The sequence below is a fragment of the Cherax quadricarinatus genome, chromosome 1 (genome assembly GCF_038502225.1).
Source record: "Cherax quadricarinatus isolate ZL_2023a chromosome 1, ASM3850222v1, whole genome shotgun sequence".
NCBI lineage: Eukaryota > Metazoa > Arthropoda > Malacostraca > Decapoda > Parastacidae > Cherax > Cherax quadricarinatus.
Window position 1 is genome coordinate 35,297,725 of NC_091292.1, and position 72,089 is coordinate 35,369,813.

General features: G+C 41.0%; 2 non-coding genes across 2 annotated transcripts; both read left to right on the forward strand.

Moving 5' to 3' along the window:
* The first annotated feature begins 38,548 nt into the window (after positions 1-38,548).
* TRNAL-AAG (transfer RNA leucine (anticodon AAG)) lies at positions 38,549-38,630 on the forward strand. Its single transcript has one exon. It is a non-coding gene; the product is annotated as a tRNA-Leu (tRNA).
* A 9,161-nt stretch (positions 38,631-47,791) lies between these two features.
* TRNAL-AAG (transfer RNA leucine (anticodon AAG)) lies at positions 47,792-47,873 on the forward strand. The gene has a single exon. It is a non-coding gene; the product is annotated as a tRNA-Leu (tRNA).
* Positions 47,874-72,089: the final 24,216 nt, after the last annotated feature.

Consider the following 72,089-nt stretch of genomic DNA (forward strand, 5'->3'; position numbering starts at 1 on the left):
ATTATTTACTAAATGATCATAGAGACGAGTATTCTGTGTAATTATATACTTTATGGCCGTATAACCTCAGCACACACCATGCATAACATGGTAGTACACACCATGCATAACATGGTAGTACACACCATGCATAACATGGTAGTACACACCATGCATAACATGGTAGTACACACCATGCATAACATGGTAGTACACACCATGCATAACATGGTAGTACACACCATGCATAACATGGTAGTACACACCATGCATAACATGGTAGTACACACCATGCATAACATGGTAGTACACACCATGCATACCATGGTAGTACACACCATGCATACCATGGTAGTACACACCATGCATACCATGGTAGTACACACCATGCATACCATGGTAGTACACACCATGCATACCATGGTAGTACACACCATGCATACCATGGTAGTACACACCATGCATACCATGGTAGTACACACCATGCATACCATGGTAGTACACACCATGCATACCATGGTAGTACACACCATGCATACCATGGTAGTACACACCATGCATACCATGGTACTACACACCATGCATACAATGGTAGTACACACCATGCATACCATGGTAGTACACACCATGCATACCATGGTAGTACACACCATGCATACCATGGTAGTACACACCATGCATACCATGGTAGTACACACCATGCATACCATGGTAGTACACACCATGCATACCATGGTAGTACACACCATGCATACCATGGTAGTACACACCATGCATACCATGGTAGTACACACCATGCATACCATGGTAGTACACACCATGCATACCATGGTAGTACACACCATGCATACCATGGTAGTACACACCATGCATACCATGGTAGTACACACCATGCATACCATGGTAGTACACACCATGCATACCATGGTAGTACACACCATGCATACCATGGTAGTACACACCATGCATACCATGGTAGTACACACCATGCATACCATGGTAGTACACACCATGCATACCATGGTAGTACACACCATGCATACCATGGTAGTACACACCATGCATACCATGGTAGTACACACCATGCATACCATGGTAGTACACACCATGCATACCATGGTAGTACACACCATGCATACCATGGTAGTACACACCATGCATACCATGGTAGTACACACCATGCATACCATGGTAGTACACACCATGCATACCATGGTAGTATACACCATCCCACGGTAGTACACACCATAACACGGTAGTACACACCATGTATAACACGGTAGTACACACCATGTATAACACGGTAGTACACACCATGTATAACACGGTAGTACACACCATGTATAACACGGTAGTACACACCATGTATAACACGGTAGTACACACCATGTATAACACGGTAGTACACACCATGTATAACACGGTAGTACACACCATGTATAACACGGTAGTACACACCATGTATAACACGGTAGTACACACCATGTATAATATGGTAGTACACACCATGTATAACACTGTAGTACACACCATGTATAACACGGTAGTACACACCATGTATAACACGGTAGTACACACCATGCATAACATGGTAGTACACACCATGTATAACATGGTAGTACACACCATGTATAACATGGTAGTACACACCATGTATAACATGGCAGTACACACCATGTATAACATGGCAGTACACACCATGTATAACATGGCAGTACACACCATGTATAACACTGTAGTACACACCATGCATAACACGGTAGTACACACCATGCATAACACGGTAGTGCACACCATGCATTACATGGTAGTGCACACCATGCATAACATGGTAGTGCACACCATGCATAACATGGTAGTGCACACCATGCATAACATGGTAGTGCACACCATGCATAACATGGTAGTGCACACCATGCATAACATGGTAGTGCACACCATGCATAACATGGTAGTGCACACCATGCATAACATGGTAGTGAACACCATGCATAACATGGTAGTGCACACCATGCATGACATGGTAGTGCACACCATGCATAACATGGTAGTGCACACCATGCATAACATTGTAGTGCACACCATGCATAACATGGTAGTGCACACCATGCATAACATGGTAGTGCACACCATGCATAACATGGTAGTGCACACAATGCATAACATGGTAGTGCACACCATGCATAACATGGTAGTGCACACCATGCATAACATGGTAGTGCACACCATGCATAACATGGTAGTACACACCATGCATAACATGGTAGTGCACAGCATGCATAACATGGTAGTACACACCATGCATAACATGGTAGTACACACCATGCATAACATGGTAGTACACACCATGCATAACATGGTAGTACACACCATGCATAACATGGTAGTACACACCATGCATAACATGGTAGTACACACCATGCATAACATGGTAGTACACACCATGCATAACATGGTAGTACACACCATGCATAACATGGTAGTACACACCATGTATAACATGGTAGTACACACCATGTATAACATGGTAGTACACACCATGTATAACATGGTAGTACACACCATGTATAACATGGTAGTACGCAACATGTACAAGGTAGTGAACACCATGTATAACATGGTAGTACACACCATGTATAACATGGTAGTACACACCATGTATAACATGGTAGTACACACCATGTATAACAAAACAGAACACACCGTGTATAACAGAACACACCATGCATAACAAAACAGAACACCATGTATAACAAAACAGAACACCATATATAACAGAACACACCATGTATAACAGAACACACCGTGTATAACAAAACAGAACGCACCGTGTATAAAACACCGTGTATAACAGAACACACCATGTATAACAAAACAGAACACCATGTATAGCAAAACAGAACACACCATGTATAACAGAACACACCATGTATAACAGAACACACCATAACAGAACACACCATAACAGAACACACCATGTATAACAGAACGCACCGTGTATAACAAAACAGAACACACCATGTATAACAGAACACACCATGTATAACAGAACACACCGTTTATAACAGAACACACCGTGTATAACAGAACACACCATGAATAACAGAACACACCATGAATAACAGAACACACCATGTATAACAGAACACACCATGTATAACAGAACGCACCGCGTATAACAAAACAGAACACACCGTTTATAACAGAACACACCATGTATAACAGAACACACCATGTATAACAGAACGCACCGTGTATAACAAAACAGAACACACCATGCATAACAGAACACACCATGTATAACAGAACACACCGTGTATAACAGAACACACCATGTATAACAGAACACACCGTGTATAACAGAACACACCATGTATAACAGAACACACCGTGTATAACAGAACACACCGTGTATAACAGAACACACCGTGTATAACAGAACACACCATGTATAACAGAACACACCATGTATAACAGAACGCACCGTGTATAACAAAACAGAACACACCATGCATAACAGAACACACCATGTATAACAGAACACACCGTGTATAACAGAACACACGGTGTATAACAGAACACACCATGTATAACAGAACACACCATGTATAACAGAACACACCATGTATAACAGAACGCACCGTGTATAACAAAACAGAACACACCGTTTATAACAGAACACACCATGTATAACAGAACACACCATGTATAACAGAACGCACCGTGTATAACAAAACAGAACACACCATGCATAACAGAACACACCATGTATAACACACCGTGTATAACAGAACACACGGTGTATAACAGAACACACCATGTATAACAGAACGCACCGTGTATAACAAAACAGAACACACCGTTTATAACAGAACACACCATGTATAACAGAACACACCATGCATAACAGAACACACCATGTATAACAGAACACACCATGTATAACAGAACACACCATGTATAACAGAACACACCGTGTATAACAGAACACACCATGTATAACAGAACACACCGTGTATAACAGAACACACCGTGTATAACAGAACACACCGTGTATAACAGAACACACCGTGTATAACAGAACACACCGTGTATAACAGAACACACCATGTATAACAGAACACACCGTGTATAACAGAACACACCATGTATAACAGAACACACCGTGTATAACAGAACACACCGTGTATAACAGAACACACCGTGTATAACAGAACACACCATGTATAACAGAACACACCATGTATAACAGAACGCACCGTGTATAACAAAACAGAACACACCATGCATAACAGAACACACCATGTATAACAGAACACACCGTGTATAACAGAACACACGGTGTATAACAGAACACACCATGTATAACAGAACACACCATGTATAACAGAACACACCATGTATAACAGAACGCACCGTGTATAACAAAACAGAACACACCGTTTATAACAGAACACACCATGTATAACAGAACACACCATGTATAACAGAACGCACCGTGTATAACAAAACAGAACACACCATGCATAACAGAACACACCATGTATAACACACCGTGTATAACAGAACACACGGTGTATAACAGAACACACCATGTATAACAGAACGCACCGTGTATAACAAAACAGAACACACCGTTTATAACAGAACACACCATGTATAACAGAACACACCATGCATAACAGAACACACCATGTATAACAGAACACACCGTGTATAACAGAACACACCATGTATAACAGAACACACCATGTATAACAGAACACACCATGTATAACAGAACACACCGTGTATAACAGAACACACCATGTATAACAGAACACACCGTGTATAACAGAACACACCGTGTATAACAGAACACACCGTGTATAACAGAACACACCGTGTATAACAGAACACACCATGTATAACAGAACACACCGTGTATAACAGAACACACCGTGTATAACAGAACACACCGTGTATAACAGAACACACCGTGTATAACAGAACACACCGTGTATAACAGAACACACCGTGTATAACAGAACACACCGTGTATAACAGAACACACCGTGTATAACAGAACACACCGTGTATAACAGAACACACCATGTATAACAGAACACACCGTGTATAACAGAACACACCATGTATAACAGAACACACCGTGTATAACAGAACACACCGTGTATAACAGAACACACCGTGTATAACAGAACACACCGTGTATAACAGAACACACAATGTACTGTATCAGACGACTAACAAAATTCAAATTGAGTGAAACAAGAAATGAACTTTACCTGTCCCAGTAGGAAGAGTGTTAGGGGCCCCAGTGATTGCCTGGTGTTAGGGGCCCCAGTGATTGCCTGGTGTTAGGGGCCCCACTGATTGCTTGGTGTTAGGGGCCCCACTGATTGCCTGGTGTTAGGGGCCCCACTGATTGCCTGGTGTTAGGGGCCCCACTGATTGCCTGGTGTTAGGGGCCCCACTGATTGCCTGGTGTTAGGGGCCCCACTGATTTCTCGGTATTAGGGGCCCCAGTGATTTCTCGATGTTAGGGGCCTCAGTGATTGCCTGGTGTTAGGGGCCCCAGTGATTTCTCGGTGTTAGGGGCCCCACTGATTGCCTGGTGTTAGGGGCCCCACTGATTGCCTGGTGTTAGGGGTCCCAGTGATTTCTCGGTTAGGGGCCCCAGTGACTGCTCGGTATTAGGGGCCCCAGCGATTGCTCGGTGTTAGGGGCCCCAGTGATTGCTCGGTGTTAGGGGCCCCAGTGATTGTTCGGTGTTAGGGGTCCCAGTGATTGCCCGATGTTAGGGGCTCCAGTGATTGCTCGGTGTTAGGGGCCCCAGTGATTGCTCGGTGCTAGGGGCCCCAGTGATTGCTCGGTGCTAGGGGCCCCAGTGATTGCCCGGTGTTATGGGTCCCAGTGATTGCCCGGTGTTAGGGGTCCCAGTGATTGTTCGGTGTTAGAGGTCCCAGTGATTGCCCGGTGTTAGGGGTCCCAGTGATTGCCCGGTGTTATGGGCCCCAGTGATTGCCCGGTGTTAGGGGCCCCAGTGATTGCTCGGTGTTAGGGGCCCCAGTGATTGCTCGGTGTTAGGGGCCCAAGTGATTGCTCGGTGTTAGGGGCCCCAGTGATTGCTCGGTGTTAGGGACCCCAGTGATTGCTCGGTGTTAGGGACCCCAGTGATTGCTCGGTGTTAGGGGTCCCAGTGATTGCTCGGTGTTAGGGGTCCCAGTGATTGCTCGGTGTTAGGGGCCCCAGTGATTGCTCGGTGTTAGGGGCCCCAGTGATTGCCCGGTGTTAGGGGTCCCAGTGATTGCTCGGTGTTATGGGCCCCAGTGATTACGCAGTGTTAGGGGCCCCAGTGGTTGCCCGTGTTAGGGGCCCCAGTGATTGGTCGGTGTTAGGGGGCTCCAGTGAGTGCTCGGTGTTAGGGACCCCTGTGACTGCCCGATGTTAGGGTCCCCAGTGATTGCTCGGTGTTAGGGGACCCAGTGACTGTCCGGTGTTAGGGATCCCAGTGATTGACCCCAGTGAATGTTTGGTGATAGGGGGCCCCAATGACTGCTTTAGTGATAGGGACCCCAGTGACTGCCTAGTGTTAGGTACCCCCAGTGACTGCCCGGTGTTAAGGACCTCCCAGTGATTGCTTCGTCTTAGGAACCCCCAGTGACTGCTTCGCCTAAGGGGCCCCCCAGTGACAGCCTGGTGTCAGTTACGTACTATGCCGTACGTGTCAGTTATGTGTCACAAGGTAAGTGTAAGTTACGTGTCATAAGATACGTATCGGTTACATGCCCCGCGACACGTGTCAGTAACCTCACAGGGTACATATTGGTTACATGCCATACGGTACGTGTCAGTTACGTGTCAGGCGGTACGTGTCAGTTATGTGTCACACGGTACGTGTCGCAGGGTGCATGTTAGTTACGTGTCACGAGGTACGTGTCAGTCACGTGTACAAGGTACGTGACAGTTATGTATCAAGTGGTACATGACAGTTACGTGCCACGAATTATGTATTACGAGTCAAGAGGTACTCCGCAGCTATGTATAACGAATTACATGCCAGCTAGTTTTAACGGGGCATGTAACAGCTGCGTATAATGTACGTGTCAGTAACGTATAACAAGGTACGTGGAAGCTACCTGTAACGAGTAGGTATCGGCTACGTATAATGAGGTACGTGCCAACAATGTGTAAAAAGGTACGTGCCAGGTACGTGTAATTACGTATTACGTGTAACGACGCACGTGCTAGGTACGTGGTAGCTACGTACGAGGTAAGTGTAATGAGGCAGTCCACTATTAAACTTAATGACTTACTTGTTTTTAAGCTTTCTTGATTCAATAAAAAAGTCAACGATGCTTAATTTCAGTGTTTCAAAGGTTGACTTCCTCCGGCTGTTGGAAGCCTTGGCGAACACACGCTATAATTATGGTCAGGCTTCTCTCCGCTGTGAAGCCTATAATTATGGTCAGGCTCCTCGCTGATGTAATTAACACTTGGCCACTAATACCACGGAATAAAGCTGGAAACTTATTCTAAGTCCATGAAAGTATTAACACACCCGCCGGCTCACAAATTGAATTATAAGGGAACTTTGTTTACCATCCCCCTCACTTCCTGCACCTCCCTCACCAGTGTGTTTGTATGTGCTGGCGAGCATGTGAGTGAATCAGTGAGCGAACGAAAAAAAATGATTTATGGAAGTGAACTGATGATTTTTTAAAATTTTGCCGCCGAAGTGGTTAGTTTATTGTGTGCATTCCATATCCATCTTGTGGAGGGTAGCGCAAGAGCATGTGGATACACAAAAAGGCCTAGGAACTAGGCCTCAAAACTGTTTACAGGAATACATCTGGATTTCCATGTACAGTTCACGTACCTGTTACAAGCAAAGTTACGAAATTTGCTTAATACGTCTATCTTATTTTCATTAATAATATATCTAGACATCACACAGGTTATTATGCTGTCTATCTTTACATTAGTCAATAAGTGGACAATTCAGCTCCTAGTGTTCAAAATAGTGACCAATGAGTTGGCCACATTCTTTGCATTTGGTTTGATCACCTGAGTGTCTGCCAAACTACCAAACTACTACAACATCAGTCAGGCTGTTCACATTGCAAGTTGCTCCATAAACGTACCTATCTACCAGTGAGTGAGCGCCCTAGCAAGGAAATGGATAAGGGAACGACTCAGTAGTTGAGTGAGATACATATGCAACAGATGTGTATCTGTATTGTTGATACTGTTGAACATACGTCTTACCTATTTCTCCGTGTACTTAGCTAATCAGTGAATGAGTGAGGCAGCCAGAGCAAGTTAATGAACCAGTGAGTGAACAAGGGAATGATTGAATATAAGCGTGAACGAGACACGCTTCCCTTCTTCACTGTAAGTATTAATATGTATTGTTATGAATACAAAATTGTATTCATTTGTTTGATACTAGTATCATTCAAGATTCATGCTTGTACTGCAACATTGCTAACACTCAGACGAGAACTGCATTAAATCAAACTTCTAACCCAACTCACATTATGCGTGGATATGAATAAAACACTAGCTCACTCAAGGCTTGGTAGGTTACGTTAGGTGAGATTCGTCAGGAGACTGGACCAAGTGTTGCCTGACGCGGGTCTTAGTCGTACGATGACCAGCCACCGGAGCTTTTGCTCATCTGACCGAGCCCTTTCACTGGTTTTCCGGTCCACCACTTTAAAATAAAGGTTATAATTATAACCATTTTTGATAGATTTATATGACCTGGAAATGTTATATACACCGAGACATGTGTATCTATTAGTTATACACCGAGAGGCGTAACTTTATGAGAGTTTGTATAATGAAAATTTATTTTTGATCTCAAAGCCTTAATGACCCTAATGTAGCCGATAGGATTTAAACCTCATTAACCAATAATTTTTCAGTGTGTGTATACTGAGAATTCACTTTACTATTTATGTTTTTTATATTTGATTTAAAACATGCAATACATTATATAAATAAAAGTGTACTGTATCGGATCATACACAGCCAATATAAATTCTTCATTATCTAAACACACTGTACGTTTTACTTTGCCCTTACACAAAATTTCCCTCATCACTTGCACAGTTCATCCCTGAACACTTATGCTAAATACAAGTTTATACAATATTAGGCATGACAGCAATCAAAAACATTGCAATATTTCAGTAATATGTCAAATATATACACTTCACTCAATTTATAGATGTATTATGCCTTTAAACATAATTACATTAAAACAATATGAGACTGTAATTAATACAAAGTAAAAACATTCCTCTTACCCCTTCCCATCTGCTAATTACAATATACACACTGAAAAACTGCATTCAGTAAAAATTCAAACAGTAAACCTACCCCCCCCCTCCCTTTAACCCCATTTCACCATATTGTACAACAACTCACCATTGTTCATTTAATTAACTACTCGACAATAGTTATAAAAGCCTATTGCTATCCTAACGTCACAATTGATATTAATACAAGAACACAGTATCGGATCTTCCACATACAATATAAAAGCAACAGTGTCACAAATAAAAAACTCACTGCACATTAAACTCTGCGCGAACACAAACAAAAAATTCCTCATCACCTGTACAGATTGTCCCGTTACATCGATGCCAAATAAAAATGTGTACAATTTTAAACAATACATCTATCAAATAATATACATTGCAATATGCTTTAATAGGCAATTAAATACACGTCACTCCACAGATAGATGTATAATACCATTATACAGAAATCCCCAAACCCCTTTTCATCTGCTTATTACAAAATACACTCATACAAGTACTTAAGTAAAAGTCCGTACTTTATAACCATCATCCCAGTTCCTTAATTACAAAGGGAACATGCACCAATTCTCAAAAAAAAAAAGCTCAAACATATTCAAAAAAGTATGTACTTGATATATGGTTCTTTAAAAGGTATCAGGAATGTACGGTTGTTTGACAAATAGGGACGTAGCAATAATGTTTCGAGGCCCTGAAGAGCAGGTTAGAGTTAGCCTTCATATGGCTTCTGTAATCTGAGATATATGTATATAAACCTACTATCACAATATTTAATTATTACGTGTAAATGGTAGATCGGTGTGTACGTTTTGCGTGTTGGGTTATAGCGGATTTCCCTTTAGCCGCAAGTACGTGGTGGGTACATGAGTTGGGTATGTATGTGTTAAATGTGTTCATCATATATTTCTTGAGGTTGTAATAGCACCGGATATTATGGCGTGATTATGGCATAACACAAAGAATGTTTTGCATTTTATTTCTACATTAATGTTCCTCAATGCCAGATTTAGGCTTGTTATATAATTTCTCATGTCAAAGCATGGTGCAATTTAATTTTCGCAATGATGTATTTTTGTGCTTCAAACAGGGAAATAAGGTTTTAATGTACTGTACCTAGATCGTTTTGATACCTTACGATAGGATTTTGTTATCTGTATGGACTGTACTTGTATACATAATGTTCAATCTTTTACTTGCGGCTGTGTCCTGCTTAGTGTTTAGGTGGGGGTTTCATTGTGATATGCCCTAATGTAATGTTTATCATAGGTTTTGTTTTGACTAACGTTTAGGTCAATGTTCTATATCCTTTTAAAATTTGTAGGTTGTGTGACATTTACTTGTGCAACTTGTGCAAGGGGTCTTATTCAACAGAGCAGCGGGGTTGGTGTGAGCGCTGACATAAATCGTACGCTTTGTTTGTGTTACTGGTTTTGTTCCGTGCTAGAGCTCTCGCTATTTTATTCTATTAAGCGGTTCCAGCAATTTGCGGGACGTATTATGGTGGTATGTCTTAGCAATTTTATTGCAGGCTTAGGTTTGCCTTTTGTTTCATTATTGTAATGTATAATGTTTTATTCCCATGTTTATCATATCTTCTGTGTGCTTTGTGCAAGGGGGTTTTATTGTACAGTGTAGCAGGAGTGTATTGTAGGTTTAGACTCTGTATTTTCTGAGCAGGTGTTATCATGCTCTTTTCATTGTTAGGTGATGGTTTACCCTTTAATACGATATGATCGTAACACTTAGGGTCTGATGGGGGTTGACGGTAGATCATTGTAATCGCAAATGGCTAATTATTGTATTATTTTATTTATTTATATCTTGTATTGTCTTTTTAAATAAAAATAAAAAAAAATTCTCAAAAATGATCCGAAAAAAAACTAAAAACCCTCTATGCACAGCCTACCATATATCGCTGGTGATAACAAGACGTGCACCGCTACTGCAAATCATTAACAACTCCCGTTCCAACAAAATATGTTGCAAATTATATATTTACATAAAATAATACCTTTTTATAATGCTATACGAATTACACTTAAATTACAATTGAAACATAAAGTAACGAAAAGGGAACATACAACAAGCATGTATTTAATATATAAAAAAACTTCACATACACCAGATTATACTAACTTTGTATAGCACCTTTGAAGACAAAAGGAGAATCCAGACAGACTTAAGTCATGCCTTGTGTCACCTCATACCATCAAACACACAAATACTGTATGAAGTACCCTCACACACCTTATACACACAATAATGTAGTGCAACAACACTACTGACATATTTTATTCAAAACCGTCTAAAAACAATGTGAAAAACATATTTTACACAACCACCCAGACCACACACACCACAGAAGAAGCATATTTGTTATATTACAAAACATACCTCACACGCTAACACCTAAACACACTTCCACACTCAAGAAACTAGCCCGCCGCTACCCCTTATTTTATACTTAAATCTCTTTAATCCTTCAACCTGAATCTACGATAACCTTCAGTAAATGCTGTCTCCCATCTCCCCCCATAAAGATCCCTATTGCGACACTTAGTTCTATATATTGTAGCCCCTAACACTTTTATCCTTTCCTCCACACCCACTTCCCTCATGGCTCAAGATGTATAAATAAAATCAATAACCACATACGCAACCGCATTCACCACCATCTGACTCCACCCACCTATATCTAAACTTAACACCATCAACACCTGTAACCTTTCCCCATCCACTAACCTAACTACCCTACTTAACCATACCCTCACATCTTCTAAACAAGTACAAAAGTACACCGCATGAAATATAGTTTCCGGACATCCACAGGCTTTGCACTCCCCACCCTCCCTTAATCTCCTATTAAATAACACAACCCCAGACGGCAAGATCCCATGTAAAAACCTAAACATAACCTCCCTAACACCTGGTTTTACACGTAGTTGCTGAAGACATTTCCATATAGAACCCCACGCATACATAGGGTATGCCCCCTCAACTGCCGCCACCACAGACCCACCCCCCGCCCTCTCAAGAACCTTCAAATTAAGCCGATCCGGATCCCTCACCGTCAGTAAAACTCGCAACATAGCCTCTCCAAACATTAAATCCCTACCCCTCCACCACCGTTGCATATCCTTGCGCAATCTTTCAAGGCCCCCCCTCGCCCCCTCCCTCAAAAACCCCCTTTTTAAAAACACACTCAACATACGCTTTTTAAGAGGTATAAGCCCCAGCCCCCCCTGGCTAACGGGAAGCGACACCACCCCTCTACTTAGCCAGTCACAACCCGATCCCCATATAAATCTGAATACCCGCAGTTGCAACCGTTGCACATCACACCGTCTCAACGGCTATATTGCCACCACGTGCTATATCTTGTTATACAACAGGACATTCGTGACTATAACCCTCTGATGCAACGTTAGCTGCGCTACCCTCAAACCGCCCAATCTTTTCAAAACCCCATCCACTGTGCGCCTCGAATTTGCCTCTTGTGCATCCCTATCATTCCGCATGTACACTATCCCACATATCAACAGCTGATCCACCACACTCCACCCGCCCTCTACAGTCCCACCATTATGTACGCTATCCCCTAGATCCAAATACTTGGACTTTACAACATTAATTTTCATCCCCGTAGCCTCACCGAAAACGTCTATCACCCTTCCTACCTTATGTAAATCCCTCACATCCCTCACCAAGACAGTCGTATCATCCACATAACCCACTATACCCGCCCCCCCCCCTTCTCGTGAAATACCAACCCTCCCTCTCGCTATACTCCACCTAATTGCACTATAAAAGGGTTCCTGAAGACATGCAAACAATATTTGCGACAGAGGGCATCCCTGTCGCAAACCCCTTCCCATCTGTATGCTAACGCCTAATCTTCCATTAACCTGTACTCTCATAACTGCACCCAGATACAAAGTTTTTGCCCAAGAAACAATTTCCCTCCCGAAACCCAACCAACGCATGAAACTCTATAATGCATCCCTCTCTACGCTATCGTAAGCAGCTCTCCAATCCGAAGCCAAAACACCCCCGCCCCCCTCCCCCCTCTGCTCTATAAAACTCCTAATAACTCCATGCCCTTCATACATTGACCTACCCGGTATTCCATATTGTCCTCTATCAATTACTTTACCTAACACCTGTTTGATTCTGTTCCCTAATACCCTTGCAAATAACTTATAATCACCGCACATAAGCGATATTGCACGGTAATCTTCTACCGTGGTCTGTCCACCCTTCGGCACTAATACAACAACAGCAGTCCTTTGCTGCTCACCCATTTCCCCATCTTCCTTCATTACATTGAACAATCTGACTAAAAATCTTCTCAACACTTCCCAGTTCTTAACATAGAAATCATTAGGCAACCCGTCACCACCCGGCGCCTTACCTAAACTTGCACCAGCTATAGCTTGCCAAATTTCCCCTTCCGTAATCTGTCCTTCCAAAATCTCCCTATCTGTACCATCAAGCTCACATTGCACATAACCTCCCATTTCCCTTCAAGCAGCATCTCGTATACTCACATGTTGTGCATATGACCTAAACCATGCATCGAGATATCCACTCATACCCTCAGTCGACATTAATACCCGCCCCTCCCTATACCCTCCAATCCCCACATGAACAGTTAATCCCATCATCTCCGTAGCCGCTCTTCTCTTACGCTGTCCTCTCAACACACACGCCGAAGGCCTATCACCCCATAACACCTCCTCCAGCCCCGCCAAAACTCGTGCATCATCAAATCTTTCATTTTGCAAATCCCTAATACTCTCATTTAATTCCTCAATATCTCCAACCGGATAACTAACACTCCCACGTTCGTAGCAAGCTCTTAACTGCCCCTCAAGATGTGATTGAAACCCATACTTTAGCCTATTATATTCCCTCCCACTACTTACATAAAAATCCATAATACTTGATTTCGCCACCGAGTCCCACCAACTAACCAGATCACCATTCCCAGGCGCCTCTGCCTCCAACCCCTCCCAAAATTGTTTAAATGACTGTCTAAAATCTTCTTCCTGCAACAACTTTACATTTAACTTCCAATATCCCCTACACCTTCGTGGCAACCCCTCCCAACCTAAATCCACCAAAACACCCCTATAATCAGAAAATACCACATCCAACACCCTCACACTATGTATGACTACCGTTCTGGGGACGTACAAACGATCGAGCAATATTATTTATTTTAAGGGGTTAAAGGGTTGACTAGTGATGCGCAGGTGATATACTCCTTTAATAGCCTATGTGTAGTCGACAAGCACTAAACATACACCAACCATAAAAGACTTGTCAACATTGTAATTATTTTGAAGAGTATATTCTCCTCGATATACAGTACATGAACTGAGACCAACAATTGTTACTCACCGAATAGTAAATATCTTAATGTATACACACAGAGTATACTTTCATTCCAACTATAGGGATTATAGTGTTGTTGACTGGTATTGTGTTGGTGAAATGCGGCCTTAACAATCTGAAAATTACCCAGGTGGTATAAGCAGTTGAAGTCGTAATGAACGATAGTCAGTGAAGAAGTAGAAGACTGAACTTGGACACGAACTGTGGACCTTGCATACAGAAGGTTCAGTGCTGTAATCACTCAGCCACAGAGCTTACAATAAGATGATTTTACAACTAGCACTTTAGTGACTTAGTCGTATCAGCGGCACAAACTATGACCCTACAGTTTCATCCTCCAACTTCAGGAGCTTTCTTGGTACGTTAATCCTTCTATCCTTCAAAGCCATGATAAGTGATAAGTGATAAGTCGTAATGAAGAAGTGTCAGTTGATAAACCGAAGAATAAAATTATAATTGAACCGTAGAGAGCACATGAAAGAGACTCATCGCTATGTTTACAAAGCTACAGAGCTTTTATTTAATGGGATGATTGTTACATCCAGCACTTGTGTGACCTGTTTGTATCGGGGAACCGAACTGGCCTTACTATCATTATAATGCCACAGACTCTAAAGTTTCCAGCGTACATCTTTTTGCAATATCCCTCAAAATAATATTGTCTGAAAAATCAAAGATAAGTTGTAATTCACGGCTCTCAATGAATAAACAGAAAAAGGAACAGCGACTTGAACTGTGGTCCTTAAAATGCAGCTTCAACGCTGTAGACACCCAGCAACAGTTTTCAGTAGGATAATTTTAGATCCAGCACTTCCCTGACATGACTGTATCAGCGGCACAAACTGACCCTGTTTTCTTAAATCTCTGTAAAGGATTGGTTACGGTTTTGTCTGCTATGCATATGGATCACGATTCAAGTCCTCGTCCATTTTTCTGTGTATTCATCTCTCAGTATATAAAGATTGGGAAATTACTTTAATCCCTCCTTCATGGATTACGTATTCTTAATGCATGCTGTGAAGGTAAAATGCGACCTCAATTACCCTCGCTCAGTCCACAGGCTTTAAAGTATCCAATGAAAATTATACCTCACACCTCATTGTTGTGTGTTTACTCACCGATTTGTTTTGGAGACAATCGAGATTTTATCTTCTGTTAGTCTTAAACATCGTCGACAAATATTACTATTCTTAAAACTGTGTTTGAAATTTGCCCAAGATGTTGAAAGATGCAGTCCCTCCCACTTACCTATTATCCAAAAACTGAAAAAAATACCTCTTTATACTCTCTTGACACACCTGTATTTTTTTGTATCATTATATGTTTCCTTATTCATTGTAGTCATACTATAGTATGTACGCTTCACCTTATATTGTCTTGAGAATTTCATATATTGTAATTATGTCATCCTTAGTCCTTCTCTCTTCTAGAGCCATCAGGATCAGTTCCTGGATTAAAAGGCACATAGGTGCAGTTGATGCCTTCATTAAAGACGAAGTTGTCGTCCACCTGTTATTTTAATATCCTGATTGGTCTCTCAAGTGGTACCATGTCAGTTGTTTTCTTGCTGGAAAAAGACACAGATGAAGTGTAATGGGATCCTTAGTTGACCACTTTATACCCACACAGAGTGCCTTATCAATAAACAGTTCAGACACTGTTTTTTTTTTTGTTCAGGAAGAAGCAATTTATACTTAAAAATACTTAAGCAAGTTTACAAAATAGAATTTCTCATCCTTAAAAATGCAGTGCTTTCATATATAAATCTTATCCTCTCTAGATATTCCTGTTACAGAGACGATGATGACTGGCTGGTTAAGTATTATTTAACCAAAGGATATACAAGATTATCTCACGATCAACTGAGATACTTGATAATGATTGGCCGGTTAAGGAAGTTTTATTTAGCCAATGTGAGTGCCATATTTTTCTTTAGCAGCTGCTGGAATAAAAAATAGTCACTAATTACCTGTTTTCTACGAGAATAATAGGCAGTTTTAAGAGATCCTTAATTACTCAATCCCTGAGCTATTTTAGAGGAAGATAGTAAAATAGTTCTTCATTTGTTGCCACTGTTAGATGGTTGGTTTTGGGTGGGGCCGAAAACAGCTGTTTAAGAAGACTAGTTAATTGCTACGAAGTACCCAGAGCAGACAGTAGCAGACAGCGAGTTTCAAGGAGCAACAAGGAATGATCATGTGAATAAGTAACCAGTGGTACAGTGTCGTGAGGGACTGACATATGGTAATAAGGTTCAAGTGAGAGGCACTCTAAACTATTAATGCAATGATGAGAGGCACTCTGAACTAGTACTCAGTGATGAGAGGCACTCTGGATTAGTAATACAATGATGAGAGGCACTCTGAACTAGTGATATAATGATGGGAGGCACTCTTAATTAGTCATACAATGATGAGAGGCTCTAGAAACTAGTGATACAGCGTTAAGGATGATGTGACTTATTGCCACAACACTACGAACCAAGGAAAAAGTAAATGAAAATATTAATTTTTCATGAAATACAATATATAAAGTTGTTAAAGAATAGGTGACATATTATAGTGAGTGATTTAGGGTAATTTAGGGTGTGTGTGTTTACACACACTAGAGACAGAGGCAGATGAGCTATTTGTTTCTTAAAACAAAATGTATTGAGGTTCGATGGCCCTATCTGGATTCTTAAAATTCCATTAGCGATATATTCTCCCATTTATTACCTCACCTACAACGCTTCTGCACTGGCTGTCTTTGCTGTACTGCTTCTTTAAATACTTCCTTGAACCTTTGGCAACTGGGATCTGAGGGTTCGTCTGGCTGGGTGGACTTGGGTGGTTGTCCTCTTGCTTAGGATGTCGAAGACAAACCTACCTGTGGTTGTTTACACACACACACACACACACACACACACACACACACACACACACACACACATATATATATATATATATATATATATATATATATATATATATATATATATATATATATATATATGGAATAAGATCACAGTAAACAGGTGATATCAGAAAATGCGACGACACGCGACTCATAAGAAAGAGAACACAGCAGCAGGCCCGCTGGCCCAACTAGACAGGTCCCTCACACAACTCACAAACAAACTATTCTACGCAAGAATTAAGATTTATTATTTGTCTAATGTATTATTAAATTCTTCCCAAATTCTACTAATTATAAATAGATCTAATTTATATAAACCAAAGGAAATATTCATATCATTGTCAAAACTGCTTTTTATGAAACAAGGTGGGAGGGGCTGGGTTTGGTGGGAGGGGCTGGGTTCGATTGGTGTCATGGGGTAAGGGAGTTATTTCTTGGGTAGCTTTAGGCAGAGGTCGTTTTGATAAGGACTTGCCTCGTATGGGCCAATAGGCATTCTGCAATGTTCCTACATTCTTATGTTCTTATGTTCCTTTACATTCCTGTCGACCATGGACTTGCTTGATAAAACTTTCTCAACTTTTTGAAAATCAATTGGATGGTTAAAATCTCTCACACGAATAAATAGAGCATTGGAATCTTGTCCAGTTCTAATGCTATATTTATGTTGCTTTAATCTTAGTTCGAAACTTTTACCAGTTTGACCGTAATAAACTTTATCGCAAATTTTACAAGGAATCTTATAGACACATCCGTCAGCATTTTGGGGGGAATTCAAGACTTTTAAATACAACTTTGATATTAAAAGTCTTAAGAAGAGAAGGCATATCAACCAAGTTTTCATGGTAAGGGAGAACCAACATATTTTTAGCTGAATAAGGCTGGTCGTCCCTATTTGGGTTGTAAAAAGTATTTCTAGCAATTTTAAAAGAATTATCAATTACGTTTGTTGGGTATTTCAGATAATTAGCTATTTCATAAATTTTGGATATTTCTTCATCTATGAATTCTGGACTACAAATACGCAAAGCTCTCAAAAAAATTGATAAGAAAACCGACAGTTTAAGAACATAAAAACCTAAGAAAGAACACTGCAACAGGCCTACTGACCCATGCGGTGCAGGTCCATGTCCACTTCCCCATTCCGGATTAGCCCAATGACCCATCAAGTCTGGTCACTTCCACTTAAGGAAAGAGCAAGGCATCAGACCCAGCAGCACAAGCTAGTCAGGTCCAACTCACACCCACCCACACCCACTCATGTATTTATCTAACCTATGTTTAAACCTACACAATGTTTTAGCCTCTATAACTGTACTCAGGAGTTTGTTCCACTCATCCACAACTCTATTACCAAACCAGTGCTTTCCTATATCCTTCCTGAATCTGAATTCCTCCAACTTGAAACAATTGCTCTGAAGAATAATGGGAACATAGGAACAGTTATTTGTAGGTTTTCTGTAAATTTTAAATTTGAATTCATTATTATCATAAATAATAAAAACATCAAGAAAAGATAATGAGTTATTTTCCTTAAACTCAACAGTAAAGTTTATAGAATGGTTGTTTTGCATATTCTGAAATCACCTGTTTACTATATATATATATATATATATATATATATATATATATATATATATATATATATATAGATATATATATATATATACTATATATATGCAAAACAACCACTCTGAAAGAATAGAGAAATTCCAAGCGCTTTCGTGACTACTCACATTATCAAGGAACTATGAAAGTAAAGCATCCAAGGAAGGTATGTAAGGGGTCTGGCCAACACCTCACTATCAGATCCCACAACGGTTAAGCACCTGACACGAGCCGGCCCAACTGGACAGGTCCTTTGCACAACCCACCAACAAACTATTCTACCCAAGAAAATTTTAAAAATTATTATTTGTCCAGTGTATTATTAAATTCTTCCCAAATTCTATTAATTATAAATGGATCTAATTTATATAAACCAAAGGAAATATTCATATTATTGTCAAAACTGCTTTTTATGAAACAAGATTCAATTATATTCCTGTCGACCATGGACTTGTCCAGTTCTAATGTTATATTTATGTTGTTTTAATCTTAGTTCGAGATTTTTACCAGTTTGACCGTAATAAACTTTATCGCAAATTTTACAAGGAATCTTATAGACACATCCATCAGCATTTTGGGGGGAATTCTTTATCAAAAGTTTTTTTACTGTATCAAGATTTTTGAATACAACTTTAATATTAAAAGTCTTAAGAAGAGAAGACATATCAACCAAGTTTTCATGGTAAGGGAGAACCAACATATTTTTAGTTGAATAAGGCTGGTTGTCCCTTTTTGGATTGTAAAAAGTATTTCTAGCAACTTTAAAAGATTTATCAATTACATTTCTTGGGTATTTTAAATCATTACCTGCTTCATAAATTTTGGATATTTCCTCATCTATGAACTCAGGACTACAAATTCGTAAAGCTCTCAAAAACATATATGAGAAAACAGACAGCTTGACTCTATCTTGATGCGAAGAATAATAGTGGACATAGGAACAGTTATTTGTAGGTTTTCTGTAAATTTTAAATTTGAATTCATTATTACCCTTAATAATTAAAACATCTAGAAAAGGCAATGAGTTATTTTCTTCAAACTCAATAGTAAAGTTTATAGAATGGGCTAAGCTATTTAATTTTCCAAGGAAATGGTGTATATCTACATTTTTGGGCATAAGACACAAAATATCATCAACATATCTGAACCATTTAGCTCTATTAGGGAGGATTGTGCTAAGCAACCTTGTTTCAAAAAATTCCATGTATAGGTTACTAAGAACAGGTGAAAGAGGATTTCCCATTGCCATACCAAACTTCTGAGTGTAAAACTTATCATTAAATACAAATTTTGCATCAACAATGCAAAGTTTAATAAGTTTAATAATAGTAGGAACTGGCAATGGTAAATCATAGTTAACGAGTTCTTCAGATAAGAAACTTAATAAATCATCAACTTTCGTAAACAAGAAGTAACATCAAAACTAACCATGCTAAAATCATTTAAGTCAGTCAAGGAGCTTAATTTATCAACTAAGTCCATGTTGTTTTTTAACATTAAAGTTAGAAATTTTACCAACAATAGGGCTCAAAATATCAACAAGCCATTTGGATAATTTATATGAAACTGACTCTATGGAGCTAATAATTGGTCTGACTGGATTCCCTGGTTTGTGTGTTTTTATTAGTCCATACATATAAGGTAAAGATGGATTAGTGGAAGTAAATTGTTTGACCAATTCATCTTTGCCTTTCAGTAGAAGTTTTATTGTTTTATTGAAATTGCTGTTAACGGTTTCTAGGGGATTTTTCCTAAGTTTAGAATAGGTTTCAGTATCATCTAAGAGATTATTAATTTTTTCTTGGTAATCATTTTCTTTCATAATTACTATTGCATTTATTTTGTCTGCTTTAGTAAGGCGCAAATTTTTATTGTTATTAAGTGTATCATAAGACTTAAAGAATCTTTGAGGGCAATTGGGAATGTTTGGTTTTAACATAGAGCTATATACCATTCCTTTACTAATATTAATTTCATCAGAGGATAAATCAGAAAATTTTTCAAAGTTACAAAAGACACTTATACAGCATATGGGAATCTTTATTCAGGAAACGTTTCGCCACACAGTGGCTTCATCAGTCCAATACAAAGAGGAAGGCGTAAGGAGAGGAGGAGTATGAGGTAATCAGTCCCTCAGCCTGGAATCGATGTGTTCAGTCCATCAATCTTGTAGAATGTACAGCATAGGGCCGTAGACGTGGCTTATATACTGTAGTGAGGTGAGGTGAAGCAGGCGGAGGCGGGGTCATAGTGGTACCATCCACTAGTCGAAGTAGGTCTTCCTCCAAAGGTTGAACAAGTGTTCAACAAGTGTTTTTCAAACCATTCATCACAAAGTTACAAAAGGCTTTTGCAATTTCAACATTATTAAGTTTTTTTGAAGTTGCAAAACTTAGGCCAAAACCTAGAGCAGCAGTTGTATTTTTGTCTAAAATTTCATCTGATAAGTTAATTACAAAATTGTTATTAGCATGCTTTGTCCAATCACTATTTTCAATTAAAATGTCTAATTTTCTTTGTAGTTTGTTTTTGAGTTCATTACAAATTCTTCTTTACCTTACATGTATGGACTAATAAATACACACAAACCAGGGAATCCAGTCAGACCAATTATTAGCTCCATAGGGTCAGTTTCATATAAATTATCCAAATGGCTTGTTGATATTTTGAGCCCTATTGTTGGCAAAATTTCTAACTTTAATGTTAAAAACAACATAGACTTAGTTGATAAATTAAGCTCCTAGACTGTCTTAAATGATTGTAACATGGTTAGTTTTGATGTTACTTCCTTGTTTACGAAAGTTCCGGTTGATGATTTATTAAGTTTCTTATCTGAAGAACTCGTTAACTATGATTTACCATTGCCAGTTCCTACTATCATTAAACTTATTAAATAAACTTTGCATTGTTGATGCAAAATTTGTATTTAATGATAAGTTTTACACTCAGAAGTTTGGTATGGCAATGGGAAATCCTCTTTCACCTGTTCTTAGTAACCTATGCATGGATTTTTTTTGAAACAAGGTTGCTTAACACAATCCTCCCTAATAGAGCTAAATGGTTCAGATATGTTGATGATATTTTGTGTCTTATGCCCAAAAATGTAGATATACACCATTTCCTTGGAAAATTAAATAGCTTAGCCCATTTTATAAACTTTACTATTGAGTTTGAAGAAAATAACTCATTGCCTTTTCTAGATATTTTAATTATTAAGGGTAATAATGAATTCAAATTTAAAATTTACAGAAAACCTGCAAATAACTGTTCCTATGTCCACTATTATTCTTCGCATCAAGATAGAGACAAACTGTCTCTTTTCTCATCAATGTTTTTGAGAGCTTTACGAATTTGTTGTCCTGAGTTCATAGATGAGGAAATATCCAAAATTTATGAAGCAGGTAATGATTTAAAATACCCAAGAAATGTAATTGATAAATCTTTTAAAGTTGCTAGAAATACTTTTTACAATCCAAAAAGGGACAACCAGCCTTATTCAACTAAAAATATGTAATAAAGTTGGTAGAATTACCGACAATATGTAAAGTAAAAGGACACAAGTGCAACTAATGTGACATTTATTGACGAGGAATGTACATACATTCACCAAACATTCACTGAGTTACATTTTCATTTTTTCATCAAAGACTGCAAGAAAAGAGCTCTTCAGATCATTAATTCTCCACGCATCATCACCACTCCCAACAAAGTTATAATTCTTCCCAACAGCCAGGTTGCACTGAACGTCTCAAAAGTACTTTCACAAGCTAACACCAGAGTCGCCATCGCTTCTAGCACTTCAATAAAGGATCTAACCAGGACAAAATCCAAGCACCACGAACCAGTCAATGCAGGAGTTTACACTATACCCTGTGGAGGCTGTGACAAAATTTACGTAGGTGAAACAGCAAGAAACCTCGACACCCGCCTCAATGAACACATTTACGCATGTAGGAACGATAACTTGAACAACGCCTGTGTACAACACCGAAATTCCACCAATCATCTCATGAAATTCAGAGACGCTCAATTAGTGATCAAAGAAACTAATTTCCGCAGACGCAAGTGCCTCGAATCAGCACTGATCGCTGTTTCAAATACAATTAAACAAAACAACAGCAGCTTCACCATCTCCGAAGTCTTAGCAAGAATCCTCCTGAAAACAGTAAACCCTGCCGTCGCCTAGTCTCTCCTGTTATACTACACAAAGCACATTACAGAGAGTGAACACTGAAACAAGCTGCCTCTTTCCAGTCTATATTTGTCCAACCTATTTTTATGTTAGCCAAGTAATAGCTTTTATATCCTTTTACTCATGTACGAATTAATTGCTCTACCATATTGTATTACTTTTGTCACTACTACTACTACTACTACTACTACTACTACTACTACTACTACTACTACTACTACTACCACTAGTGAACATCGAAATGGTACCTCACTAGTATTGCACCTCACTCTTAGCCTTTATATACCCTCTATGTCCATGTATTGTTTGTAATGGCTTGATAAAGCTCCTGGAGAGCGAAACGTTGCCACAATAAATGTCACATTAGTTGCACTTGTGTCCTTTTACTTTACATTAAAAATCTTCCTTATGAAGAAAGATTGTAATAAAGTTGGTAGAATTACCGACAATATGTAAAGTAAAAGGACACAAGTGCAACTAATGTACATTTATTGTGGCAACGTTTCGCTCTCCAGGAGCGAATGGCTTGATAAAGCTCCTGGAGAGCGAAACGTTGCCACAATAAATGTCACATTAGTTGCACTTGTGTCCTTTTACTTTACATGAAGAAAGATTGAAGACTCTTAAATTACATTCACTTGTTAGACGAAGAATGAGGGGAGACCTGATCGAAGTGTATAAGTGGAAGATAGGTATTAATAAAGGGGATATTAATAAGGTCTTGAGGATATCTCTCCAAGAGAGAACCCGCAGTAATGGATTTAAATTAGATAAGTTTAGATTTAGAAAGGACATAGGAAAGTATTGGTTTGGAAATAGGGTAGTTGATGAGTGGAACAGTCTACCTAGTTGGGTGATTGAGGCTAGGACTTTGGGTAGTTTCAAATTTAGGTTGGATAAGTACATGAGAGGGAGGAGTTGGATTTGAGTGGGACTTGCACATCAGAGCTTATTCCTTGGGTAGCATAGAAAATTGGGTTGGGCAAATGTTTTGTTAGTGGGATGAATTGTAAAGGACCTGCCTAGTATGGGCCAACAGGCCTCTTGCAGTGTTCCTCCTTTCTTATGTTCTTATTCTGAAATCACCTGTTTACTGTGATTTTATTGCATATATATATATATATATATATATATATATATATATATATATATATATATATATATATATATATATATATATATATATATATATCTATATATATATATATATATATATATGTATGTATATATATATATATATATATATATATATATATATATATATATATATATATATATATATATATATATATACATATATATATATTTTTCAACAAGTCGGCCGCCTCCCACCGAGGCAGGGTGACCCAAAAAGAAAGAAAATCCCACAAAAGAAAAAACTTTCATCATCATTCAACACTTTCATCTCACTCACACATAATCACTGTTTTTGCATAGGTGCTCAGAATACAACAGTTTAGAAGTACATACGTATAAAAATACAAAATATATTCCTCCAAACTGCTGATATCTCAAACCCCTCCTTTAGAGTGCAGGCATTGTACTTCCCATTTCCAGGACTCAAGTCCGGTTGTATAAAATAACCGGATTCCCTGAATCCCTTCACTAAATATTACCCTGCTCACACTCCAGCAGCTCGTCAGGTCCCAAATACCATTTGTCTCCATTCACTCCTATCTAACACGCTCACGCACGCTTGCTGGAAGTCCAATCCCCTCGCCCACAAAACCTCCTTTACCCCCTCCCTCCAACCTTTTCGAGGACGACCCCTACCCCGCCTTCCTTCCCCTACAGATTCATACGCTCTCCATGTCATTCTACTTTGATCCATTCTCTCTAAATGACCAAACCACCTCAACAAACCCTCTTCAGCCCTCTGACTAATACTTTTATTAACTCCACACCTTCTCCTAATTTTCACACTTCGAATTTTCTGCATAATATTTACACCACACATTGTCCTTAGACAGGACATCTCCACTGCCTCCAACCGCCTCCTCGCTGCAGCATTTACAACCCAAGCTTCACACCCATATAAGTGTGTTGGTACTACTATACTTTTATACATTCCTTTCTTTGCCTCCATAGATAACAATGCACCACTCACCTTTTTTCCTTCATCAATTCTATGATTAACCTCATCCTTCATAAATCCATCCACTGACACATCAACTCCCAAATATCTGAAAACATTCACTTCTTCCATACTCCTCCTCCCCAATTTGATATCCAATTATTCTTTATCTAAATCATTTGATACTCTCACCACCTTACTCTTTTCTATGTTCACTTTCAATTTTCTCCCTTTACACACACTCCCAAATTCGTCCACTAACCTTTGCAATTTTTCTTTAGAATCTTCCATAAGTACAGTATCATCAGCAAAAAGTAACTGTGTCACTTCCCATTTTGTATTTAATTCCCCATAATTTAATCCCACCCCTCTCCCGAGCACCCTAGAATTTACTTCTTTTACAACCCCATCTATAAATATACTAAACAACCATGGTGGCATTACACATCCCTGTTTAAGACCTACTTTTACCGGGAAATAGTCTGCCTCTCTTCTACACACCCTAACCTGAGCCTCACTATCCTCATAAAAACTCTTTACAGCATTTAGTAACTTACCACCTATTCCATATACTTGCAACATCTGCCACATTGCTTCCCTATCCACTCTATCATATGCCTTTTCTGAATCCATAAATGCAATAAAAACTTCCCTACCTTTATTTAATACTGCTCACATATATGCTTCACTGTAAACACTTGATCTACACATCTCCTACCCACTCTGAAACCTCCTTGCTCATCCGCAATTCTGCATTCTGTCTTACCTCTAATTCTTTCAATAATAACCCTACCATACACTTTTCCTGTTATACTCAGTAAACTTATTCTCTTTTGTCCCCCTTCCCTTTATGTAAAGGGACTATACATGCTCTCTGCCAATCCCTAGGTACCTTCCCCTCTTTCATACATTTATTAAACAAAAATACCAACCATTCCAACACTATGTCCACCCCTGCTTTTAACATTTCTGTCATGATCCCGTCAGTTCCAGCTGCTTTACCCCCTTTCAATCTACGTAATGCCTCACACACCTCCCCCACACTCACATCCTGTTCTTCTTCACTCCTAAAAGATGGAATACCTCCCTGGCCAGTGCATGAAATTACCACCTCCCTTTCTTCGTCGACATTTAAAAGTTCCTCAAAATATTCTCGCTATCTACCCAAAACCTCCATCTCCCCATCTACTAACTCCCCTACTCTGTTTTTAACTGACATATGCATTTGTTCCCTAGGCTTTCTTAACGTGTTTAACTCACTCCAAAAATTTTTCTTATTTTCATTAAAATTTCTTGACAGTACCTCTCCCACTCTATCAACTGCTCTCCTTTTGCATTCTCTCACCACTCTCTTCACCTTTATTTTACTCTCCGTATACTCTGCTCTTCTTATAACATTTCTTCTTTGTAAATACCTCTCATAAGCTACCTTTTTCTCTTTTATCACACTTTACTTCATCATTCCACCAATCACTCCTCTTTCCTCCTGCACCCACCCTCCTATAACCACAAACTTCTGCCCCACATTCTAATACTGCATTTTTAAAACTATTCCAACCCTCTTCAACCCCCCCCCCCCACTACTCATACCTGCACCAGCCCACCTTTCTGCCAATAGTTGCTTATATCTCACCAGAACTTCCTCCTCCCTTAGTTTATACACTTTCACCTCCCTCTTACTTGTTGTTGCCATTTTCCTCCTGTCCCATCTACCTCTTACTCTAACTGTAGCTACAACTAAATAATGATCCGATACATCAGTTGACCCTCTATAAACGTGTACATCCTGGAGCCTACCCATCAACCTTTTATATATATATATATATATATATATATATATATATATATATATATATATATATATATATATATATATATATATATATATACATATATATATATATATATATATATATATATATATATATATATATATATATATATATATATATATATATATATATATATATATATATATATATATATATATATATATATATATATATATATATATATATATGTCGTGCCGAATATGTAAAACTGGTCAATTAGCAAAAACTCATTTAAAATTAAGTCCTTTCTAAAAATTTCTCTTATACGTTTAAAGATATATTTTTTTCATTTATGTTAATGTAAAAATTTATAATTTTGCACCAAAAGTATCTTACAAAACTTATCTAACCTTATTCTACCAAGCGCAATTTATTTTAGCCTAATCCTTCTAAATATATTTTAAAAACGTTTATAGTAATTTAATACTAAACAAACACAGTGAAATAATTTTTTTCGTTAGGTTTAGAATGATTTTGGCGAAATTACTGCATACACAAATTTTCACTTGTCCTATATGGCAAGATGAGAGTTGCTATTTAAGCCAAGATCGCAAGTTCGGCCTATTCGGCACGATATATAAATATATATATATATCTATATATATATATATATATATATATATATATATATATATATATATATATATATATATAACACAATAATATTACTCATATTAACCTTCCGATTGTGTGGTAGGTGCCTCCTCTGGAGCTACTGACCTCTGATACTGGATCATGCAGTGGTTCTGCTTCTTTAACCACTAAGAGGTTAAGTTGTTTGGTATCATAGCTCTTTTCATTCTAAGCTCCTTCAGTAATTTAGACACTTCTTTCTTTAGCGTGCTGATATTTACAAGCTCCAGTTAGTTTGTCTTGATTCCTGGTGTCAGGCAGCTTTTCATTGTCTTCTGGCATACCCTCTAGTGTCTTTTACTAACCTCTTCTCATACTTCTCTGTTATACGCTGTTAACACTGTTCCCTTTTTCCTTACCCTTATCATTTGATATTTTACAGTAATCTGCTCTCTTTTGTGTCCGAGGGAAAACTTTGGTTCGGTTTTCGCTTTTGATGTTAAATAATTGTTGAACTGTCTTTAATCTCCCCTTGTTATTGTCGCCTATTTCCCCAAAACATTTTAATTGATTCTCTTGTTCCTTTGTTTCATATTATTTGTACTCCTTGCACGCTCTTTGTACTTTTCCTTAGTTTCTCTGCCCCTCACTAGAAGCTTCTTGATGCCGATAGCGATCCTTTGATCCAAGGAATTGAACCTGTCCATTCCCTCATCGAACCGGATTATCTCTCAATTTCCCAGGCACTGTATATGCCCTACGGGCTTAGCGCTTTCCATAAATATAATAATAATAATAATAATAATAATAATAATAATAATAATAATAATAATAATAATAATAGTAATAATAATAATAATAGAAGTAGTAGTAATAATAATAATAATAATAATAATAATAATAATAATAATAATAATAATAATAATAATAGTAGTAATAATAATAATAATAATAATAATAATAATAATAATAATAATAACAATAAATATAATAATAATAATAATAATAATAACAACTGGTGTGTTTCTACTTTTCTGGTTGTATCACGTGCTCTCTGTTTTTCTTTCTTTCCTTAACACTCGGAATGAATAATTTTCTTGCCTTATATCATTTGAAGAAATGTCAATTACATTCAGTGATGAGTTCCAAGATTACATAATTTGTTCGATTATTGTTGAAGATGAAAATGTTTTGGTGCTTTTTATCCACAACCGCAACCAATTAACAATGAACCGAGGCAGAAATATGACAACAACAATGTAGCAATATTAAATATTTTTAACATGATGACAGAGGGATTTGACAAAGCAAGATATATAAGCAGGATAAATTGGGATTCACAAGGAGGTCCAAAAAACATTGAGAATCATGTTACTTGAAGGTTTAATAATGCATTTTTGGAAATCGTTAATAAACAAAAGAGAGTAAGATATAATAATAAGCCCTGAGACTGAACCTTGTTTTAACCTCCAGCAAAACATACATAAGTCTTTTTTGGGGGCAAACAATCAATGTGTTGACATTTAGCTACCCGGTATAAGCGAACTTGAGGAAATTATGAAGAACTGTGGTATTTTCTGACTCATTGTACGGTCGGGAAATGAGTAATTTACAGTACAGACAGACAAGCAGCACTACAGACTAGTGTTACTGACATGTATAGTATGTAAAGCCATGGAGAAGATTATCAGGAGAAGAGTGGTGGAGCACTTTGAAAGGATTGGGCTCATAAATGACAATCACCAAGGTTTCTGGGTTGGGAAATCCTGTCATACAAGTCTACTTGGGTTCTATGACAGGGTAATGGAAGTAAGACAGGAGGTAGAGAGAGAGAGAGAGAGAGAGAGAGAGAGAGAGAGAGAGAGAGAGAGAGATGAGTACATTGCATTTTTTTGGTTTGTAAGAGGTTGGTTCAAAAACTAGACGAGCAGGCAGGAATAGTAGAGAAAGCACTGCAATGGATCAGGGAATACCTGACAGTAAGGAAACAACGAGTGTTGGTACGTGATGAGGCGTCAGAGTGGGCGCATGTGTCGAGTGGGATTCCACTAAGATCACCCCTGGTTCCGGTACAGTTTCTTTTATATGCGAATGATGTGATGAAAGAAATAGATTCAGAGGTGTTTCTGTTTGCTGATGATGTGAAACTAATAAGAGAATACAAGCGACGAGAATCATGTAAGATTACAAGGGGATTCGGACAGGCTGCAAACCTGGGCCGACAAATGGCTCCTGGAGTTTAACCCCAGCAAGAGCAAAGCCATGAAGCTTGGGTAAGGAGAAAAAAAGACCGCAGACGGTGTACAAGTTAAGGGATCAAAGGCTGCAAATCTTACTTGGTAGATGTGCGCCTCACGTCCCCCTGAGGCGCACATCAATCAAATAACCGATGCAACATAAAGGCGCCTGACAAACCTGAGAACAGCATTTCGACATCTAAGTAAAAAGTCATTTACGACACTACACCGTGTAAGTCAGGCTCATATTGGAGTATGCAACACCAGATAGAAGCTGCACGTGGTCAAACACGACAAGAAACTGGAGAAATTGCAAAAGTTTGCAACAAGACTAGTCTCGGAGCTTAGGGGTATGCCTTATGACATAGGAGGCACAGAGGGAAATACATAATAATGATGTATAAAATATTGAGAGGAAGTGACAAGATAGACATAGCTACAATTTTTCAGAGATAGGACACCGGAAGAAGGGGACACAACTGGAAGCTGAAAACTCAGATGAGTCATAGGGATGTTAGGAAGTGTTTCTAAAGAGTAGTCAGGAAACGGAACAATCTGGAGAGTGAAGTAGTGGAAATAGGATCTACAATTAGGTGAGCACAGTTAGGTGAGTACTCAAACATACCCACACACACACACACACACACATATACACACACACACACACACACACACACACACACACACACACACACACACACACACACACACACACACACACACACACACACACACACACAAAGACACAAATAATAAAATAAATAGTCGAAGAGTCAGAAACGAGTATACACAGATATGGAGGGAGGCCAAGCGACAGTACGAAAATGACATAGCATCGAAAGTCAAGTCTGACCCGAAACTGTTGTATAGCCACATCAGGAGGAAAACAACAGTCAAGGACCAGGTAATCAGGCTGAGGAAGGAAGGTGGGGGAGCTCACAAGAAACGACCAAGAAGTATGTGAGGAGCTTAACATGAGATATAAAGACGAATCGACAGTGGAGACAGAAAGGACTCTGGGAAGTTAAAATAGGGGTGTACACCAACAAGTGATGGATAAAATACACACAACCGAGGAGGAGGTGAAGAAACTGCTAAGTGAATTTGATACCTCAAAGGCGGTGAGACCAGACAACATCTCTCCGTGGGTCCATAAAGAGGGAGCAGAGACGCTGTTTTTGCAACTAACAACAATCTTCAACACATCCATTGAAGTGTGTGATAAATGATTTAGAAAACCGACAAGTTGAAGATTGAGAAACTTATGCAACATATGGGAATTTTTATTGAGGAAACGTCTCGTCACACAGTGGCTTCATCAGTCCAATAAAAAGCAGAAAGGTGTAAGGAGAAGATGAGTTTGAGGTAATCAGTCCCTCAGTCTGGAGTCGATGTGTTCAGTCCATCAATCTTGTAGACTGATAGACTGAAGACATCGACTCCAGGCTGAGGGACTGATTACCTCAAACTCCTCCTCTCCTTACACCTTTCTGCTCTGTATTGGACATCCATTGAAACTGGGAAACTACCTGGGGTATGGAAGGCGGCAAATGTAGTCTCAGTTTTTAAGAAAGGAGAGAAGACACGAGGCATTGAACTACCGACGAGTGTCACTGAAGCGTATAATATGTAGTCATGGAGATTATCAGGAGGAGAGTGGTAGAGCACCTAGAATGGAACAAGTTTATAAACGACAACCAGCATGGTTTCAGGGAAAGGAAATCCTGTGTCCCAAACCTATTGAAGTTTTATGATAAAGTAACAGGAGTAAGACACAAGAGAGAGGGGTGGATAGATTGCATTTTCTTGGACTGCAAGAAGGCCTTCGACACAGCTCCTCACAAGATATTAGGGCAAAAGCTAGAGAATCAGGCACGCATAACATGAAAGGAGCTGCACTGTATCAGAGAATACCTGCCAGGGAGGCAATGAGTCATGGTACGTGACGAGGTATCAGACTGGGCCCCTATGACGAGCGGGGTTCCACAGGGGTCAGTCCTAGGACCAGTGCTGTTTTTGGTATATGTGAATGACATGACGGAAGGGATAAATTCAGAAGTAACCCTGTTTGCAGATTATATGAAGTTAATGAGGAGAATTAAATCGGATGAGGATCAGGCAGGACTACAAAAGGATCTGGATAGGCTGGAAACCTGGTCCAGCAACTGGCTCCTCGAATTTAACCCCACCAAATGCAAAGTCATGAAGATCGGGGAAGGGCAAAGAAGACCGCAAGCAGAGTATAGGTTAAGTGGCCAAAGACTGCAAACCTCACCCAAGGAAAAGGATCTTGGGGTGAGTATAATACCGAGCACATCTCCTAAGGTGCACATCAACCAGATAACTGCTGCAGCATATGGGCACCTGGCAAACCTAAGAATAACGTTCCGATACCTCAGTAAGGAATCGTTCAAGACTCTGTACACTGTGTACGTCAGGCCGATATTGGAGTATGCAGCACCAGTTTGGAACCCACACCTGGTCAAGCACGTCAATAAATTAGAGAAAGTGCAAAGTTTTGCAACAAGACTAGTCCCAGAGCTAAGGGGAATGTCCTACGAAGAAAGGTTAAGGGAAATCGGCCTGACGACACTAGAGGACTGGAGGATTAGGGAAGACATGATAACGACATATAAAATACTGCGAGGAATTGACAAGGTGGACAGAAACAGGATGTTCCAGAGATGAGACACAGAAACAAGGAGCCACAATTAGAAATTGGAGACTCAGATGAGTCACAGGGATGTTAGGAAGTATTTCTTCAGTCACAGAGTTGCGAAGTGGAATAGTCTGGCAAGTGACGCAGTGAAGGGAGGAACCATACATAGTTTTAAGACGAGGTTTGATAAAACGCATGGAGCAAGGAGAGAGAGAGAGAGAGAGAGAGAGAGAGAGGACCTAGTAGCGATCAGTGAAGAAGCGGGGCCAGAAGATATGACTCTACCCCAGCAGCCACAAATAGGTGAGTACACACACAACAGGCCGAGTGTCTTACGACAAGTGCCTTTAACATCTGGTGCCTCGTGGCCTGGTGGCGAAAGTTCACGCTTCACACGGTGAGAAGTCTGGGTTCGATTTCCGGCGAAGGGGTGGAAACATTGGACGTGTTTCCTTAATCCAGCTGTGTATGTTCACCCATCAGTAAAATGGGTACCTGGGTGTTAGTCGACTGGTGTGCGTTACATGTTGGGACAAAACTGACGTAATTTGTCCGAAATGCTCTACATAACAAGCGGTTTGTATACAGTATGTCACTGATGTCAGCTAGGCCTGTGTACCTTGTACATGTACATGTAGTAAATAAATATATTATTATATTATTATTATAACGCACACACACACACACACACACACACACACACACACACACACACACACACACACACACACACACACACACACACACACACACACACATCTCCCCATGGGTATTGAGAGAGGGAGCAGAGGCGCTATGTGTACCCCTAACAACAATATTCAAAACATCTATCGAAACAGGGAGATTGCCTGAGGCATGGAAGACAGCAAATGTAGTCCCAATCTTTAAAAAAGGAGACAGACATGAAGCATTAAACTACAGACCAGTGTCACTGACATGTATAGTATGCAAAATCATGGAGAAGATTATCAGGAGAAGAGTGGTGGAACACCTAGAAAGGAATGATCTCATCAACAGCAGCCAGCATGGTTTCAGGGACGGGAAATCCTGTGTCACAAACTTACTGGAGTTCTATGACATGGTGACAGCAGTAAGACAAGAGAGAGAGGGGTGGGTGGATTGCATTTTCTTGGACTGCAAGAAGGCGTTTGACACAGTTCCACACAAGAGATTGGTGCAAAAACTGGAGGACCAAGCAGGGATAACATGGAAGGCACTACAATGGATCAGGGAATACTTGTCAGGAAGACAGCAGAGAGTCATGGTACGTGGCGAGGTGTCAGAGTGGGCACCTGTGACCAGCGGGGTCCCGCAGGGGTCAGTCCTAGGACCAGTGCTGTTTCTGGTATTTGTGAACGACATGACGGAAGGAATAGACTCTGAGGTGTCCCTGTTTGCAGATGACGTGAAGTTGATGAGAAGAATACACTCGATCGAAGACCAGGCAGAACTACAAAGGGATCTGGACAGGCTGCAGACCTGGTCCAGCAATTGGCTCCTGGAGTTCAATCCCACCAAGTGCAAAGTCATGAAGATTGGGGAAGGGCAAAGAAGGCCGCAGACGGAGTACAGTCTAGGGGGTCAGAGACTACAAACCTCACTCAAGGAAAAAGATCTTGGGGTGAGTATAACACCAGGCACATCTCCTGAAGCGCACATCAACCAAATAACTGCTGCAGCATATGGGCGCCTAGCAAACCTCAGAACAGCATTCCGACATCTTAATAAGGAATCGTTCAGGACCCTGTACACCGTATACGTTAGGCCCATATTGGAGTATGCGGCACCAGTTTGGAACCCACACCTAGCCAAGCACGTAAAGAAACTAGAGAAAGTGCAAAGGTTTGCAACAAGACTAGTCCCAGAGCTAAGAGGTATGTCCTACGAGGAGAGGTTAAGGGAAATCAACCTGACGACACTGGAGGACAGGAGAGATAGGGGGGACATGATAACGACATACAAAATACTGAGAGGAATTGACAAGGTGGACAAAGACAGGATGTTCCAGAGATTGGACACAGTAACAAGGGGACACAGTTGGAAGCTGAAGACACAGATGAATCACAGGGATGTTAGGAAGTATTTCTTCAGCCACAGAGTAGTCAGTAAGTGGAATAGTTTGGGAAGCGATGTAGTGGAGGCAGGATCCATACATAGCTTTAAGCAGAGGTATGATAAAGCTCACGGCTCAGGGAGAGTGACCTAGTAGCGATCAGTGAAGAGGCGGGGCCAGGAGCTCGGACTCGACCCCCGCAACCTCAACTAGGTGAGTACAACTAGGTGAGTACACACACACTCACTCACTCGCACACACACACACACACACACACACACACACACACACACACACACACACACACACACACACACACACACACACATACACACACACACACGCGCGCGCGCGCGCGCGCGCAGCACCATTTTGAAATTTACTCCTAGCCAAGCATGTAAGGAAAGTAGAGAAAGTGCAAAGGTTTGCAACAAGGCTAGTCCCGGAGCTAAGGGGTATGTCCTGCGAGGAGAGGTTAAGGGAAATCGACCTGACGACACTGGACGACAGGAGAGATAGGGGATATATGATAACGACATATAAAATACTGAAAGGAATCGAGAAGGTGGACAGAGACAGGATGTTCCAGAAATGGAACACAGCAACAAGGGTTCACAGTTGGAAGTTGAAGACTCAGATGAATCACAGGGATGTTAGGAAGTATTTCTTCAGTCACAGAGTTATCAGGAAGTGGAATAGTCTAGGAAGTGATGCAGTGGAGGCAGGATCCACACATAGCTTCAAGAAAAGATATGATAAAGCTCATAGAGCAGGAAGAGTGACCTAGTACCGACAAGCGAAGAGGCGGGGCCAAGAACTGTAACTCGAACCCTGCAACCACAACTAGTGAGTACAACTAGGTGAGTACACACACACACACACACACACACACACACACACACACACACACACACACACACACACACACAGACACACACACACTCACACACACACACACACACACACACACAGGGGGCCAAGAGAGGAGTACGAAGAAAACAACGGAGAGATGGTGAACACACTGGCTGAGGTGGCAAGAGCTCACTCGAGCAGAGCATAGTTACTGGTTATGGGCGATTTCAACCACAGGGAGATCGATTGGGAAAACCTGGAGCCACATGGGGGTCCCGAAACATGGAGAGCCAAGATGATGGATGTGGTACTGGAAAACCTCATGCATCAACATAACAGGGACACTACCAGAGAGAGAGGGGAGGATGAACCAGCAAGACTGGACCTTGTGTTCATCCTGAGCAGTTTAAACATTGAGGACATCACTAAGAGAGGCCCCTTGGAGCTAGTGATCACGTGGTTCTGAGTTCTGAATATATAGTTGAGTTACAAGTGGAGAGGGTAACAGGAATTGAATGGGAAAAGCCAAACTATAAAAGGGGGACTACACAGGTATAAGGAACTTCCTGCAGGAGATTCAGTGGGACAGAAAACTGGTAGGAAAGTCAGTAAACGAGATGATGGGATATGTAACAACGAAATGCAAGAAGCCAGAGGAAAGGTTTATTTCCAAGGGCAATAGAAATAATGGGAAAACCAAAGCGAATCCTTGGTTTACCCGAAGATGTAGGGAGGCAAAAACTAAGTGCACCACAGAATGGAAAAGGTACAGGAGGCAAAGGACCCAGGAAAATAAAGAGATTAGTGGAAGAGCCGGAAACGAGTATGCACAGGTAAGGAGGGAGGCCCAGCAACAGTACGAAAACGACATAGCATCGAAAATCAAGTCTGACCCAAAACTGCTGTATAGCCACATTAGGAGGAAGACAGTCAAAGATCAGGTGATCAGGCTGAGGAAAGAAGGTGGGGAACTCACAAGAAACGATCAAGAGGTATGTGAGGAGCTCAACATGAGATTTCAGGAAGTACTTACAGTGGGGACAGGAAGGCCTCTGGGAGGACAGAACAGAGGAGGACACCAGCAAGGAATATACCAACAAATGTTGGATGACATACATATAACTGAGGAGGAGGTGAAGAAGCTGCTAAAGGACATTGATACCTCAAAGGCGATGGGACCAGACAATATCTCCCCTTGGGATCTTAGAGAGAGAGCTGAAATGGTGTGTGTGCCACTAACCACAATCTTCAACACATCCCTTGAAACTGGGCAACTACCTGACGTATGGAAGACGGTATATGTAGTTCCCATTTTTAAAAAAAGAGACAGAAAAGTGACATTAAACTATAGACCAGTGTTACTGACGCGTATAGTATGCAAAATCATGGAAAAGATTATCAGGAGGAGAGTGGTGGAGCACTTGGAATGTAACAAGAGTATAAACGCCAACCAGCATGGATTTATGGAACGCAAATCCTGTGCCACAAACCTTCTGGAGTTTTATGATAAAGTAACAGGAGTAAGATACAAGAGAGGAGTGGGTTGATTGCATCTTCTTGGACTGCAAGAAGGCCTTTGACACAGTTCCTCACAAGAGATTAGTGCAGAAGGTAAAGGATTAGGCGCATATAACAGGAAGGGCACTACTGCAGATCAGAGAATACCTGACAGGGAGGCAACAACGAATCATGGTACGTGTTGAGGTATCACAGTGGGCACCTGTGACGAACGGGGTTCCACAGGGGTCGGTCCTAGGACCAGTGAATGACATGATGGAAGGGTTAGACTCAGAAGTGTCCCTGTTCGCAGATGATGTGAAGTTAATGAGGAGAATTAAATCAGATGAGGATCAGGCAGGACTTCAAAGAGACCTGGACAGGCTGGACACCTGGTCCAGCAACTGGCTTCTCGAATTTAGCCCCGCCAAATGCAAAGTCATGAAGATCGGGGATGGGTAAAGAAAACCACAGACGGAGTTTAGGCTAGGTGGCCAAAGACTGCAAACCTCGTTCATGGAGAAAGACCTTGGGGTGAGTATAACACCGAGCACGTCTCCTGAAGCACACATCAACCAGATAGCTGCTGCAGTATATGGGCGCCTGGCAAACCTGATAATAGCATTCCGATACCTTAGTAAGGAATCGTTCAAGACACTGTACACCGTGTACGTCAGGCCCATACTGGAGTATGCAGCACCTGTTGGAACCCACACTTGATCAAGCACGTCAAGAAATTAGAGAAAGTGCAAAGGTTTGCGACAAGGTTAGTTCCAGAGTTAAGGGGAATGTCCTATGTAGGAAGGTTAAGGGAAATCGGCCTGACGACACAGTAGGACAGGAGGGTTAGGGAAGACATGATAACGACATACAAAATACTGCGTGGAATAGACAAGGTGGAGAGAGACAGCATGTTCCAGAGAGGGGACACAGAAACAAGAGGTCACAATTGGAAGTTGAAGACCCAGATGAGTCAAAGGGATGTTAGGAAGTATTTCTTCAGTCATAGAGTAGTCAGGAACTGGAATAGCCTAGCAAGTGAGGTAGTGGAGGCAGGAACCATACACAGCTTTAAGATGAGGTATGATAAAACTCATGGAGCAGGGATAGAGAGGACCTAGTAGCACTCAGTGAAGAGGCGGGGCCAGTAGCTGAGTCTCGATCCCTGCAACCACAATTAGATGAGTACAATTAGGTGAGTACACACACACACACACACACACACACACACACACACACACACACACACACACACACACACACACACACAGGGCCAGGAGCTAAGACTCGACCCCTGCAACCACAAATAGGTGAGCACACACACACACACACACACACAAATTTAGGCACACAGATTCAATCACATATGGTAGCGTGGCCGAGCGGTCTAAGGCGCTGGTTTAAGGCACCAGTCTCTTCGGAGGCGTGGGTTCGAATCCCACCGCTGCCAGTAGTATTTTAACCTGATGATAAGAGTTATGAGGCGGGAAAGTGAAGGAGTGCCGGAGATGAACCCGACCTCTGCAGTAACACTGAAATAGGTGACTGTATGCAAATAGACTTAGACATGTATATAGGTTTACAAGCACCTCTGCAGCATTACCTAGTTACGATAGCAGCATCTCTAACAAGGGATGAAGGATCTAGCCCGTTTGAGTCATTCCCTGAATGATTCAGACGGGTTTAGCACTTCATGAAACTGTAATGGTAATTTAGAAATTGCGTTTTAAAACAGACCCATCACTGTGGCCAGGTTACTGTAGTCTGAAGTCTTGTCGGGGAGCTGATAGGACCATAGCTGGGTTCACTCACAGCTACCTTGCCAAAGTTCATAGGTTCAAAACCTTAGCGCTAATAATACGTTTTTTAGAAAGGAATATAACCACACCGTGATGCCTACCACTGGAGTCATGACGGTCCCAAGTCGAACTCATGAAAGTCACTCATCGTCCATTAGGTAGGGATGAGCAACGTATCAATGCCAACGTTTGCCTTTTGTCTTGCTGTATAGCCGGGTACATTGACGCTTCCTTATCGGAATTCGTAGGTTCGAATCTAGAGTGTTACACATTTATTTTTGCCAGGGGCGTCATAACCGGGTCTCGACACTCACATCTACATGTCCGAGTTCATAGATTAGAACCCATTACTTTACACATACATTTAACTGCATCTGTGTATATCTGAATGAACTTACTTACTTATTTACTTATTTTATGTTCAAGTGAAGGTATGATGGGGACCATTTGGGAAAGAAACAATAACGCCGGTGATTGGAGTTTAAGAGACGCGGCCATGAGCCGAGGATCAACCCCGGTAAAAACAACTCGGTGAGTACACACACACACACGCACACACACACACACACACATACACAGACACACACACACACACACACATACACACACACACACACACAGACACACATACACACACACACACACACATACACACACACACACACACACACACACACACACACACACACACACACACACACACACACACACACACACACACACACACACACACACACACACGCACGCACAGTAACAACTATTTTTCCTCAGTATATAGTCTCTCCTCTGTTGATACTAATGCTTAACTAACTCACAAATACATTTCTCTTTACGTTCATATTTGTCTCGTTGTGCAAGCACAAACGCACTTCTGCCTTCAAAGGCTCCTTTCTCCGAGTTCATCTTGGCACACAAACAGCCAAAAAAGACAGGGGAAAAATTCGCTACTAATTTCTGGTTGCCGGTTGATATTAGGAGCTTGTATCCGGGGTCCATTATTGTGTTGCTTGTGTGACCCAGTAGTGTGTCTGTATACTCACAGTATACTTACGGTGTGTATGTATACTCGTACTTTTGCACTCACCCTGCGGCTTGCAGAGCTGATTCCTTTGTTTGGTCGGCCTCATCATAACTGTTCTTAAAGCTATGTATAGCGAATCACTTTACTGCTTCTTCGACTAAGTTAACCCACTTCCTTATCACCTTGAGGCTGGAGAAATACCTTCTGACTTTGGTATTCTTCATCTGTGTCTTAAACTTTCAATTGTCTCTCTGTCCGCCTTTTCAAGTTCTTTAAGTATCTTTTGTGTCAGTATCACGTCTCCACTATTTATTCAAATGTCTTATGTCATGAGATCCAATATCTTTTATCTCTCCTCATAGGTCAGCCTCCTGTGTTCCGTCTAGTCTCTCTTACGTCTCGTTGATTTAGAAAAGTGTGATTTTAAAGCAGATTTTCATTTAAAGATTAGCAAATATATATTAATTGAAAATTATATAATTTTTTTATTATTATTATTTTTAACAAAATCTAACTTCAAAATCTTACGTATTCTAACCTAACCGAATGAAATTTATTTTAGCCTAATTCTGCTAAATATAACATAAATCAGTTTAAATTTATTAAATATTTCTTAAAATCAATGAAATTAGTTTTTTTTATTAAGCTCAGTCTGACTTTCGTATATTTTTTGCTTAAAAATTTATACGTACTGCTTATTCCGCAGAAATAACCCACGCTTTTTAAGCTAATCTCACTGATGCGGCTTGTTCGACAAGAAACATCGCCCACGTAACGAAGCCAGGAGATAATTTATGAGATGATATCGAACCCGCCTCATGGTGATCGAAAATCACACGATGCTCTAACCCACAGGACCACCCAATCCTACAAAGATCAAGCACCCAGCAGAGCTAGGTGTTGTACCGTGATCCGAGGACATGTGATAATGTGGGTACCTCAGAGCTAATTTCATTCTACTCCCCTTTTGGTGTACTAGCCTCCACAACCTCACCATAAGGCGGGCCAAGACAACACGGGTTCGAGCCCTCGGCTAGTCACAGTGTTGTTATTGATTAAATAACAATCGTTCGTGGTTGCAATATGATATATACTGCTTGTGGAGGCTAATACACCTAATGGGGAGTAGATTGAAATTTGCTCTGAAGCAATTCCCCACACTTACAGCCTACTCTTCTTCACTCTTAAAAGATGTTATACCTCCCTGGCCAGTGCATGAAATTACTGCCTCCATTTCTTCATCAGCATTTAAAAGTTCGTCAAAATATTCCCGCCATCTACCCAGTACCTCCATCTCCCCGTCTATCCTCTTCTCTACTCTGTTTGAAACTGACAAATCCATTCGTTTCCTAGGCTTTCTTAACCTGTTTATCTCACTCCAAATTTTTTTTTATTCTCAGCAAAATTTGTTGACAGTGCCTCTCCCACTATCATCTGCTCTCCTTTTGCACTCACCACTCTCTTCACTTTTCTTTTAATCTCCATATACTGTGCCCTTCTTATATCACTTCTGCTTTATAAAAACCTGTCATAAGCTACCTTTTTCTCTTTTATCGCTCCCTTTACCTCGTCATTCCATCAATCACTCCTCTTTCTTTCTGCACCCACAAACCTCTGCCCCACATTCTAACATTGCATTTAAAATTATCCCATCCCTCTTCAACCCCCGCACCTCGCATACAAGCCATATCGGTGAGATTGGCTTGTTCGACTCCAATCCGTCGTCTGCTCCAGGTCCGGACCTGATGTGAGAGTCCTATCGGCTAAGGCTTGCGCTGCCATTCACATTCTCTAGCTATTTGTTCCCTATTTACCAACGCAGCTAAGAGAAGTTTGCACAGTGTTGCTCCCCGAAACACCAAATTCGGAGTATCCCTTCAAAAATAGACCAGTTACAATATCAAGTATAATTGGGTCCTACTTCATCCTTTTCGGTCGGATTGCCATAAAACGTTTTACTCCTGAATGTCATCATATATGAGAACAAGAAGACATTAAAGTCCTTGTCTGCATTATTTCTGGACGTAAAGAAGGTGAATTACTGTAAATTCTTCTTCTGTACACAGAGCGTTACATAATCACCACATTCCGGATACCCTGATCAAGTACGTAATATCCACGTACGATGGTGTTAAGACTACCAAGGTAAGAATGAATATATACAAAAGAGGTGTTAAACAGGGTGATCCTCTTTCATGTGAGTTGCTTAAAATGGTGAAGGATGAGGCGTTTAAGTCACGGGACGAGAATTCAAATTCAAATTCAAACTCAAAGTTTATTCTCTATAAGGATTACAATGCTGAGTTTACAGAATTTGGTTATTGTGTGGTTTACATGTAGTTAAATAATTATTACAGAGAGTACCACTAGAACACCTAGCATGGCTAGGCATTTCGGGCAGACTTACTTTAATTCTTAATTTTAAAATATTACAAATTATGAGGTAAGTTGGTATTATAGCTAAGTGACTAAATACTAGTTTGTGAGGTTAACAATGTGAATGCTTTTGTTTTGGCACAGTACATAGTTTCAGTATTGGAGTATCACAGGATTCATTATTTTAAGATTGAGGTTAATATTTCTGTTTATGGTCAAATGGGTGAGTGAGTGTAAGTGTGACCCACCAGGTGGTATTCGTGTAGTTAGTTGATGGGGTGTATCAGGGAGATAAGATGTTTTCTAATGGTAGTTTTGAAGGTGATGAATGTGTCTGCAGTTCTAGAGTTCTCAGGTAGGGTGTTCCAGATTTTAGGGCCTTTGACATACATTGAATTTTTGTAAAGGTTTAGTCTGACACGGGGAATGTCGTAGAGATGTTTGTGTCTGGTGTTATGCCTGTGGGTTCTGTCACAACTGTCAAGAAAGCATTTTAGGTCAAGGTTGATATTGGAGTTTAAGGTCCTGTAGATGTAGATTGCACAGTAGTAAGTGTGGATGTACTGAACAGGGAGTAAGTTTAGATCTATGAAGAGTGGGGGGGGGGTGTTGCCAGGGATGGGATTTAGTGATTATTCTTACTGCAGCTTTTTGTTGGGTTATTATTGGCTTTAGGTGTGTTGCTGCAGTTGATCCCCAAGCACAAATAGCATAGGTGAGGTATGGATAAATAAGTGAGTGGTATAGTGTGAGAAGGGCATTTTGCGGCATGTAGTATCGTATCTTGGAGAGGATCCCAACCGTTTTGGATACTTTTTTGTTATGTGTTGGATATGGGTGCTGAAATTCAGGTTGTTGTCAAGGTATAGGCCTAGGAATTTGCCCTCATTATGTCTGGTAATTAGAGTGTTGTCGATCTTAATGTTAATTTGTGCATCTCCTGCTCTGCTACCAAACGTAATATAGTAGGTTTTGTCAGTGTTAAGCGTAAGTTTATTGGCTGTCATCCAAGTCGATATTTTGATCAGCTCCTCGTTAACAATGGTGTTGAGGGTGGCAAGATTAGGGTGAGAGATGACATAAGTCGTGTCGTCAGCAAAGAGAATGGGTTTCAGGTGTTGGGATACGTTTGGAAGATCACTGATGTATATGAGGAAGAGCAGGGGACCAAGGACACTTCCCTGGGGAACTCCAGTATCAAGTGGCCGTGTTGTTGATGCTGTGTCTTTAATGGTGACATACTGATACCTATTAGTAAGGTATATTTGAAATAAGCAAGCGCATGGCCTCTTATACCGTAATGGTCAAGTTTGTGGAGTACGATGTCGTGGTCTACTGTGTCAAAAGCTTTTCTTAGGTTAATAAAAATTCCTAGTGGATATTCCTTATTTTCCAATGCTGTGTAAAGCAGATCTAGCATTTTTATAATTGCATCATTAGTGCTTTTATTTTTCCTGAATCCAAATTGGCAGGGGTTGAGTATGTTTTGTGCCGTTATAAATGAATATAGTCTCCTGTGCACGAGTTTCTCAAAGATTTTGGATAGCAATGGTAAGTTTGATATTGGCCTATAGTTGTTTAAGTCTGTAGGGTCACCACCTTTATGTATTGGTGTAACCCTTGCCATCTTGAGTAGTTTCGGGAAAGTGCTAGTTTCTAGTGACTTGTTAAAGAGTAATGAAATAGCATGCGAAAGGACATGGGCCGCTCGCTTGTACAGTAATGGTGGGACATGAGACAGATTCCCTGAGTTATTTTTAAGTGACTTTATAATCTCGGTGACTTCCCTGGGCTCAGTTGGTGCAAGATAGAAGGAATTTGGGAAATTCCCATCTAGGTAGTCCCCGGCATGGGCATTGGTATGTGGGATTTTATTGGCGAGATTAGATCCTATGGTTGAGAACAAGTCGTTTATCTTGTTACCTGTGTCAGTGGGATGTAGTGGTGTTTCATTAGGTTTAGTTATGACAATATTCTTGGTTTTTTTTTCAGTTTGTGGGTCCCTAAAATCTGAGAGAGTGTTTTCCAGGTCTTTTTTATATCTCCTCTAGTGTCTGTGAATCTACTGGAGTAGTATAGTTGTTTGGCTTTCTTTATTACTTTGGTGAGAACTGATGAATAGTGTTTAAGAATAATTTGTGTATTAAGCCCTGTTTATATTGCTTTTCATATTGGTGTTTCTTGTCAATGGATTTCAGAATGGTGCTGGTTAGCCATGGGCAACCAAGCCGTTTGTTTGTGATCTGTTTCGTTTTTATAGGACAATGTTTGTTGTATAGTCTAAGTAATTTGTTGAGAAAAATGTCTGTCCAGTCATCAATACCATTGGCCTTGGAGAATTCTGTAGGCCACTCAACAGTCTCTAGGTCAGCTGTGAACTTCCTTATTGAGGCCTCGTCATGGAGTCTAAATGAGACTTTGTTGTATTCAAGTGGTGGTTTACTAATGTTTGTCAGGAGGAAGGTAGGGTAGTGGTCTGTAGTGCTATCTGTGATTATCCCTGATTTAAGGGGGGCTAGTATATTGGTCCATATGTGGTCTATTATGGTTGCACTTGTCTCAGTGAGCCTGGTTGGTTTAGTTATTGTTGGCATGAGAAGTGTGTTGTTCATATTGTTGATGAAATCAGTTACAGGCTGATCATCTAGTAAGCCAAGGTTGATGTTGAAGTCTCCAGCTAAGAGAAGGTGGTGTTTATTCATTTGTCTGTTTGTTATTAGTGACTTTAATTTCTCACTGAAATTTGGGATGTTTGTGTGAGGTATCCGGTAAATGGCACCGATTGTTATAGGTGTCTTAAAGTTTCTTACAGTAAAATTAGCAAAAATGTATTCCCCATATTCATCACTAAAGCAAGTGGTGTTAATACAAGATAATTGGTTAGAGTAATAGATTTCAATACCACCCCCAACTTGGTTTGGTCTGCAGTTGTGAATTGCAGTGTATCCTGGTAGAGGGTAGATATCTATTGTGTCCTACTTAAGCCAGGTCTCAGTAAGAATAATGCAGGAGAAGGATGTCTTTAGTGATTCAAGGAGTGCCAGGAGGTCATCATAGTGTTTGCTTAAGGACCTGATGTTGTAGTTAAGTACTGATAGACTTTTAGCATTGTTTAGGATAGTGCTGGCTTGTGATGCTGTGTAATAAAGGCAGTTACTTTCCAATAGGTTTTGATTGTGTGTCAGATTATGGAGGTTTAGATCAGGGTCAACGTGATCAATCATCTTCTAGGTTTAAATTATGGTTATTTATATCCTGAGTTGTGTGTTGAGTTCTAGTACTGATATCTGTAGTGGTGGGAAGTTTGGACAAGTATATAGCTAGAGTATTTTGGTCATATAGAGTATAGTCACTACTACACATAATGAAGTTGATGTTGTCTATGTGTTGTGCTGGAATGAACTAAAGTACAACTAGGTATAAACTAGTAATATAAAAATACAAATTAAAAATAGAACAAGACTCTCACTTGCAATTGCACTAAGGTCTAATATAATGACTTTTGTGGAGTCTATGTTTTGAGCTAGAATGAGCTATAGTACAACTAGATTTAATCTAATAATATAAAAATACAAATTAAAAATAGCACCAGTCTCTCACTAGTAATTGCACTATGGTCTAATATAATGAATTTGGTATTGACTATGTATTGAGCTACAATGAGCTATAGTACAACTGAGTTCAATCTAATAATATAAAAATGGCACAAGACTCTCAGTTGTAATTGCACTAAGGTTTTATATAAGTTGTTTACAAGAATTAGAGTATAACTAGATTTAAATTGACAAGATAAAATACACAAGTTAAGGTAGCAAAAGAATAATAAAAAAATGATAAAAATAAAAATGGCAACGACTTGGTTATAATATGCTAGTAAGATGCTGGTAAGATGCTGAAGGATGTGCTAGGCGAATTCCTAGGCTGGCCTTTGCCAATGACAAGGTATTGCTGGCGATGACTGACCTTGGTTTAAATGTCTAGTTTGAACATTTCTTCTTAAGAAATTTAGCTGCAGCAGGATTTGAACCAAATCAGCAGTGTGCCACCCCAAAGTTCAAGGATTGTCCATAGGAAAAAGCAGCGGTTTGTAGATACTGTTCATCGGACCTTTACTGGTGAGGCATCAGTTTAATTGCTTATACCTAGCGGAATATACGTTAGGTATAAGCATGCATATTTCGTCATCTGGAAAACGAAAGCCCCCACTGGAAATATTTCAGGAGCGAATAAACAACCAAGATAGAACTCTATTAAAGCCATAACCAAGGCTCTATATATTAAATCAATGAATAATTTCTGACGTTATTCACAAGATGGTGTTGGGTAGAGTACATAAGGATACTCTGAAAGCAAAGATAAACTGGATAAATAAATTATTAGGAAATAGTTCTAGCTTTCTTTGGGAGTATTTCATGCCTCTCTGATTAGTAGTGGTGTGAGGTGCACTGGTCTACCGACGAGGGTTTCCATACTCCGAAGAAATAGATTGTAAATATTATATAATGAAAAATATTAACTAGTACAAACACTGGCGGTCAGTGCTGATTCGAGGCACTTGATCTCAGTGATTATATTCTTGTGATGAATGGTTTGAAAAACCGACAAGTTGAAGATTGAAACACTTATGCAGCATATGGGAATCTTTATTCAGGAAACGTTTCGCCACACAGTGGCTTCATCAGTCCAATACAAAGAGGAAGGCGTAAGGAGAGGAGGAGTATGAGGTAATCAGTCCCTCAACCTGGAGTCGATGTGTTCAGTCCATCTTTCTTCTACTGCTCTAAACCTCTCCTGCCGACAGTATATAAGTCTCCACATTGTCGTTTGATCTTCACATTGTTTCAAACTATGGAACAGAACTCTTCTCCAAGTTGAGGGACTGACAGCCTCAAATCTACGTCTTCAATGGTGATGAACTGATTATATCGTCTTCACATCTCTATTGTTCCTGCCTACTTTCTGTATTCGACTGAAGATGCCTACTGTGTAGGCGAAACGTTTCGGAATAAAGTTGCCTAACTGTTGCCTATGTGTCTTACCTACCAACCTGTCGGTATTGTATACCATTTTGATATTCACTCTGTCAGACACTGCAACACAATGGCATCTTGGTACATAAAATACCTTGGACAACTTTTTCAAATGAGAATTGTTTGATCTGAGAGGGACGTGACCTCTCAGTGGCTGTATTCTCACTACTACTACTCTGCACCTCTCCTTCCGACAGTATTTAAGTCTCCGCACTGTCCCTTGATCTTTAGATAGTACACACACACACACACACACACACACACACACACACAGGGCCAGGAGCTAAGACTCGACCCCTGCAACCACAAATAGGTGAGTACACACACACACACACACACACACACACACACACACAAATTTAGGCACACAGATTCAATCACATATGGTAGCGTGGCCGAGCGGTCTAAGGCGCTGGTTTAAGGCACCAGTCTCTTCGGAGGCGTGGGTTCGAATCCCACCGCTGCCAGTAGTATTTTAACCTGATGATAAGAGTTATGAGGCGGGAAAGTGAAGGAGTGCCGGAGATGAACCCGACCTCTGCAGTAACACTGAAATAGGTGACTGTATGCAAATAGACTTAGACATGTATATAGGTTTACAAGCACCTCTGCAGCATTACCTAGTTACGATAGCAGCATCTCAGCATCTCCAGGCTGAGGGACTGACAACCTCAAATCTACGACTTCAAGGGTGATAGACTGATTACATCGTCTTCACATCTCTACTGCTCCTACCTACTTTTTGTACGCGATTGAAGAAACCTTCTGTGTAGGCGAAACGTTTCAGAATAAAGATGCCTAACTGTTGCCTATGTGTCTTACTTACCAACCAACATTAATATCATACACAGAAATTATTGGTAAACAAATACATCACTTGATTTTTCTCTGTTTCAGTGAAAAGCAGAGAGACGGCTGAGTCTCTTTAGTGCTGCTGCTGGATTCGCAGGTCAGTGGAAATAATACTCTGAGGTGTGGGTGTAGCTGTCACTGGTGTAAGGTCAAGAATAGCGTTCTCAGGTAATGGTTTAATGACTTCTCTTTCATACTTGGCGTATTCTTATTGTCATTCTGCTTTGTGCGCCCATCTCCCACATACATGCATGTAGATGAATGGTTCAGGGAACCGACATGTTGATAAATTAGACACATGTGCAACTCTTGGGTATCTTTATTGAGGAAACGTTTCGCCACACAGTGGCTTCATCAGTCCATACAAAGGAGAATCTTGAAGAACAGGAGGAGAATGAGGTAATCATTCTCCTCCTGTTCTTCAAGATTCTCCTTTGTATGGACTGATGAAGCCACTGTGTGGCGAAACGTTTCCGCAATAAAGATACCCAAGAGTTGCACATGTGTCTAATTTATCCACATACATGCAATGCCTGGCAACAGAAATATTTTTGGCAGGAAATAATATGCTCATTCCTGCCCTAAACCAAAAATTAATAGTCTTTTAAGTATTAACACTTTCTATTTTGCTTACCTGGATATATTTTGAGGGTTAATTAATAAAAGTTCTCAGGTTCACACAAGGGATTACGGAATCCCTTGCAATGACACAGGTATAAATGTTGTAATAATGCTCAGCCCGAGAAAGATATCTTCATATTGCATAACTCTAGCCACCTGTACGTCAATACAAGCAAAAGGAATAATGCAGTGTGCGGCATAAATTTCTAATTCAGGTAAACATTGGTGAAGATTTGGAACGAATCACAATAGGTATTCACAAGTTATCATATGGAAACTATTTTCCAAGTTTCTTAAAAATTTGGCAAATTTGGATATACACAGCCAAAAACTAATTCAAACCTACAACTGAGAAACATCAGCTTTGAAATTAAGCTGAAGAGGCGTTCTAATGTTACCTCAGAGAGCTCAGTATCCTAAATTATACCAGCACATTAAGTTTGAAACCACTCGGAATTAAAAGTTTGAAAAATATATATTTTTAATATTTCAGTTTTATTTTTTATTATAATTCTGTAAAAACCGTCCTCACTCCTCTAAGAAAAACATTTTGCTTTATGTTTTTAATGAATCACTAACTTGAGAAAAACAGTTAAAATGAAAATATCAGATTGGCATAAAGTCCAGATTTAATACAAAAATGATTCCATTTAAGATACATTAATGCTTAACAAGTATTCTCTAGTTTTTATTTGGAAACCAACTTATTTCATATAAATTACAATCCATAATTTACATAGTTGAAAGTTCAATTTTCTGTCAATAAATTGCATCAACAGTAAAATTTGAGGTCCACAAAAAAAAGGCATTCTCTATAATTGCTCTGAATCTGGATCCAAGTTTTTTAGCAGTTTCATTAAAATTTCAGATTTGAATCTGAACATTCTAAATTTATAGGCTGTCGTTCTTTTTTATGGAATGCATCAGCACTATTAATCTGAAGCCTATAAAAAGAGGCTTTCTTTAATTTCTAAATAAAAATTACTAAATAAAATATGCAAACTGAGATGTATGGAGGCCAGCAAAAACGCTAACCAAGATTTCTGAAAATTTGAAGCCGAGGAGACGAGGCATTCTCCAGTTATCGTAAGGATTACAGTTTAATGGGTATTGTTCAGCGAGTAAGATGCATCAGATGAGTCAGAATCAAGTATAGATATATATTTTTTCCTAAAGTTAATTAAAATTTCACATATTTGACACAATTTGAATCGTTTTTCAACATTTTAAGCTAAGCTGCAGAGGATTTCTGAAGCTATCTGAGTCATTCCTGGATGCCGGGAATGAGCGCTACAACCTTCCTCATTGAGCTCCTGCACATGCCAATTGCTCATAGAATCTTGGCCCAGTTGCTGAACACCAACATCGAAAATCTGAAGCTAATAAGATGAAGCTTTCTCATTTTGTGAGCGATAAATAAAAAAAAAGTTAGAAAAAAAAAACCGGTTCTGGCAATCACTTAATAATAATAAGACCTGTATCCCTGTATACCATAACCCCAGCCCACTGTATGTCAGTTCATGCAAAATGATTAAGGAAAAGTGTGGCATAATTTTTTAATGCAGTTAAACATTAGTGATGTACATTTTAATCAGATTCCGATTTCGCAAGTTATCACCTGGATACTTAATGTCACAATTTCTCCAATTAAGTATGGAAAATTTGGAAATGCACAGCCCAAAACTAAGAAACACCAGCTTAGAAGAAATCCTGAAGAGGTAGTCTTTTGTCTCAGAGAATATTTTATCCCATAATGCACCAGAACCTTAGGTTTGAACCCTCTCAGAATTTGCATTATCAGGTTTTCAGCCTTGAAGGGTGAAACCAATTGGATAAGGCACAAGTATTTATATTTTTCCAATTTCTTCCACAAAAAAAAAGACAAATTTGGACCAACATGAGCCAAAATCAATCGAAACTGCTCTTAATAAGATTTTCCAGTATTTAAAGTTAAGCATGTATGTTAGTAATTATGGAAATAAATGGTATCAAATACCGACACAATGGAAATATAAACACATGCAGTATAATGTGATCCTTTATTGACAACGTTTCGCCCACACAGTGAGCTTTTTCAAGTCACAAACAGATCTACCCGGGGTGGAAGGTACGCGAGTATTTATAGTCAGGTTTAGAATGTTGGGTCAGGTGCAACATTCTCCACCTGACCTCAGCATTCTGAACCTGACTATAAATACTCGTGTACCTTCCACCCCAGGTAGATCTGTTTGTGACTTGAAAAAGCTCACTGTGTGGGCGAAACGTTGTCAGTAAAGGACCACATTATACTGTATATGTGTTTATATTTCCATGTTAGTAATTATGTTTTATTAAAACTTTGGGTACATAACTGTCATATATTTTACAGTGATCTTGAATACCCACACATGTTATTTGCACATCAATGTTCATTATGAAGATTTTTACCTAAGATTATCCAATAAAGTCAGAAGAGACATTTTATAATTCGAAGAAACCAAAATTAACTCGATAAAACTTATGCAACCTAAAATCAAGGCAAAGCTGTATTTGAAGAAAACACATCAGTAGTAAAAGTTTCAAGCCTGCTGGAAGAGACATTCTTTAGTTATTGCACAGAATCCATGAAAATGTGCACCTACTCATTCTAAAATCATAACATAAATCTGCAATTATAGACTGATGTCGATTATAATTGTTTGTATTATAGTAAAAAAAAAAGCGCTTATGAAGTTATATAACGTCTGTGGGATGAGAGATATTCAGATTTACTCCAAGGAAGAAGATAACTCCAGTCCCTTGGATCACTAGCCCTTCACCAGCATCAAGGCAAAATAATGCAATACTATAAAATAATAATATAATTTTTCAAGATTAAAAACGACATAACGACACCTACACACTCCATCAACAACGTCATCCTTCTAAGATACACCAATGTTGAAATTCTGAAGCCGATCACAGGAGGTTTTTTCTCTACTTATCACATAGAGACAAAATCTGGCAATGGCCTGTGTAACACTGACCAGTGTAACACTGGCCACAGCACTACATAGGCCACACATGCAAAGACTCTCATAAATACACAAATAACCCGCACATAAAAGAGAGAAGCTTACGACGACGTTTCGGTCCGACTTGGACCATTTACAAAGTCACCGAAACGTCGTCGTAAGCTTCTCTCTTTTATGTGCGGGTTATTTGTGTATCGTTCCAGTCACGGTATTGTGCCTCTTTTTTTTTTGTTATTGTTATTCTCATAAATTTTGGACAAAATAAAGTACGACAGCAGTAAAAATTTGAAGCCGGTCAAATAAAGTGTTCCCGAGTAATAAATGAAAATTTTGGAGAAAGAAAAAAAAAAGAAATCTGAGTAAGTTCTGATAACAGGAAAGTCTAGCCATATTATACATAAAAGCGACATAATTTTTTATTTGTTTCCGGTTTTCTCTTATCATTTATGTCTGATTTAAAATCCACTACAATATTGTTTGAAAATGTCACACAAATTTACACAGAAAATGGGTAAATCAGCGTCGACAAATTATGATGCAGCTGTTTGGAATGTTGGTAGCTGTCACTGAGGGTTAAATAAATTAGAGTCATTCCAGGACGCTGGGAATAACGTCAACAACCTGAGTCACAGGGAACGTGCTCATGCTGATTCTTTAAAAAAAAAAAATTAAGCCTAATTACCGTACAAAACAGCTAAAAATTTGGAGCCCATCGGATGAGTCCTTCTTGGGTTATGAGAGAAAGAAAAACGAAAAGTCAGAGGAAGAAAAAATAGGAAAAAAAATTCTGGCAACCACTTGAAGGTCTCTCTTCGCGATTCATATAAAATAATAATAATAATAATAATAATAATAATAATAATAATAATAATAATAATAATAATAATAACAATTATAATAACAATTATAATACTACTACTACTACTACTACTACTACTACTACTAATAATAATAATAATAATAATAATAATAATAATAACAGGTTTGCGACCACTTTCCTGGTGGCGGAAGCAGAGCGTCACTCGCTGTTGCAGTAATCAGCGAGGAAGTCAAATATCGTTCTTATTAATTGCCTTGTTTTTGTATTCGTCACTTTGTGTTTGTTATCTGCAAAATTTACACATGGCTAATGTAAAATGGAAGTCATATCTCCGGTCTGATAAAACGAAATTCCCGTCTGTCCCAGGGGTGAGTGTGTGTGAATGTTTGTTTAGTAGTAGTAGTAGTAGTAGTAGTAGTAGTAGTAGTAGTAGTAGTAGTAGTAGTTAGTAGTTACTAGTTAGTAGTTACTAGTTATCAAACACACTTGTCGACTGACACCTGGTCTTATGGATGTGTGTGTGTAGTCACCTAATTGTGGGTGCAGAGGTCGAGTCATAGCTCCTGTTTGTACTCATCTATTTGTACTCATCTATTTGTACTCACCTATTTGTGGTTGCAGGGGTCGATTCATAGCTCCTGGGGCCGCATCTTCACTGATTGCTACTAGGTCCTCTCTCTCCCTGCTCCATGAGCTTTATCATACCTCGCCTTAAAACTATGTATGGTTCCCGCCTCCACTACTTCACTTTCTAGGCTATTCCACGGCTTGACTACTCTATGACTGAAGAAATACTTCCTAACATCCCTTTGATTCATCTGAGTCTTCAACTTCCGATTGTGACCTCTTGTGTCTGTGTCCCATCTCTGGAACATCCCGTCTTTGTCCATCTCATCTATTCCGCGCAGTATTTTATATGTCGTTATCATGTCTCCCCTGACCCTCCTGGCCTCCAGTGTCGTCAGGCCGATTTCCCTCAACCTTTCTTCGTAGGACAATCCCCGTAGCTCTGGGACTAGTCTTGTTGCAAACCTTTGCACTTTCTCTAATTTCTTGACGTGCTTGACTAGGTGTGGATTCCAAACTGGTGCTGCATACTCCAGTATGGGCCTGACGTAAATGGTATACAGAGTCTTGAACGAATCCTTACTGAGGTATCGGAACGCTATCCGTAGGTTTGCCAGGCGCCCGTATGCTGCAGCAGTTATCTGATTGATGTGCGCCTCAGGAGATATGCTCGGTGTTATACTCACCCCAAGATCTTTTTCCTTGAGTGAGGTTTGCAGGCTTTGGCCATCTAAACTATATTGTGTCTGCGGTCTTCTTTGCCCTTCCCCAATCTTCATAACTTTGCATTTGGCAGGGTTAAACTCAAGGAGCCAGTTGCTGGACCAGGCTTGTAGCCTGTCCAGGTCTCTTTGTAGTTCTGCCTGATCCTCATCCGATTTGATTCTTCTCATTAACTTCACATCATCCGCAAACAAGGGCACGTCTGAGTCTATCCCTTCCGTTATGTCATTCACATATACCAAGAACAGCACAGGTCCTAGGACTGACCCCTGTGGAACCCCGCTTGTCACAGGCGCCCACTCTGACACCTCGTCACGTACCATGACTCGTTGTTGCCTCCCTGTCAGGTATTCTCTGATCCATTGCAGTGCCTTTCCTGTTATGTGTGCCTGATCCTCTAGCTTTTGCAGTAACCTCTTGTGAGGAACTGTGTCGAAGGCCTTCTTGCAGTCCAAAAAAATGCAGTCGATCCACCCCTCTCTCTCTTGTCTTACTTCTGTCACCTTGTCATAAAACTCTAGTAGGTTTGTGACACAGGATTTTCCCTCCCTGAAACCATGCTGGTTGTCTATACACTTGTTTCTTTCCAGGTGCTCCACCACTCTCCTCCTGATGATCTTCTCCATGACCTTGCATACTATACACGTTAGTGATACAGGTCTGTAGTTTAGTGCCTCGTGTCTGTCTCCCTTGTTAAAAATTGGGACTACATTTGCCATCTTCCATACCTCGGGGAGTTGCCCAGTTTCAAATGATGTGTTGAAGATCTTGGTTAATGGTACACACAAAATCTCTGCTCCCTCTTTAAGGACCCATGGAGAGATGTTGTCTGGTCCCACCGCCTTTGAGGTGTCAAGTTCGCATAGCAGCTTCTTCACCTCCTCCTTGGTTATATGTACCTCATCCAGCACTTGCTGGTGAACCCCCCTGCTCTGATTTCCTGGAGTCCTACTGGTTTCCATTGTAAATTCTTCTTTAAATCTCGTATTGAGCTCCTGACATACCTCCCGGTCGTTTCCTGTGAATTCCCCATCACCCTTCCTCAGTCTGATTACCTGGTCCTTGACTGTTGTTTTCCTCCTGATGTGGCTATACAACAGCTTCGGATCAGTCTTGACTTTCGATGCTATGTCATTTTCGTATTGCCGCTGAGCCTCCCTTCTCATCTGTGCATATTCGTTTCTGGCTCTTCGGCTAATCTCTTTATTTTCCTGAGTTCTCTGTCTTCTGTACCTTTTCCATTCTCTAGTACACCTAGTTTTTGCCTCCCTACACCTTTGGGTGAACCAAGGACTCGTTCTGTTCTTCCCATTATTTCTGTTTCCCTTGGGAACAAAAATCTCCTCTGCCTCCTTGCATTTTGTTGCGACATAGTTCATCATTTTTTGTATTGGTTTTCCTGTCAGTTCCCTCTCCCACTGAATGTCTTGAAGGAAGTTCCTCAAGCCTGAGTAGTTCCCCCTTTTGTAGTTTGGTTTTTTCCACCCTATTCCTGCTGCTCTCTCCACTTGGAGCTCAACTATGTAGTCGAAGCACAGAACCACATGATCACTAGCTCCCAGGGGCCTTTCATACATGATATCCTCGATGTCAGGACTACTCAAGGTGAATACAAGGTCCAGTCTTGCTGGTTCATCCTCTCCTCTCTCTCTCTGGTAGTGTCTCTAACATGTTGATGCATGAGGTTTTCCAGTACCACATCCATCATCTTGGCTCTCCATGTTTCGGGACCCCCATGGGGCTCCAGGTTTTCCCAGTCAATCTACTTGTGATTGAAATCACCCATAACTAGTAACTTCGCTCCCCCTATGTATGCTCTCCTGGCCACCTCGGCTAGTGTGTCGACCATTGCTCTGTTGCTCTCATCGTATTCTTCTCTTGGCCTCCTGCAGTTCTGTGGTGGGTTGTACATTACTGCAATTATCACCTTATGTCCCTCAGACTGGATTGTTCCTACTAAGTAGTCCCTTTCGCCCGTGCCATCCATTCCTTCCATTTTCTCAAACCCCCACTGGTTTTTAATGAGCAGTGCAACTCCTCCTACCCCTCTCCTCTCTCTGTCTTTCCTGAGGATTTGATATCCGGATGGAAAGATTGAATCTGTTATTATTCTGTAGATGAATGGTTCAGAGAACCGACATGTTGATAAATTAGACACATATGCAACTCTTGGGTATCTTTATTGAGGAAACGTTTCGCCACACAGTGGCTTCATCAGTCCATACGAAGGAGAAACTTGAAGAACAGGAGGAGAATGAGGTAATCAGTCCCTCAACCTTGAGTCGATGTGTTCAGTCCATCAATCTTGAATAGAATACGGCATATCAGCGGAGAAGCAGCTTATAAACCGTATGGCAGGAGAGGTGCAGCAGTCATAGGTCGTGTCACATTTGTTCAATGTGGAAGTAGGTCGTGCCCAAGAATTAGGCAAGCGAAGAATTCCTAAGTATTAAGATCCCAAGAAGTTGCAGTGTCTGACAGATTTGTAGATGAATGGTTCAGAGAACCGACATGTTGATAAATTAGACACATATGCAACTCTTGGGTATCTTTATTGAGGAAACGTTTCGCCACACAGTGGCTTCATCAGTCCATACGAAGGAGAAACTTGAAGAACATTGAACAAATGTGACACGACCTATGACTGCTGCACCTCTCCTGCCATACGGTTTATAAGCTGCTTCTCCGCTGATATGCCGTATTCTATTCAAGATTGATGGACTGAACACATCGACTCAAGGTTGAGGGACTGATTACCTCATTCTCCTCCTGTTCTTCAAGTTTCTCCTTCGTATGGACTGATGAAGCCACTGTGTGGCGAAACGTTTCCTCAATAAAGATACCCAAGAGTTGCATATGTGTCTAATTTATCAACATGTCGGTTCTCTGAACCATTCATCTACAAATCTGTCAGACACTGCAACTTCTTGAGATCTTAATACTTAGGAATTCTTCGCTTGCCTCTGACCAAAACTTTTGATCCCTTTCCCAGCATCCTTTGAATGGCTCGGATAACATCCATAGTTCTCAATGGTATACCTTCAAATATCCGGAAGAGATGCAAAAAAAAAAAAAAAGAAAGAAAAAAAAAAAAATGCGACGAAGGCGGAGAGTGAAATTCAGATGATTAGGTGCAGATTTTATCATCATATGTGAGAAAATAGTGTGAAATTTTTATTCCTGTTAAATCACGCTAAATTTTCAGTTCACCTCTTCTGAACGACTTCAGTATTTACTGACTGGTGCGTCTTAGGGCTAGGAGAGTGTCTTTAAATTTTCGTTTGCATGCAGGCAAATATATTGATGTAGTAGACTAATTAAAATAACTTAGAACCTTTGGAATCCTTTCCAAAACCGGAGAATGACTCATCTGATCGGCTTCAAATTTTCATCACTAGTGTGGTTTCCTGAACACAAAACTCTCGCTGCCGTCGGGTGGCATAAGTTCCAGTTTGCCAATTTTATTGAATAAATAGCAATATTAAAATTTTATTCAGTAACTAAAGAACTTTTCTTCTTACTGCCTTCTAAATATTATTGACGATGCATTTAATAAGTAGGATGATGTGTCATAAATTAAGTTCGAATAGGAGCAAATTTGCAATTTTAAGGAAAAAGTTAAAAAAAAAACTTGAAGCTGCTGGAATCTGATGAATTACCCGACGTTGGTTTTTTTGATCGACTTCAGATATTTATCATTGATGGACTTTACTAAAACACAACTTGTCACCTAATTTGATCTGTGTATATTTTAATTTACCAGTTATATTAACCAAATTGTTTCCCATGAAATAACTAGTGTACGCTTCTTCTGATCAGCTTCAAACTCTAATTGTTGGTGTATCTTAATAGGAAGTATTATTGAATTAATTTTGGGCTATTTAGGTATCAATTTGCCTTTTTTTTTGGGTTATTGGATTTTTTAAACAAATCAAAATAAAACATTTGTTCTAACAGGAGAAAGGAGATTTTTAATAGAATGTAAATCCAAAAAATAAACTGGGAAAAACATTAATTCTTGGTTTTATGGATTTTTTTCAGTTTAACGAGGCGAGACATCACTGTATTTCGGAAAGTTCTCCGTAACATTTTATTTTGCTTTCTCACAAATTTTCTATTATTATTCGATCGATCTCAAATTTTCCTCGCTTGTCTAACGTATCTTAGGCAAGATACATGGAACTGTTTACAGTCGAGGGTGCGGGTGCCCTATGCACGATACTACATAGCCATTCCCAGATTTTATTGTTCAGTGTGACAGGCGGAGACAGACTCTTGACTGGCATCACAATTTCATCACTGGTGTGTTAGGATACACCAGTGATGAAATTGTGACGAAATTAGAAGGTTGGTATATATCATGGAGATGAAGTTTTGTCACTTTTAATCATGAAACAGTGTATTATTTTGCCTTAATGCTGGTGAGAGGCTCTTGATCCATGGAACTACACTTACCTTCTCCTTGGTACCATAGAATTTGAATGCCTCCCATGCCAGAGGTGTCATATAATCCCTATGAGTGTCATATAACCCCTGTGGGTTGGGTTTTTACTAAAACTAATATATAACAATTGTGAACGGTATCAGTCTTCAGTGGCTGATGCATCGTATTAAATGGATAGATCGTTTTATAGGTTTAGGCAGTGTTGGCATAATATTTTTTTTTATTCTATGTAATAACTTGAAAATGAACCTTCTGGTCACCTTTAAACTTTGAGTTATGATGCGTTTTCTTAAAAGGAAACAAACTGTTGATTTTATCTTGTGTAAGTTATCATGGACCATTATTTTTATGAAATTAATTTCTGTGAAATATTTGGAGAATGTCTGTTTTGATGAGAAATAAGTCAGAATGTTTCATTTTATTAAGTTATCCCAGGTTCTTTTATATGCCTATAACAACTGTATGCCCCCAAGACCTTAAACATTTGTATGTTATGTACCCTAACCTTACATAAAACTTACTTTCTTTCCCTCTTTTAATGTTGATCTTTTAGGTCTGTTTGAAAGGCTTGAATTAGATTTGGTCTGTGTAATATCTTATCTTGCCATTTTTTACTGAAGAGAATTGAATATTAGTTTCCTTAGGGTGGTTTGTGAAGGCCTCTGCTGATTCCCTTCAGATCTTCAGTGCTGATATTGAACTGCATTCTCAGTTTACGCCGCACTCTGCGTAATTCCATCTGGATGCTGTAAGGCACTGGGGACCGGGGTTATGGAATACGATATAGGGATATCTTTATCGGATCACGCAGCGTCCGATCTGTATCTTGTATTTGCTGATCTCCTGACAGCCGTTTAACATTATGACGTTCGGAGCGACCAATGGGATCTCAGCTCTGGGACTCAGTGTATCATGTGACCAGCTCTTGTGCAACTCACTACACATTATGAATCTCACAGGAACTTGCTACACCTGACGAATCTCACAGCAACTCGCAAGATTTGGCTCACATTGCTACATCATACCCCTCTTACAGCATCTGGCAACATCTAATAATTCTCGTAGCATCTCGCTACATCTGACGCAAGCCCCAGCATCTAGCTACATCTAACGCATCTGGCAGCATCTCACTGTATCTAATGAGTCTCACAGCGTCCACACTTCACTGTCGCTTTGAGAACATCAGATACAATTACAATCAATTTGTTTAGCTTTCTTCTAGCATACGCTTTACAAGCTCACAAACACGACATGTAGTGTCAATTAAATTGATGAGGTAATATGTTGTGGCACATATACATGACGTTTACACTGGGCGGTATTGCTGATCTTACTCACCGTAAACACATGCATTTATATTTACACTCATGTTGGTGAATAAATTATCCGAGTCCGGTTTTAATTTTGAATTGTAGGATTATTTCTCTAGCTCAACTCACCTGGCCAAAACAGATTGTTTGTGACTTGATAAAGTCCATTGTGTATTCTTTTGCATTTATTTCCGCCTTGTACTCACCGATTTATATTCACCAGGTTGTACTTACCAAATTGTACTCACTTGTATTCAGCAAGCTGTATTCAAGAAGTTGTACTCACGAAATTGTACTCAAGTTGCACTGACCAAGTTGTAATAAAGTTGGTAGAATTACCGACAATATGTAAAGTAAAAGGACACAAGTGCAACTAATGTGACATTTATTGTGGCAACGTTTCGCTCTCCAGGAGCTTTATCAAGCCATTACAAACAATACACGGACACAGAGGGTATATAAAGGCTCAGAGTGAGGTGCAGTACTAGTGAGGTACCATTTCGATGTTCACTAGTGGTAGTGGTAGTAGTAGTAGTAGTAGTAGTAGTAGTAGTAGTAGTAGTAGTAGTAGTAGTAGTAGTAGTAGTAGTAGTGGTAGTGACAAAAGTAATACAATATGGTAGAGCAATTAATTCGTACATGAGTAAAAGGATATAAAAGCTATTACTTGGGCAACATAAAAATAGGTTGGACAAATATAGACTGGAAAGAGGCAGCTTGTTTCAGTGTTCACTCTCTGTAATGTGCTTTGTGTAGTATAACAGGAGAGACTATGTGATGGCAGGGTTTACTGTTTTCAGGAGGATTCTTGCTAAAGAGTGTATTGAGTGTTGTCTTCTGTGGCGATAAGTCTTGAGTTTCTGTAGTTATCGCCACAGAAGACAACACTCAATACCGAAGAATCCTGGAATCATCGCTTATCTCTATAACCAACAATTTCAACCAGAACAACGGCTTCTATAACATAGCTGAACCACTCGCCAAGAAACTTCTTCATCGCTATCCCACTTAAGAACATAGAACACTGCAGAAGGTCTACTCACAACTTGTCCAATACCCCTGCCAAGCTACCCAAGACTCTATAACTCCAACCGGTAGATCATCAGATGCAGCATTCTCCACCTGACCTCAACATTCTGAACATGACTATAAATACTCCCGTACCTTCCACCCCAGGTACAATGGACAATCGTATGGTTGAGACAATCGTATTACGACAATCCATTGACACACTCAGTTCACGGAGTTCACTACCTTATCACAAGATAGGCACATGGCTTCTGCCGAAAAGAAGAGGTCACGATGCTCCATGAACACTACGGAGGACTCAGATTTGGAAATGTGGGGCGAAATTCTAGCGAAGAAGTTGCGAGAGGAAGAGGAAGATCCTGCTCACATTGTAGCAGATCTGACAGTCCCAACCATGGAGCCAGCGACAATAGAAACAGGTGCTGAAATAAACACCCCACCCCCCGAAAACCAAGAGGGATGGAACACTGTGGACAAGAAGAAGAAGCGCCATCCGTCCAAGGAGCAGGCAAACCAGCTCAACCGACCTGGCAAATTCAAGGTGAAGTCTTACGGGGACCACAGAACCCACTATGGGGTTGTTTCATACCTGGAATCACGACACAACCTGAAGTTCAAGATATGGTTCAACTTGAGGGGAGAACCAATATTGACTCCTCTCAACAAGGAAATGTATACCACCTTGAAGAGAGTCATGGAGACAGATCGCTCATTCACCCTGGAGGAACTGGACTCTCGGCAGAAGATCACCAAGGGTGTAGTGATGCGATACCCGCTGATGATGCCCATCGAGGCAGTAGCAGCTCACCCCAGTGTGGTGTCAGCTCAACGTCTCAAGGCAAAGACGGCAGGCAATGCACCAACCCGACAGGTCCTCATTCAGCATGTAGGACCACTGCCATCCCAGCTGGACCTCGGTTCTTGGGGCAGGTACGATGTCAGGACATTCACAGCAGAACCAGTTCGCTGTTTCAAGTGTCAGCGTTATGGACACCTGGGTGCACTCTGTCCGAAGAGAGTAATCTGCGGTGTCTGCAGCCAGCACCACCCTACCGAGGAATGCATCACCAAGCTGAAAAATGCATCGCCACCCACTCCACAATGCCCGAACTGCAGGCAGAAACACCATGCCTGGAATCCTCGATGCCCCGAGAGGCTCGCCAGAATTCAAGGAGTCTGGAAGACGCCAAAAACTCGGCAACAGGCTACGACGGATCATCACTCTCAGCAAACGATGGGTGCAGAGAACCCTGCCATACTGCAGATCTCTCAGCAGCTAACCCAAGTCAATGCCCAGGAATTCCCAACCCTAGAAGCCTCAACCAGGCGTCAAGGTCAAGAACCTCCTGCACCCCTACCTCAACGAAGAAACAGAAACAAGAGGAACAGGAGGCGTCAACAGGGTGCATCTGGTCAATGCGATCAGCAGGCGGCACTAAACGAGCCCCCACCGGCCATAGCACGACAACCCTTAGGCACACTTTCCTTACCTCACCAGGAGATCCCGGCTACCCAACCTGGTATACAGCAACAGACCACGGTGCATACAATAAAGAAATCCAACCCTCAGCAGTCCCTACAGACCACAACAACCCAGATAATATCCACTGTTTCGAACCCAACTCCAAAGCAGGCCCTCACCAGGGAGGATCTCGTAGCACTCATCAAGGTGTTCACAGATCTTATTTGCAACACAATCAACTCCACGGAACAACAGAGCGCATTCCGGCAGATGGTCAGTACGCTCCTGAGAGTGTGCTTTCTGACCGAAGAGGAGACAGTGGATGCCATGAATTTGCAGGTTCTCAGAGCGGGCAGGACTCAGTCTCCAGCTCAGGAAACAACATCGATGGAATAACCTCGGTACCAAATCACACCCTCAAGGTCCTACAGTGGAACATTCAGGGCCTGAGGGGCAAACAGCACCTCTTGCTGGAGGCAGTAATTCGGGATCGGGTTGATATCGTCTTGCTACAAGAAACTCTGACTGTCCCGACTATGTGCCCAAGACTACCCGGTTTTGCTGGGTATTTTCGGCACACGGACCCGGGCGTTCACTGCAGAGGCACAGCTGTATTTGTATCCAATACAATACCTCACGAGGTTATAGCCAACCCTGTGGACTGTGGGGAGGATGTCGAGGTACAGGCCATCCTTGTGCACATACCTGGGGCGCCCATTACCATCTATAACATCTACAAGAACCCAAGACACACCCTCGACATTGCAGAGCTCCTCGCACTAGCACGCACTGAGTGTATTATTGTGGGTGGAGATTTCAACGCACATCACCCAATGCTGCACTCTCACTCAGCAACCAATGCTGCTGGCAGACACATAGCAATGCTCCTACACGATATTCCAGAGGTAAAGTTGCTAAACAATGGAGACCCCACACACCTGTTGGGTGGCTGCCTCGACCTTACCTTCGGGTCAAGACAACTCGCAGCAGGAGCCACATGGGAAACCCATCCTCACCTTGTCAGTGACCACTTTGCAGTGATCACCACCTTCAACATCAACAGGCCTCCCACAGTTGTGCTGCCTCCTAGATGGGACGTAAAGAGGGCCAACTGGAAGGTGTTCCAGGATTATCTTCATGACTGGTGGTCCACATACTCTCTATCTGAAGACTGTGATACGGCTGAACAGGAGCTAATCACTGTTCTCATCCAGGCAGCAGAGTGCGCAATTCCAAAGAAGTCCGCAGGACGCACTCACAAAAGAGACTGGTGGTTCTACAACGACGAGGTGCGGGAGCAGAACCACCGCATCAACTCTTTTAGGAAGCTATACAGGCGTAACCCTACGGCAGAGAACAGGAATACTCTGAGAGCCATTGTGCAGCATGCCCGCAGAGTCTCTCTCAGAGTAAAAACTGAGAAATGGCTGGAGTGGTGCTCAACATTCGGGCATCACACCACCTTATCTGAGATATGGGGCAAGCTCAACATAGCAACTGGCAAGAGCAAGCCGAGGCCACCAGCACACCCGAACCCATCCCAGGAAGCTGAGAAACTAGTGGAGCTTTTCACTTCCAGGGGAGCATCCACTCAGCTCCCACAGGACATCCGGAATATACAGACGGATCTTCTGCCACAGCGCCAGCTAACGATACAAGCTGCATGTGAGTCGGAAGATGTGACTGATGAAGACCTCACGGACTTGGAACTCCGACGTGCCATTAAGAACACAGGTGACACTGCCCCGGGCATCGATGGTGTTACGTACTCCATGATTGCACGGGCTGGGCAGAGTGGATGGGAGGCCATACTAGACGTCATTAACAAGTCGTGGAGGGCCAGGACACTCCCAGCAGCTTGGAAGAAAGCTACAATCGTACCAATTCCAAAGCCCAAGGACCCAGGCAGTATGAGACCCATATCGCTGACCAGCTGCTTAGCCAAGACTGCTGAGAGGATGGTGTTAAACCGCCTCCTATGGAAACTTGGACCCTCTCATCATCACATATTTGGCTTCACCAAAGGAGTGGGTACAGCAGAGTGCATAACCACTCTACTAAGCCAGATTGCTGACAGTAACAAAAAACCTAGTATTGTCGTCTACCTCGACCTTGAAAAGGCATTTGAGCTAGCCAGCCCCACAGCAATTCTGGCAATACTAGCTCGGAAGGGAATCAAAGGACGCCTCCTGGCCTGGATAGAGTCCTACCTTAGGGGCAGGCAGGCCTGTGTCAGCTTTCAGGGACACTACTCTTCCTTTAAATCCCTGGAAAACGGTACGCCACAAGGAGGTGTGCTCAGTCCTACCCTGTTTAACATCCTTATGCAGGAACTTGTGAGCCTTCCCTTTCATAGTGGTACACAGCTCCTCAGCTATGCTGATGATCTTGCACTCGTAGTGAATGGGAAAGGCAATTTAGAACGACAGGCTCAGAGAGCTTTGGACCTAATTACGCAGTCTTGCAAGGAACTAGGCCTCAAGATCTCGGCCGAGAAATCTCTTGCAATGATGTTCAAGGGACCAGATCCTGTGAATAGATTACGTATTCAGGATATAGAACTTGAGTGGACAGGCTCCTACCTGTACTTGGGAATCTACATTGATAAAAAGCTGACCTTTCAGAAACAGGCCGAGTATGTCAGGTCACGTGCTCTACTCAGACTCAACGCCATGAGAGCCATGACGAGGCACCGTGCAGGGGCAAGCAAAGATGTACTTCGCTTGTACTATATACAAGCTATACGCTCGCTCATTGACTACGGTGCACCGGCTTTAGCTCATCTCTTCCCGCAGAGCAGGCAAAGAGTGGAGGTCGTACAAAATCAGGCGATAAGAACTATGCTTGGGGCCCCCATCTGGACCAACACAGTATGTCTCAGATCTGAGGCCCGGCTTCCTTCCTTGGCTGACAGAGTAAGATACATAAACGCCTGCAAAGTGGCCACGATTCTGCACAGGCAGCAAGGTACCCCACTAAGGAGACGGATATTGACAACCATGGTACAAGATCCCTCACTCTTCACGGACTACTCCTGGATTCGTTCGTTTTGTGCTGCTGGGCGGAAGCTGCTGCCTATACAACTACTCCTTGAGAAGAGTTGTGACCTTCCTGTTGCTGGGTACCATCCACCACCTCCCTGGCGCCCAGATCCAGCCGATGTTTGCATCATGCAGCTACCCATCTCTAAGCGTCTCTGCAGTCAAGACACTCTCAGCAATCATGCTGAGACAAGCATGGCACTGGCAGAGGGAGGCACATGTGCAGTGTATTTCACAGATGGTTCTGTCGACCCTGACAGGAAGAGAGCAGCAGCTGGACTGTACCACAATGGTCACACACAAGGCTGGCGACTCCCTGACCACTGCACGATCCTTCAAGCTGAGCTGGTGGCGATTCAGCAGGCATTGTCACATGCCCTACGACATCGACTCCGACCTGTCATACATGTTGATTCCACGTCTGCAATCAATGCCCTCTCCCATCCTCAACCACAGGACAATGTTCACCTCATCACATCGATCCTGAGCATAATGACAGCCTTAGAAGTTCAGGGTAACAGATCGACATTGAACTGGATCCCCAGCCATGCTGGCATCCGGGGAAATGAGGCGGCAGATGATGCAGCCAAGGCAGCAACAGACTATCCACATGTTGGGATTACTGTCCCAATCAGCCTACGACAGACCAAACTGGTGGCTGCCAGAGCCATGAAACTTATGGGGGAGGTCTTAGGTGATACCCCATCTCAACAGTGGTACCGAGCAGCGACTCAGGGAGAACCCCCTCCATATGATAGAAGCTGGTCCAGAGCGCAGTGTACCGCCATCCATCGGCTTCGTTTGGGCTTTCCCACAGCCAAGATGATGGTAGACAAGGCTGAGGAGGAGATGTGCCAGTACTGTCAGCACGTTGTCCAGCGGCCCCTAACACACTATCTTCTGGAGTGCGAAGTTACTGAGACGCTCCGCAGGCAACTAGGAGTGATATTCCCTCCCGAAGAGGACCCAGAGATGACTGCGGCCACACTAGTGTACCATGGAGTCAACGAACCAGACAAGCTGTTACCTGTGATAACGACATATCCTCCTCCTCGCTAGTGTCCATAGTTAGGAGTACATACGGTGTTGTCGCTTATGAGATGCACCAGTTGAACTGACCAGAAGAGTGCTTGAACAGCATATGTCGCATCATTGTAGAAACCTTTCTCCCTCGGGAGCCAGAGACGGGTCATCGCAAGATTGAGACCCGTGCCAGGACTACGGTCTTGGCGAACATTATACATACAACCCCAGGTAGATCCGTGTGTGACTTGAAAAAGCCCACTGTGTGGGTGAAACGTTGTCAATAAAGGATCACATTATACTGCATTTGTGTTTATATTTCCATTGTGTCGGTATTTTATACCATTTATTTCCATCGTGTCAAACACTGCAGTAGAAATGGATCCTTCACACAGAGAATACCTGGACCTTCTTCTAAAGGCTTACTCACTTCGCAACAGACACAATTTTCTTCGTGATTGCATCCAAGAAATGGTCTTACCAAGATCTACACCTCCTCAAATTGCCAACATCAAACCACCTTTCTCCGCTACAGCTCGGACCTACCTTGAAGAGTGTGCAGATGACTTAAACAATGCTACAAAGGAAGCTTTTCTCCAAGCCAGAACACTAGGCACAACACTCCGGGGCAACATGAACAGACGCACCGCCGAAATCATTCGCAGCAGAGTTACCACAGCGAATGTTCAACAGAAGATCAGACTTACTAGGAAACTACAAACACTCTGCGATAATAGTAATTGGAAAAGTTTAGGAAGACCTGAAATTATTCAAAATCTTTCATCTCGTCCACTGTCAACCACAGAAACTGAAGCCCTCAGCTTAGGCCTCAAATTCGCAACAGGAATTACGAAACCAAAACAAGACCTCAATTTCATCGCCAAAAACTACAGACACAATGACTCCGACTTCCAAAAAGGCTATCTTCAAGGCATCATCTCAGCAGCCATCTCAACACGCAGCTCCCCAGTCATACCTCGACGTTACATCAATGCACTCAAAGGTTTAGCAGAAGACACGACCATTAGGGTCACCACCGCTGATAAAGGAGGTGGTGTTGTTATCATGAACACTGACGATTACAGGAACAAAATGCTCAATCTACTTAATGACCCAGATACCTACAAACCTCTCACAACTAACCAAGTGCACAACCTTACTAAAACTTTTCTTACAAGGACTCGCCGCATTCTGAGGGGCTCAGAACAAGGGAAGAAACTTCTGCACACCATGCCCAGCAACCCCAGACCTGCCAGAATGTACGGCCTGCCAAAGACTCACAAGCCTGGTATCCCACTGAGGCCCATATCCTCGGGAATAGGCAGTGCTCCCCACCAGCTCTCAGGAATTCTCGCCAAACACCTCTCTAAACTCTTGGGCACTATCAGTCCAGCACATCTCAAACACTCGGGTGATCTTCTCAATCGCATTCGCAACATCAACATCAGGAACAAGAAACTTTCCAGCCTTGACGTGACTTCCCTATTCACCAAAGTACCTACTACACAAGCCATCGATCTCTTGCGCAGGAAAATTGACGATTCACTTGATCTTCCCATTCCAGCCAGCGATTTCATCGACCTTGTTGAACTATGTGTTGGCTTTACGTGTTTCTCCTTCGAAAATCACCTCTTTCAGCAGACTTTTGGACTACCCATGGGTTCGCCACTCAGTGCAGTCCTGGCGAACTTATACATGGAACATCTAGAAGCCGAACGTTTCTCCACCATTATTCCTTCGTCTGTCACCTGGCTCCGTTATGTTGACGACATTCTCCTCATAACTCCTAAACGCTTCAACGTTCAAGCTCTCCAAGACAAGCTCAACCAGGTCGAGCCTTCAATCCAGTTCACACTTGAAGAAGAAGTCGACAACACTCTTCCTTTCCTTGATGTTCTGCTCTGCAAAGCTGACCACGAACTTCGTTTTAAAGTCTATCGAAAACCCACCAACCAAAACGATCTTCTCCACTTCTACTCTCACCACGACACCAAAACCAAACGTAGTGTGATTATAGGCTTCTTCCTACGTGCACTCAGAATCTGCAGCAATGAGTTCCTTGAGGAAGAATGCACTATAATTGAACAAGTATTTTCTAAACTCCACTATCCTCGTCACTTCATCAGAGACTGCAGACGGCGGGCATTAAACATCTTCAACACACCCAGAGAAGACACTGCCGAGAAGAGATACATAGTCCTCCCCAACAACTCCATTGCCAAACATGTTTCCAACATCTTTGCCAAAACATCATTCCAAGTATCTACCTCCACAACCACGACCATCAAGGACATCACCAGTAGTAGACAGGACAAGCCTCCATCCTCTGCAGGGGTATACATAATTCCTTGTAATGACTGCAACAAATTATATGTGGGCGAAACATCAAGAGACCTCCAAACACGCATTTCAGAACACCAATATGCAAGCAGGACTGACGATACAAGGAATGCCTGTGTACAACATCGCAATTCACACAACCATTTAATTAACTACAGAAACTCAAGACTTATAGCCAACGAAGACAACACTCAATACAGAAGAATCCTGGAATCATCGCTTATCTCTATAACCAACAATTTCAACCAGAACAATGGCTTCTATAACATAGCTGAACCACTCGCCAAGAAACTTCTTCATCGCTATCCCACATAAGAACATAGAACACTGCAGAAGGTCTACAACTTGTCCAATACCCCTGCCAAGCTACCCAAGACTCCATAACCCCACCCAGTAGATCATCAGATGCAGCATTCTCCACCTGACCTAAACATTCTGACATGACTATAAATACTCTCGTACCTTCCAACCCCAGATAGATCCGTGTGTGACTTGAAAAAGCCCACTGTGTGGGTGAAACGTTGTCAATAAAGGATCACATTATACTGCATTTGTGTTTATATTTCCATCCACTTTTCTGACCAAGAGTAGAGTTTGTCTAAATCCTCCTGAAGTTCCCTAACATCTACGTTTGAATCAATTATCCTGCCTATCTTCGTGTCATCGGCGAATTTGCTCATATAACTAGTAATTCCTTCATCAAGATCATTGATATATATTATAAACAACAACGGGCCCAAGACTGATCCCTGTGGAACGCCACTTGTTACTGATCCCCACTCGGATTTAACCCCATTTATGGACACTCTCTGCTTCCTGTCTGTGAGCCATGATTCGATCCACGAGAGCACTCTTCCCCCAATGCCATGAGCTGCTACTTTCTTCAACAGTCTTTGGTGCGGAACTCTATCAAATGCCTTACTAAAATCTAAGTAAATAATATTAAATTGTTTATCGTGGTCAACAGCCTCAAAAGCTTTACTGAAGAAAGTTAATAAATTAGTTAGACAAGACCGGCCTCTTGTGAATCCATGCTGAGTATCATTAATCAAGCTATGCTTATCGAGATGGCTTCTTATAATTTGAGCTATAATTGACTCTAGTAATTTGCCTACAATTGAGGTCAGGCTTATTGGGCGGTAATTTGACGGTAACGACTTGTCCCCTGTTTTAAAAATAGGAATTACATTAGCCATCTTCCACATATCAGACACTACACCTGTTTGAAGAGATAAATTAAAAATATTAGTTAATGGTTCACAGACTTCCACTTTGCATTCCTTTAGAACCCTTGAAAAAACCTCATCAGGACCCGGTGACTTATTTTGCTTCAGTCGGTCTATCTGTTTCACAACCATTTCACTAGTGACTGTGATGTTACATAATTTATCTTCTTCTGGCCCACTATAAAAATTAATTACCGGAATATTATTAGTGTCTTCCTGTGTAAAAACCGAGAGAAAATAATTATTTAAAATCGAGCACATTTCATTCTCTTTGTCAGTAAGATGCCCATAGTTATTTTTAAGGGGACCTATCTTATCTCTGACTTTTGTTCTATATACCTGGAAAAAACTTTTTGGGTTAGTTTTAGAATCCCTAGCAACTTTAATTTCATAGTCCCTTTTAGCTTTTCTTATCCCCTTTTTAATGTCCCTCTTAATGTCAATATACTGATTCATAAGATGACCCTCGCCTCTTTTGATACGCCTATAAATTCCTTTCTTATGCCCTAGTAGATATTTGAGCCTATTATTCATCCATTTTGGGTCATTTCTATTTGATCTAATTTCTTTATAAGGGATAAACTGAAGATTGAGACACTTATGCAGCATATGGGAATCTTTATTCAGGAAACGTTTCGCCACACAGTGGCGTCATCAGTCCAATACAAAGAGGAAGGCGTAAGGAGAGAAGGAGTATGAGGTAATCAGTCCCTCAGCCTGGAGTCGATGTGTTCAGTCCATCAATCTTGTAGAATGTACAGCATAGGGCCGTAGACGTGGCTTATATACTGTAGTGAGGTGAGGTGAAGCAGGCGGAGGCGGGGTCATAGTGGTACCATCCACTAGTCGAAGTAGGTTTTCGTCCAAAGGTTGAACAAGTGTTGAAGAATTCTTTGTAACAAGATCCCATGATGCTGCAGTGTCTGACAGTTGTGATGAATGGTTTGAAAAACCGACAAGTTGAAGATTGAGACACTTATGCAGCATATGGGAATCTTTATTCAGGAAACGTTTCGCCACACAGTGGCTTCATCAGTCCAATACAAAGAGGAAGGCGTAAGGAGAGAAGGAGTATGAGGTAATCAGTCCCTCAGCCTGGAGTCGATGTGTTCAGTCCATCAATCTTGTAGAATGTACAGCATAGGGCCGTAGACGTGGCTTATATACTGTAGTGAGGTGAGGTGAAGCAGGCGGAGGCGGGGTCATAGTGGTACCATCCACTAGTCGAAGTAGGTCTTCGTCCAAACGTTTCCTGAATAAAGATTCCCATATGCTGCATAAGTGTCTCAATCTTCAACTTGTCGGTTTTTCAAACCATTCATCACACACACATAAGGGATAAACGTTCTTTGAGCAGCATGTATTGTGTTCAGAAAACTGTCATATTGATAGCTCTCTTCGTTACCCCAGTCAACAGATGATAAGTGTTCTCTAAGCCCATCGTAATCTGCTAAGCGAAAATCTGGGACTGTTACTGAGTTATCCCTACTATTATACTTCCATTCAATTCTAAATGTAATTGATTTGTGGTCGCTAGCACCCAGGTTCTCTGAAACTTCTAAATTATTAACAAGGGATTCATTGTTTGCCAGAACTAAGTCAAGCAGGTTATTACCCCTTGTAGGTTCTGTCACAAACTGCTTCAAAAAACAATCCTGAACTACTTCTAAGATGTCGTATGATTCTAAATTCCCAGTCAAGAAATTCCAATCAATATGACTAAAGTTAAAGTCTCCTAGAATTACTACATTATCGTGCCTTGTGGCCCTAACAATTTCCTCCCATAGTAGTCTCCCCTGGTCCCTATCTAAATTTGGGGGACGGTATATCACACCTAAAATTAATTTTTCATGCCCCTCTGAAAATTCTATCCAAACAGACTCTGTATGTGTTACTTCAGACTTAATACCCGTTTTTATGCAACAGTTCAAGCGATCTCGGACATACAATGCCACCCCACCCCCCTTCCCGATACTTCTATCTACTTGGAACAATTTAAAACCCTGAATGTGACATTCTGCAGGCATGTCCCGACTTTTTGAATTAAACCACGTATCAGTAATGGAAAATACATCTATGTTACCTGATTCTCAAGCAACTAGAAGAATTTCTCAGACACGGCTTCACCAAAGGAGTACATGTGATACGGACTATAACAAAGTGAGTCGTTCACCACTTTTAGGATTTAACTCTCTCTCCTCTCGTCTGTACTAGTTCCTGTTTAGCTCTGTG